This window comes from Mauremys reevesii, linkage group 6 (genome assembly GCF_016161935.1).
Source record: "Mauremys reevesii isolate NIE-2019 linkage group 6, ASM1616193v1, whole genome shotgun sequence".
NCBI classification, from domain to species: domain Eukaryota; kingdom Metazoa; phylum Chordata; order Testudines; family Geoemydidae; genus Mauremys; species Mauremys reevesii.
Window position 1 is genome coordinate 74,681,688 of NC_052628.1, and position 72,089 is coordinate 74,753,776.

At 41.4% G+C, this 72,089-nt stretch overlaps 2 long non-coding RNA genes across 4 annotated transcripts; one reads left to right on the forward strand and one right to left on the reverse strand.

Annotated features, from left to right (window-relative positions):
• Positions 1 to 20,921: 20,921 nt before the first annotated feature.
• Positions 20,922 to 46,130, reverse strand: LOC120408756. Of its 2 annotated transcripts, none has more exons than XR_005600949.1 (3): positions 46,008 to 46,130; positions 38,004 to 38,096; positions 20,922 to 21,406 (listed from the first exon to the last, which is right to left on the reverse strand). It is a non-coding gene; the product is annotated as an uncharacterized LOC120408756 (long non-coding RNA). The 2 variants fall into 2 exon arrangements; XR_005600948.1 differs by lacking the exon at positions 20,922 to 21,406 and adding an exon at positions 27,067 to 27,190.
• LOC120408753 lies at positions 44,194 to 57,418 on the forward strand. 2 transcript variants are annotated; one of them, XR_005600944.1, is made up of 4 exons: positions 44,194 to 44,329; positions 52,419 to 52,557; positions 54,658 to 54,754; positions 56,126 to 57,418. It is a non-coding gene; the product is annotated as an uncharacterized LOC120408753 (long non-coding RNA). The 2 variants fall into 2 exon arrangements; XR_005600943.1 differs by lacking the exon at positions 44,194 to 44,329 and adding an exon at positions 52,198 to 52,304.
• The last annotated feature ends 14,671 nt before the right edge of the window (positions 57,419 to 72,089 follow it).

Below are 72,089 nucleotides of genomic sequence, written 5' to 3' on the forward strand. Positions count from 1 at the left end.
GTCCTAAACTGATGGTGTTAAATTTGCAGATGAACTGGAGCTCAGCAGTTTCTCTCTGGAGTCTGGTCCTAAAGTTTTTTTGCTGGAGGATGGCAAGTTATTTGTTGTGACATTATATATGTACATATATATGCTATATTCAAACATACACACACAAACACATTTTCCTCACAGCTTTCTAAGTGACATTAGGTCACTAGACCTAAGACATCCTCTTTGCACTGAGAAGCAATACAATGGGCATGTAAAACTGCTCTAACAGGGTAGTGGCCAGCTCTAAACAAATCCTTCCTACATCCTTTCAAGTATAAGGAGCAAGTCAGTGTGTTGGGTAAAAGACATTAGAGCTGGAACATAAGTTAGTACTGCCCTGAGACCACTACTGCATCATTATCAATTAAATTGAAACTTCTCAAGAGGAGCAGCCAACATGTAAAAATAACTTAATCTGCGGTCTGGAGATCCCTTCTAAACGTCAACAGTTAACAGATGGCCTAATGGGACAACACTACTCCTGGCCAAAAATTGCTCCAAATTCCCATACTAGCATATGGATGTCCCAAATATCACTAGTGTTCATTCAAGTGCAACTTTCTAGCTGACCACTGATTATCTAGGAAGAACGTTAATATAACTCACTTAGCAATGGTACTTCAGCATCTGATGCCCTTACTTAGAAGAAATTCCCACTGGGGAGGAGGGAGGTGCTCCTTAAGTAAGGACAGCATAATAAGGTTCTCAAATTTTCAAACCACTGAGAATATTTTTTGCCTTCAATGAGAACTAGATTTTTGTTGTTTTAGGATGTTCCTATTACTCTGCCTGAACTTTCGGTTGGGTGGTTCGTTTTATTTTTTTATCCAGAAAGCCAAGTGGAAAAAATACAAGATAAAAGGCCATACTCTGCTCTCAGTTACACCAGTGTAAATGCAGAATAACTATTAGGCTTCAATGCAGTTATTCTGGATTTACACCAAACTAATTCAGATCAGAATTTGGACCTAAGAATCCAATAACCCAGAAAAAATAAGAAATACATAGAAAAATTCAGGGCAAAGAAGGAAAAGCAAATACAAATAAGAGTGAATAATTTCATGTGAATAATTTAACCTAGGTGTGTACGTAGGAGAAAATAAGTCTCATATATAGTTGCAAAAACAAGTTTTAAGGTATGCCCATTTAATTGGTTGTCTGTCACTCACATATCAACAATGTTAATCTGATTTTCTTTGTTTTTTAGAATGACAAACCCTTTTGCTATTGCTTTGTGGCTTAAATTCATCTGTATAATTGAAATAGAATGTTTAGTACAGCACAACAGGAGACTGAGCCAATGGTACTTTTTCCTGATAAATTAGACTCCTGTTGTATTTTGAAATACACTACTTTCTAACAAAATACACTTCCAGTCCCTCCCACAACACACTAGAAAACAGTCTGAGAAAAATCAGACAAAGACAGTAATTCAATAGTGAACAATATTTAAATATATGTTTGGGTGTTTATTAATATCTGCATGTGTGTCTATATGAGAGATTCATAGACAGATGCATAGATTTAGCTACAGTAAACATCCTTCTAAAATTAACGGCTGTAAATTATGCTGTATTTAGTTCTTGGGTAGGGAACCGATGGGCCTAAAGTAGGTTGAACCTGAAACATTGCTCATGTCATAGAAAACTTAACTAGGCAGAAAGATAGGAAGGTAGCAATTGACAAAGATAGAGCAGAGAGCTCTGTGGCTTATCCTTAATTAGGTGTTGGCACTGGTTCTTGTCAAACAAGGGGAAGAGTGTATGCTGAAGCACACTGACGCACACAGACAGCACCAGTCACAGTTGGAGAGAATACAAAGTGCATTCAAGCTGGCACTGAAAGGGATTTAGATAAGTACTTGAGGTAACAAAAATCGAAAAAAGAGGACTATAGCAATGGAAGCTTTAGATGAATTGCAACTGAGTGCACCTTTATTACAGCTTATCAGTCTCTAGACAGCAACAAACCAACCTTCCTAGTGCATTTCTCTTCTTGGTCTCTTGGATTAAAGGTCAAAGTAACTCAAATTTATACGTTCTGTCTCTCTCTCTGCTCTCACACATGCACTGCACATCTTTGTGAATTGGTATACTAAGGATAAAAGCTTCAACTCCTTGAATATAACAAAGGCCTTTTCCTTGTCAAAGAGGTTCCATTTCCCCCTAAACAATTTATCTGCTGGAAGAGGTTGAAAACAATGTGATATTAAAAGGTCACAATTGTACTATTGGCATATATACACTTTTGGCAACGTGCCAGGCCTAATCCCTCTTGTCTAGAATTAGTTATCTCTTACATCCATTTGACACTTTCAAGTAGCTAATATGTGGGTTTATTAGGATACTGCCTACACATATTCTTAACATACACAAAAGCTGTGTGTTTTCACAATATGTATAAGCACTCCAAGCAATAAGCTGTGCACATTTAGCTACCAGATGGTAGTTCTTATCACAGATAAAAGCACATATATGTTTCTGCAACTACACCCTCAAAAATGAAAGGATACAAAAAAAAATAAAATACTCTCCACATCACAGCTTATATTACCCATCTACTTAGGCAGAAAACAGCATATGTTTTACTGCTGTAGAAATGCAGTACTTGAGAGGAAAAATATAACTGCAACAAATGTAGAAATGTGATGTGACAGATTAATATTAAAAATGTATCAAATTAGAGATCCTTTTGGTCTAATAATATACATGAAATGAAAGCTGGTGTGCTTGTGATAATGCAGTTAATGTATTTAAGCGGCATATAACAGAGGATGTATATTTTGTAACGATTTGTCCCTTGATATTTTTCCATACAGTAGAGGTTATATAGCTTTAGTATGCAACCCAAGATGTTTAAGGAGATAGTTTTCATTGGAATCTCTGTGCACTTTGCTGCGAAAGGGAGTGATGTTTTTTTTAGTTCAGTAAGCCATATGAATATTATTTGTATTATTCTGATTGGTATATCAGTGCTTATGCAGAAGGTTAATTGGAGTTGAGGATTTTTCCTCTCTCACTTTTTTCTCAGTTCTTTTAGCAAAACACAGTGAAGATGTCTTCATTGTGCACCAAAAGATTCAATAACTTTTAAAATGGTGAGTAAACATCTATAGATGAACAACCTTAACAATCATATTTCAATTCATGGCAAACTTATGATACTTTTTCTCTCTCTCTAAGAACACAGAATAGATTCAAGGCTGCTTTCCTTAGCTGGAGATCCTACAGCCTCTAGCACTGAGCTTTTGGCAGGCAGGCAGCCAACCAATCTCTGTTTCCCAATGAAGCTCTGATTCCATCTGTTCCAGCAGTGCAATATATTCCACTTCAGGTCAAAAGCAGGGAGCCAGTAGTATTAACATTACACTAATCTGTAAAGACATTTTCACTAGGCTAGATAGGCTAATGTTACACAGAGCTTTAAAAGCTTCAAGGATAAGGAACAGGAGTAATTGTCAGGGGAAGATACAGTATGCAGAGTATAGTTGCAGAGTATATTCCAAGGCAACAATAGACAGAGGACTGTCAAAACTAAATTAAACAATTACTTGCTGGTCAGATTAGGATTTGAATATAGATTGAAGCCCACAACCATTTTTATCTGTCAGATGGTTTTAGATAATTTCAAAAATATGTACTCTTAACTGAAAGAAGAAGATTTCTATATGTACATTCTGGAAAAAAAAATGAAATTTGGAAATAGGTCACTCTAAATTTTACCTTCTGTGTAAAGGAACCACAAATATTTCAAACCTACTAACAGTCTGCTTTGAAAAGTAAGCAGATATGCCTACTGTTTCTGAAAAGCCATGCACACTACACATTTGCAGATACCGTGGAACTGTAATCAATTGCTTCTGAAATATATATTGATTATTACAAACATTTTCATGAAAACATTACAGCACTATACTCCAAGTAGGTTAATCCATACAATACAAATTCAGTATTTGCAACATGAGGGGAAAAAAGCTACATCTAACATGTTTTTCAGTTTTTCCCAAGCCCATTTCTAAAAAAAGTAGTTTAAGATTCATGCCTTTAGGCACATCAGAAACCATTAAGAATTACATTTCTGGAAATCATAATGTATAAAAATTCAATTAGGTTACTTGGTTTTCTTTTCAGCTCTGAAGGAAAAAAATATTTGGCTCAAAATGAACCATCTGAAAATCCACACAATAAAGAATATGACTGTTTTTAATATAGTCTGAACAATGTGGTGTTGACATGAAAGACCACTTAAATAGCACAACTGCGTTCTCATTAGATGGAAATACATTGTTCTTTAATTTTTAAAAAAAATTACCAAAGATCCATCAAACTAATGTATCGTTTCTCTTATGAGAGCACAAACTTCATCTGTACTTTGCTAGTTATTAATTTCCACCCATCTTGCTATTTTTTTTTCTCCGACATTTTAACTAACATCTGTTAAACAGCTCACTAAATCAGTGCACTTGATTATAATCTCAAAAGAAACATTTTATTGACCATCTGTAAATAGGATTTTTCTCATATATGAAATGATTTCATCATGGATTTGATCTCTTTTTAGCTTCATGTAAACAATGTGTGTGTGTACACAGAGACAGTGTCTGTGTGTGTGGGTACGCGCGCATCTGTGTGTGTATATAAAGTTTCTATTCCAATCAAGAGAATGTTGGTTTATAAGATTTTTATCTGACTGGAAAGGTCTGTAGTAAGTTTAGATAAAGTACATTCACTTCAATCCCCTCAGCCTTTCCAAACACTTTACATTCTAATCACTGCACTAAGCATCTGTCCCTGCCAGGCAGCCTGTTCAATCTAGCAGATAACAAATGTGGTCTGATGGCGGTTGGGCCCGGACCATTCCACATGCACCAGGAGCTGTAGTATTCCATTCCTCTGATTAAACAGGCAGCCAGAAAGAGCTTACAGAGCTGTAATTGCCTCAGTTATGAAACATCTTCACCTGTTATCCAAAGCTAAGTTGAATCACAGCAGAAATTATTAACAGTGGCTGTTTTCATGCCAGCTTAATTTGAGCTGATGCTGCTGTTCACTTAACACAGATGAATAGGTGTGTAGGATGAGACTTTAAACAGAGATGACACCCCAATGAATATTTGCTAGCAACTGTACTGCAGAGAGCCAGCTTGAAGAACAACAGACAATTGTTAAAAGCAAGTTGATAGGGGGAAGAGAGGACAAAACCTCTGCCATGAGTATCTGTGCTCATAATAATTTCCAACCTGATGGCAGCTTTAAACAGCTAAAATCATTTTTTCCAGGTTGTTTCCACAAATGTTGGTAAACAAACTGACTTTGTGTGTGCACACAATGGTGTGAGAAACACCACACTGAATCAAACATGCCTGTTCAGCATTCTGTGTTGTGCATCTCTGGCATTACATTTTAATAGTCTTTCATTTTTCGCTGCAGTGTGCTTCAAGATTATAAATTACAGCATTCTGCTCAATTTTGACTAAACTAGGCACGTTTTAGCATTTGATTTAGAAGTAACATGTGCTTGACATATGAAACAAATCTTTTGCAGATGTAATTTATCGCATGTTTAATGTTTCAATAGAAAATAGCTGCACTGGCTAGTCACCATTTTGCTGAGTGGTTATGTCTTAGATGTAGATTTCACATAAATGTGTGATAGGAGTCAGAACTGAAGGTGCACTCCTCCTGTTTGACCTCCAGAGCCATTTATCCTTGTCCATATTAAAGCTTAAGGGGGGAGAAGGGATCCCTCAATACAGAGACTCAGGCTATATTGATTTTACCATGGAATCCCCACAGGATGCCAGGCAGACAATGTGAGACCTTGTTACATCTTCTCACATCTACACGTCTGGTCCACGGACCTATAAAGAGCCCATCTCTAAGTCCAAATGCATAATGTTGTGAAGGCAGCTAAACACTTCATGCATGTCTGGGGTCAGAGCCACACATAGAAAGGAACCCTTGATGTGCAGAGGTATGGACACAAGCTGGCCTGTACTTATTATTTGTTATGTGCCAACAGTGTGCTCGGCACTGTATAAAATACAACTGTTGCCCTCAATTATGCATAAAAGTGAGGTCCTGGCTACTAGTCATGAGCAATCCATTGGCCCTTTCTAAAGTAGTAACAGACTATGGGGGAAATAAAAATCATGACTGAACCATTTGGATATGGGTTCTATGGTCAATGATGTTATGTCTGAAGCATACAAAGAGAAGTTAGATGAAAAACAAATACTCTTGCTGGAAGGTTGAAACATCACTTTATGTCTTAGAATTCAGAATTCACCAGAGCCCAAAAACCAGACACACGTGAAGCAGGCTGCTCCCTAAAAGAATGAGGTACAACTCAACCCACCTTATTTTAGCTTGGCGCTCTGCAGATTGACTGATTTTGCACATTTCCTTGCAGAGGCCCTGTGCCTGCAAGCAGGACCAGGAACTCCTTTACAAATTAGGTTGACAGCTTATAATTTTGACATAGTTTTCAATACCACACACAAATGGGACACAGGCAGAATAGTGAATACGGTACAGCAGATAAGGCTGCAGCAAACAGATTATTCTGTTTTCTGGAGTGGGTCAAGGCATGACATTTGGGAGTTGCTCATGGTGTGGGAAGTATACAAAAGTCTATCTGGTGAGGTTGGGATAAAGTATTAATTCGGGGTTCCCCTGAAGTTCTTTGTGAAGACTAAAATTTTGGTAGATCCAGCCTTAATGTAGCTCTAAGGTATTGTTAAACCCTCATATCTGGCCAATCATCAGCTTGAGTAACTACATTATTCAAAGCACCTACTTCCATTGGCCCTGAAGTTTCAATTGAATATGGCCCTTTTCACTATTTGCCCTAAAATGTGCTGTAGTGTTGCAAAGCACTGCCAAACAGCTGCTATAATCCATCTCAGAAATGGCTGAATTGACATAATCTCTCTCCATCCATTACCTACCACACATGGGATGTTCTGAGGCTTAGTTTGTACAAGGGTTTAAATCCTTGGATGAAAGATGTTTTAGATGTGCTAAGTAAAATTAATTATTATGGCCATTTTGTATCAGGCAGGCAAACACTCAAATCTCTTACTGTATGTACTATCAATCAACACTGGCTCCTAAAAGGCTAATTTTAAGTGGTCTTAATAAAAGGGATCTGCTGGTTTAGAGAACTGAGTAAAACCATCTGATATACACAAATGAAATCATAGAAGGACTGTGAAACCTCCATCCTCCAGATTGTTTAAAAAAAGATGGAGTCATGATTCTTCTGTTCAGAACATAAAGTATTGATTGGGGAAAGGGGGAGAGAAACCCAGCACTGCCGTTTAGCAAAGCTAGATAGAAACAGACAGTGTTTCAGGTCAAACATTGTTAATCTAGGTAAAGGCAAACTGGGAGCCTTATCTAGGTAAGAGGAAAATAAACCATGTATCCAAATGGGATGCATCATGTTTTATTCTTTAACTTGCAGAAACAAGTGAACTTTTTTTTTAACTTCTTGGTAACAGCTAATAGTAAGAGAAGTGAGATAGAGGCCAAGAAAGGGGGGTGAAGACATGCTTTATGCTCCATTATCCCTGGGAGCCAATACAGGATCCTCTATTACAGCTCCACATGGTCAGGGCTTTGTAGTTTGGTATGGGGCATTGTGGGGGTAGAAATGGAGCATGGTGAGCGCATCCTTTCTCCATGTTGGGCTGGATCTGTTTTTGGGGCACTATATAAAGTAATATAAGCCACCCCATCCAGCTACTTTCTCACCCAGAATGAGTTTCCCAATTCTGTGTATTTATAAAGCCCCCTTGTCACTACCCGTCTGCTTTTGCTCCTAGTCACCACTTGTTTATGAAGTTCTGCATTTCCTGGAACACCTGTGATGCTGGGAAACCAGGCATCAGCTCTTGCCAAAGCTTTAGGCCTCTAGTCCAGCTCACCGGTGTGTTAGTATGGTTAAGATGGGAATTGAACTGCTAAGGATGTGATGAGGTTTTATGAAATGTTTGTAATTTTCTGCATTCAAATTATAATGTCTGTATCCCATGCTATAAGGTAATGCTTGTCATATAGCTGCAAAATATTTGTTCTGAACTATGTAACTTACCAAACAGACAAACAAAAAAACTTTACCTAGTGCTTAATCCTTATGAAAAGTATTATCTCTTGGATACCACGAAGGACTATCAAAACGAAAAGGCGATTGTGGAACATCACAATACAAAGACTTTGCTAATTACCCCTGCACAGGCTGTGTGAAAAAGGGCTCATTTAATCAGCTATCTTTATTTCCTTCTTCCAGAATTCAAGCTGACATGAAAATTTTTCATCTCTTTGCTGTTTGGAGTCAAACAAGCAGAGATCCCCAAAGTCAACTGGGATTAGCCCTAAAAGACATTCATTGCTGACAGACAACTACAGCTCTGTGATCTTTTACAACCATAGGCTAACTCATTTGTATGTATTTGCCTGCTTTAACCTGTAAATAATTTTTTACAATAACTAGCTTTTTCTTAGTTAATAAATCCTTAGTTAGTTTACTATAGGATTCACTATAAGCATTGTCTTTGGGGTGAGCTTTGAAGTGCAAATTGACCTGGGATAAGTGGCTGCTCTCTTGGGACTGGAAACAACCTGAATTTTTTGTGATCTTTGGTGTATAGCAACCAATTATCACTAAATTCAGCTTGCCTGGCTTGCAAAATACACTGGAATACCAAAGGGGACTGTCTGACTCCATGACTGTTATAGTGCTTCAGGAGTTCACATTTATTACTGGGTTGATGAAATCTAATGATAGAACATAAAACCCATTTGGGGTGTCTGCCCTGAGATTGGCACTCATGTCATGAACAACTCCAGACAATGTGACAACCCTTATATGGACCAGGAAGGCATGAGGTGATGCCATTGTGCAGTTTTTAAAACAATGAGCATGGAAGGAGAGTTAAGGAATTCATTCTCTGTTATGGTTCAATGGAACCAGAGTAAAACAGAACCTTGGATAGGGACGCAATGACAGCGTTCTGGGTGATAAGTCATGTGTATAAGTGATACGCAATTTCTGGAAAAGCAGAACCAATGAACTTCTCAGGCTGCATGAGCTTAAATCCACCATTGCTGCAGTGCATCCTCTCCTTCAGACCTAGCAGAAAACTGCTGAGTAATTAATATTCCTAGCACTTCTCCTCTGCCTTAGGCTTGGTCTACACTACGCGTTTAAACCGGTTTTAGGAGCGTAAAACCGATTTAACGCCACAACCGTCCACACTAGGAGGCACCTTATATCGATTTTAATGGCTACTTAAACTGGTTTCTGTACTCCTCCCTAACGAGAGGAGTAACACTAGTATCGGTATTACCATATCGGATTAGGGTTAGTGTGGCCGCTGATCGACGGTATTGGCCTCCGGGCGGTATCCCACAGTGCACCAGTGACCGCTCTGGACAGCATTCTGAACTCGGATGCAGTGGCCAGGTAGACAGGAAAAGCCCCGCGAACTTTTGAATATTTCCTGTTTGCCCAGCGTGGAGCTCTGATCAGCACGGGTGGTGATGCAGTTAAAAATCAAAATAAAGAAAGAGCTCCCGCATGGATGATGCGGACGTGATCGCTGTAAGGGCAGGCAAATCTGTTCTATCAGCGCTCCGGTACAGAAGACGACATTCAAAATCATTTTTTAAATATCTCCAGACAGATGCCATAGCAGGGACTCAGCGCACTGCTGCGTGACAAGCGTAACGGAAAGCCAAAGAATCAAATGGACGCTCATGGACTGGAGGACTCAAGCTATCCCACAGTTCCTGCAGTCTCTGAAAAGCATTTGCATTCTTGGCTGAGCTCCAAATGCTTCTAGGGTCAAAAACAGTGTCCGCGGTGGGTCAGGGCATAGCTCGGCAATTTACGCACCCCCCCCACCCCCAGAAGTGAAAGGGAAAACAATCCTCTCTTGACTCTTTTACATGTCACCCTATCTTTACTGAATGCTGCAGATAGACGCGATGGTGCAGCACTCAACACCAACATCCTTGCTCCCCCCACGCTATGGCTGGCTGATGGTACAAAATGACTGGTATCTGTCCTCGTCATCAGCCTATTGGCACATGGGGCAGTGCAAAAGGACTGGCAACCATGATGACCAGCATCTGTTAGGTCAATCAAGGGTGCCTGGTCCTAATTTTTCCTGGTAGATGGTGCAATATGGCTGATAACCATCATCGTCATAGCAACAGGGGGCTGAGCTCCATCAGCCCCCACCCTTCATGTGTAAAGAAAAGATTCAAGTGCCCCTGAACTAGCAGGGGGATGCTGGGCTCCTCTCCTACACACTCCTTACTGTCCTGTCTGGACTATCATAGCAGCTGGAGGCTGCCTTCCACTCATATCTCACTAAAGTCACTGTGTCTTATTCCTGCATTCTTTATTACTTCATCACACAAGTGGGGGGACAATGCTACGTAGCCCAGGAAGGCTGAGGAAGAACGGAATCAACAGGTGGGGTTGTTGCAGGAGCACCCCCTGTGAATAGAATACAGCTCATAATTTCTGCAGGATCTGACACAGAGCAGCTGTGCTCTCTGATACAGTGGTTCTCTAGTACACTTGCCCATATTCTAGGCAGGACTGATTCTATTTTTAGATACCAAAAAGGAGGGATTGACTCAGGGAGTCATTCCCAATTTTGCTTTGCGCCTAGCTAAGAGCAGCCAGGGGCACTTATGACAGCAGCAAATGGAACAGTGCAAAAGGACTGGTAGCCACGATCATCTTATTACCAATTTATGGTATGGTAGATGGTACAATATGGCTGATAACCATCTCTGCTATCATGCAAAAGCAAAAGCATGCTGCTGTGTAGCGCTGCTGAATCGCCTCTGTGAGCGGCATCTAGTACACATACGGTGACAGTCACAAAAGGCGAAACAGGCTCCATGATTGCCATGCTATGGCATATTCCAGGGCAATCCAGGTAAAAAAAGGCATGAAATGCTTGTCTGCCGTTGCTTTCCCAGCGGAAGGAGTGACTGACGACATTTACCCAGAACCACCCGCGACAATGATTTTTGCCGCATCAGGCACTGGGATCTCAACCCGGAAATTCAAAGGGGCGGGGGAGGCTGCGGGAACTATGGGATAGCTACGGAGTAGCTACCCACAGTGCAATGCTCCAGAAATCGACACTAGCCTCGGACCGTGGACGCACACCACCGATTTAATGTGTTTAGTGTGGCCGCGCACACTCGATTTTATACAATCTGTTTTGTTAAACCGGTTTATGTAAATTCGGAATAATCCCGTAGTGTAGACGTACCCTTATACCTCCATTTGGGAAACAGAGAAGAAATGGTCAACTACAGGCACAAATGGAAAAGCCATCTGCAACACAGATACTCAGGGAGCTGTGCTGATAGCAGGAGGAGGGTTCAAAGCAGAAGCACCGAGGAGTCCAGCATACATGGGTAAGGAGCTAGGTATTCCCATGGAACTGATGGCTCCACTAGGTTTCCAGGCTGCATCCTCTAGAAGTTAGCAAATGCTTTACTTAACATACCTAGAGGTAATCCATTCCTGAGAATTACAGACCAGTGAAACTTACTTCTGTGCCAGGAAAATGGATGGAACAACAATTAAAAATGGAATTTACAACAGTGAGCTGAACAAGATGAGCTGGGCAAACCAGCTAAAGAAGATCAGTTAAGGAAAATCATGCTCATCTCATCCAGTAGAATTCTTTGAGCATGGCAACAAAATTGTTGAAATAAAATAGATATAACTATAGATATAGTGTATTTGGACTTCGAAACAGCCTTTGACAAAATACCTTGCCAGAGGCCACTGAGGAAACGAAGTAGTAATGGGGTGAGAGTTAAAGGACTGTCATGAATTAGAAACTGATTAACAGAAAACAAGGAGTAGGAATAAATGGTCAGTTTTCAACACGACAGAAGGCTTACACAGGGGATCTCTAGGTTTCTGTAGTATGATTAGAGTTTACTGTATTTATTGATGTTTTAGGGGAAAAGGATGAACAGGGAGGTGGGAAAATTTGCAGAGGACACAAAATTATTTAAGTTAGTCGACTAGAAAAGAGAAGGGAACTCCAAAGGAGCCTAACAAAGCTAAGTGAATGCACGTATGGTGGATAATAAAAGACATCATTGACCAAAGCAAGATAATGGAAATAGAAAGGAATAACTGGAAGTGCTACTGGGCTCTAAAATCTATGAATACCTATGCATCACTGAGACCCCAGTGCACACTTCTGCTCAATGCAAAGCAACAATTAAAAAGTCCAATATTTTATTAATGTTTCTGAAGGTTTCCTAGAAGGCCTGGATGAATCGGGGCAAATTAAAACTGCAGCTCACACCTTTGTATAAAACTAGATCTAACCCTTATTTTATGGTGTAGGGCTGGAGAAGGATGCTTTTTTGTTTAATGTTAAGTTTCACTTCACATCTTCAATTGTTTAAAAATATCCTGTTTCCAGAATTTAAACCAACACCATTTGCAATTTAACACTTTTATGACATTTTTGAAGGCATGCAGGATTCCAACAAGTGTAATTAATGTCAAGTAGAGTACAAAGTAATGTTGCCCTCCTGCTGCCCTCTCCACCTGCTGAGCATCTGGTGTTGCCCTCCTGCTGCTTTATGCACCTGCTGACTGTCTGGGATTGGGCTCCAACTGCCTCATCCACCTGTTAAGAATTGTCCTCCAAGATGCACCAAGTATGCAGTATTTCCAAGACCTCCTTTGATAGCTTTATGGCTACTTTGTGGATTTAAGCCATAGCAGAAATGGGATTGGGAGGGATGTGTGAAGGAGTCAGGCAGCAAAACTGCACACAGCAGACTAAGTCAGAATTCCTCCAGGTGGTGTGGAAGGGCCATCCCCCACAGCATGAATTCTACCACCCTATAACATGAGATAGCATGTACCCTACCTAGGGTAGCTGAGCTCTGCTGGCCAGTCTTGCACCATTCCCAGTGCAAGACTTGCCCAACCCTTGCGATCAGTGTGCAAAGCTTGTGATGGCTCCCAGTCCCAGGACTGCCCAACCCTTGTGATCAGTGTGCAAAGCTTGTGATGGCTCCCAGTCCCAGGACTGCCCAACCCTTGTGATCAGTGTGCAAAGCTTGTGATTGTTCTCAGTCCCTGCACATTGGTGCAAGGGAAGAGAAGGCTCCTTGCTCCCTCTTTCCCTTTGAGCTCCCATGGAAGGCTAGATTCTTTTGGGAAGAGGGATGGTGAGTCATAATTTAAGATTCCTGAAAAGTACCATTTTGTTTGAGTTTCCAGTAGAAAATGTGAAAATCCAAAATAAACACTTAAACAAACCATGCATTTTGAGGCCTAAACTACTTGTCAGTCATCACAGAACCATAGGAGTTGGAGAAGGAAGAGACATATTAGACCACCTAAGTTCATCTCCCTGCAAACAGGATCTCTTTTCCTTTAAGATTTCAGGTTTTGTAAAGGAAAATGTAGCATTTTACTAGGACTACATTTTGATCATACACATATGTCAAATGGAAATGAATGGCTAGGGATAGTCTGGTTTGCAAATAATTTTGTATTTTTCATAATGGGTTGTATAGTTCGAAAAGTGTTTGTTCTCAAATTTACATCCAGAGTGCTGACACAGTTCTGATTTAGCTTTGTTATTAAATTATCATCTCCCTCGATTCTCTTGCTGGATAAGCATGATTCATTGCATGAAAATAAACAGAGCATCAGAGAAAGTCAGTGCACATAAAATGTTACAAAACAAATATGAATCTTTTGTTCTGAGATCAAGAATGTTTCTCCTCAAACTGGCTACAACTTACTCACACTAACTCGTATTAAAAGTATAGTGAACGGCACCTCACCATCCCATCATATGTACTATCTTTCTGCATTTATATATGATGGTTGTCACTTCATAACTAAAATATGAACTTGTGTATCATTTCCCACACACACACTGGCAGCAGTGCCATCAATATGCTGATAGCACTCCTTTTAACCAGATCTGAAGATCAGTCTAGAATAAATGGCTATGATGCCAGTTAGGGGAACATCTGGAGGAAATGAGATGATATTGGCCCTTTTAGTAGAGGGGGGTTGGTCCACCTATTATGAGTAATGTGCACAATCCAGGGGGATTCAGATAGTCAAGGAGCCCCAGTAGCCAAAATATTGTGACTTTTCTCTTGGAGGTGGACCTCTCTCCAGTTATCTACATCTTTGTAAGATCCAATATGGATTATTGCAATATGCTCTGCTCAGCTTAATCCTTAAGGCTACTAAAAACCAGAGTATAAAATGCCAGGGCTAAGTTACCTAGCTGTGTTTCACTCAGAGAGCAGAGGACATCTGCACTCCATAATCTGCACTGGCTTCTGATTTCTTTCCAGATGGTGCCTACAGGAAATTAATTGGCTGATTATGGTTGGGTTAGATACCAAAGGAGAAAACTGATAACCTTATTAATATGCTGTATTCACTTAAATAGCAAATTACCAGACTTGCCTCTTTACTTATATATTGTATCACTTATCTCTTCCCATTGTCTGTCTGTCTTAGATTGTAAGCACTTGCGTGTAGAGACTGTGTCCTCTTTTGTTTGGAAATCACTGCCAGAAACAAACAAATAATCACAATTCAGAAAATGTAAATAGTTTCGATCCTGTCTACCATAGTCCCTGTCTACAGTAAGATAATTGGAAGGCCTACATTATAGGTGGGCTGCTGGTTGTCACCAACATCTTTAACACAGTCTCGTGTAACCTTGCTCAGAGCAGTGACCCAATTCAGCTAAAATTTCTTGACCTTCAGGGCACACTGCAAAGTTTATCTACTGAAATAGGTGTTGCCAGATGGGATTTGAGGTTCTTCTCTTTGGGGTATTAGGGAGCTCTTTATCTGATATAGACTCAGTGTGTGAACTGCTGTACTTCTTTATATTTTTAACTTTGTACTTAGGGTCTCTGGGTGAATCTTTGTTTTATAAATCATATAAGCAAACAGTCAGCCTTTCTCCTTCACCTCCTCCCCTTATTTTTTCCACTATTATTGGGGAGAACCTTTGCCTTAATCAATCTAAAATGTGATATAAATCATTTTCAACCTGGGTATTCATTTTAAATCTGGCTCCATGATGACAAGTAGCAATATAGGTAGCAAGCTATGAACAAGCAGTCTTGTGTCAGTTGAAAGTTATTGCTACATGGAACAACTAGACAATCTGTTCAAATTTTTATAAAGATGTCCCACCCTCTAGTCAGCAAGGTTGCTGGAGTGAAAACAGTGAATTCGTGTCTTTACAAAGCAAATGTCAGAGAAAAAGGGATGATGCTGTTTTTCTCATACAGAAAATAAATTGGACTTTGGGCAACGTACATATAAGATGAATTTTAGCAAAATCTACAAAAGTTTCCTTCCAAAATCTGTGCACATCTTTTGAGGGCTGCAAACTTGCAGGGGAAAAGAGGTTTGTTTCCTTTTCTTGAAACCACAGTAATCACCTCCTGAACAACAAAATAAAAGTTGTAAATGGAAACAAAAAGCCAATAGAAATGCACACAAAATTACATAGGATTTGGGAAACTTTCCTCAAAGCTGAAGTGCAAATTATGCCTTCAGCTATAAGGCCAAGTCTTCCCAGGGGATGGGAGGAGGCATTATTGCCTGTCAAATGCTTGAGGTGAGTAGGCCTTGCTACACTTGTAGCAAGAATGCCTTCTGCTACAGCAATCTCAGCATGCAAGGGAGTGAGGGTATCGTCCCATCCAGAAACATTTCATTTGAGGCCAGTTAATTCTGCAGGTAACACTTAGTGTCCCTCTCCTTTGTGGTGTGCACCACTGGAAAGCAGATTCTGTCCTAGTGCAAGTAAAGGGCTTCCTGTTTACACCTCACCCTCCAGTGTACCTCAATCTGTGACTGTCAGATTATTGCCTTGTTGTTGCTATCAGAATATGGTGTGTTGTCATTGCAAATCAGGACATAGAAGATACACCTGCCCAAGCTGGATAAATGTGTTTGTGGTACATATTCAGTACGACACACAGCAATAGATCTGATAACAGTGCTAACATTTCAATTTAAACATGGTGCTAGTTACCTTTTCAGGTTAATACCCCACTAAGAGGAATACTATTGTTTTAGTGGCTCCAAAAGGCAAACTGTTACCTTTCCAGTCAGAAGGATGTAAGAGTTCATCTTTTTACATGAAAGCTTAGAGTCTGAGATATATGGCAAAATCTGTAAGAAACCCCAAGTTCCATGGCTTCCACAGATTCCTATTGTACTATTTCTCCTAAATGACCTAGTGGAATGTGGAAATCTTTTCCTAATCTAATCCACCAATGGCAGGTTTTTTTTAAACTGTTCAGTCGTTTTGCCAGCTTGGAGTTATGGAGGGAAAATAAAATGTCAATAAATGCAGGTTTGAGCATCTATTCTCTCTGTTATTTGCTAATGGCACAAAAGGGGAAAAAACTTGAGCTAGGCTAGGCAGTCTAGAAGAAAACCGTAGAGATGACTTGTAACTAAGAGGATGTGACCCTCTGCATAATTCATAATCATTAGTCTAAGTGACACTTCTGCCGTATGTGTGCCAGTGCTCTCCAGTGTAGCAGGTCTGAGCCTGAATGGCCCACTCAGCAGCAGTCAATTTATGATCAAGTTTCCCTGAAAGACAACTGTCAGTGCTGCATTTGCTCTGCTGTGTGCGTACTTGCGCACATGTGTGTTTAAGTAAAGATGCTGGCTCAGCTTCATCATGTGTGCAATTTAAGGGTTGCTCAAGTGATTCTTTAAAACTGCATAAAAGCAATTCTGCTGTGCCTTGGAGACAGTATTGCTATAATGTTCTGTGCACACATCTGCATGATTTCTGAGAGCTAATTCAAATTTAATGCATTGGTAATTCCCTTTCTGAAGAAGTCACCCAGCAGTAATCTGAAGGTTACAAAATGATCATCCAGCTGAAATAACACTTCTAAAATAATATAAACTGGGAGGTGAGATTGGACAGAATTAGACTTTCAATGATACACTCCATGCTCATTACAGCCCTAACCATGACATGCTGGTGTCATGAGTATTTTAAGGAGGTGTTGTCATAAGGGTATAGAGTTGAAACCACCTGTGAAGCAAGTTATAGCAGTATTTTGTCCGAGGGGGCACTATCACAGAGATCTGAATGAGTGTTAACTTTAAAAAATAAAAAGAAAAATCAGGCAGACTGAGGTAAATATTTATGTAAAATTAAAACAAAATTTGAAGGACATTGAGACTATTTAGGGGAAAATAAAACTGATGTAATCAGAGAATGTAGCCAAATGTTATGTACATAACCACTTTCACCCCCCTTCGAACCCTCCTCCAGTTTGGGGACTGGAATAGTGTGGCTATAACTACTCAGAGCATGTCTTTACTACAAAATTTTACCATGTTAGAGCACAACACTGAAGAACTGAGTTAACTAAGATTATGGTGACTTCAACTGACAAGTCAGTGAAGACAAGGACAAGTTGAATTCAGGTTTGTGGCAGTCATTTGTGATTGAGACTGGAGTTTAACCTGACTACGGTTACAGGGATAATATTAGGTCCCATCTACCTTACAATGTTTCACCCTACTGTGGCTGTATCAAGCACAAACATGCTGTAACCACTCCCCATAGGTCTATACTTACAGTGGCATGTAGAGTCCAGACACTGCACACCCAGCTAGCACAGGAATAAAAAGTAGTGTAGATGGTGAGGCATGGCTTAGGCCAGTAGAGTAGGTAGCCCTGCACATCTGAATCTTAGGGTATATACCCTACACAGCTCTCTACATGCCACATCTACACTAGTGCTATTTTTAGCAATGTCCTGCCTCCCTGCTTGAACAGCTTTTCCTCTTTGCCTTTCCCCACTGGAGCTTTTCACTGCTGCTCATAGCTACACACCAGAGAGCATGGATGCAACCTGTGTTTCATTGTGGCATGCAGGTGCACATATCCTACATGCTGCTGCAAGTGTAGACAAGATGTCAACAGTCTGAGGTAAGGTAGATGAGGCTGAATGAAATCCGAGGACTCTGTTCTCAAGACTTCAAGGTGACAAGCAAAAGATTTTTTTAAAAAGGGCTAGTGCCTTTGTGGCTTTGCTTTTTAAAACATATTTGCTTATTTATCTAAAAACATTCCACACCAAACGCTTCCCACCCAAAGCCCTGGCATCTTTGATATATGTTTAGAACACAATACTATAGGAGTTACAAAGCATACATCTTTGAAAGCAGCAACACTTCTCTTTCACTTTCACTTTCTCTTTTCCAGATGGAAATCACACCCTTTCTTGTCTCTGCCCTTTGCCAATACCCATTCAAACAGATGGGTTTTGTGGCATGCCTGGAATGTCAGATTCTGGTTATCTCAACCACTGTAGCTCTCATGGAGAACACTCTGCTGGCAGACCCCTCTCTCTTCATATCAAAGGGGTCCCGCCAACCTCATCTGCAGCAATACATTGCTGGGAGGGAAGTAATCTCTCAGGTAGGTAAGTCCTAGGTCATTGTAGGTTAATAGCAACAGTCATGTCTTCTCAGGTTTTCCTGAAGAATGTCCTGCATGTTCCTAAAAAGAATTCTTAACCTAGGGCAGACTAGAAATTAAGAATTCCATTTCACAAAAATGTTGGAGGTTTCAACATTTTTTTTTATGCCAGTGAGGTACAAACCAAGACCTTTTGAATTTTTTTGCAGCAAAACAGAACCTGCCCAGGGTAGCCAATAACCTGGTGGTTACAGCATTCACTTGAGATGTAGGTGGCCCAAGTTCAAATCCCTGCTGTGCCTGAATTGGAGCAGAGACTTCAACATGGGCCTCAAAAATGTGTGCCCTGGACACTAGGCTATTGACTATTCTGGTGTATGTACTGTTCTGGGGAGACCCCTTGCCCCATATTACATCCTGGACCTGAGAACATTTTGTAAAAACTGATATTTCCCAAAAACAAACACCCACAATTTTCAATAGTCAACATTTTCCTATGAAAAAAACATTTAATCCAAGATTTCCTGATCAGCTCTACTAAATTGTACCTTAACTGTAGGTGTTAGCAAACACATGCACATACAAAAAAAATGCAGAGTTTGACTAAATATCTATTCCCCTCTCAGTTGCCCAGCTGTCACTCTCATCTCTTGCTAGGTAGCCATTTCCGTAAGTTTTCTTGTGCTCTATTATAATTCCCAGTCATGATATTTGCTGAGGAAGACAAGATATCCATTTCTACTGGAAAAATCAAGCAGGCAAAAAAAAAAAAGTCCTATTAAAAAACCTTCTGCCCCCAAATTTTTAGGACCTTTGTTATACGCCAGAAAGTAGTAAAAGGGGGGAAAAAGGGCCACAAGCCCATTTCTTATTTCTTTGGAGGTCACCTTTAAAAATGGACCTCATTTGTCTCATTTACATGTTCAATATTAATTATTTGTCATGCTCAGTGTTGCTTTCTGAACAGAGACATTTTATTGTATGAATTGTCAATGTCAGGAATGACTTATTACCTTCAGCAAGTTTAAAAGGAAGGCTAATATGATTTCTTATAGCAAACCCCCTATGACAGCTGCTCCATAGAGTCAATTACACTGCTGTGTGCTCTCAAACAGACTTATTTTTCACAGAGTGAATGAAGAACAAGGAGGAAAAAAAAAATCTCCATAGTGATTGAGGACTGACTTTTTCTTTGGCTTGCAGAGCTTGGAATAAAGGAATCTCGCCTAATGAAGTGAAACCATTTACCACTGAGCCAATACGGGGCAAGCATTGCCTACCTATCATTCTGTGGTAGAGTTAGAATATAAAACATTAGCTACACAGTCCACTAGTAGTTTTTAGGCTCTGCAAAATTACCTCCTTGTATAAAGATCTTTCTTTTCATTTTCCACTTCAAAGTGTATTCTAATCTACGTTACCTTTCAACATGTTGCGTGAACAGAAAGTTTTAAATTAAAACAGTGCAAGCTGTAGTGCAAGGCAGGCAAAGTCGGAAGAGAGTGAATTCAAACAAAGAGCCCTGCAGGCTCAACATAAAAAATAATCCCCTGAGATTTACAAAAATAACCAATGATCCCAAAAGGATAAGTGCTACTCTGCTAGACAACTACAAGCTAAATAAATACCATAAGCTGCAGTTTACATCTTGGTGACTTTTTATAAGATGGAACAATCATAGCATTGTAGAGCACGTAAAATTCAATGTTTGCAAAAAGCTGTTGGACAGACCTTTCAGGAGGGCTGAGGCAGTAGTAAGTTATTGACAGAAATGAACTGTGAGTATAAAAGAAGTGACCCTTTCCTTGCTGATATTTGCTCTGCTAGCTGCAAATGGTTCCTATCAGATATGGCTATTTGTTTGCATTAACAACACTAACGACTTAAGATTATGAAGTGTGCTGTGGGCAGGATTTTGAGTCTGATTCAAACTGTGCTGGTCAGATCTGATCTCATGTGATGGGTGTCCTGGAAAATACCTTAGGAATCAAAAAAATTATACATTAATATTTATATCCCCAGCTGCCTGGTGTTAAGGACCAAACCTATGTTCTCAGAACACTGATATTTAAGCACCCTAGATTCTGGCTCACACAAGGCACTGTTTAAACAAAAGCCAGCTAGATTTGATGTTTATATAGTACCAATCACTGCATGTAGACTATGAACAGAGCTGGGGGGGGGGGGGGGGAAACCACATGAACCCAAGTGTTAAATTTTTCTTATAATCCATCATCTGGCTTTCTTTCTAAAACAAAGGGATGGATGTCTGTATGCATGGAGGAGGTTAAACCTGTATTAAATTCACACTGATCAGAGAGAATTCACATGATAGTGTGATATAAAATTTTATGGGCATGTGTTTAGAATGGCTGCATTTCACACAAGTGATGAAACCATGAGTCCCTTGTACAAGTCTTCCCAAATAGTACAAACAAAACCCAGAGACCCATCCATGTCATTGTTTTCTGTATAGTCCACATAAAGTTCAGAAGTATTTCAGAAATGTTTCAGATCATTTCTCGAAATACTATTGGGACCATTTTTCAAATCTTTCTGCCTTAATGCCATAAGTCCATCTGAACTGGCCTCATACAGAGATGAGAATTTTAACTATTGAATTTTAGAATCCACTATCAACAACCCAGATCTGAGTATTTCTCAGCTTCAGCCACAGCTCTCTGCGGAATATTCCATATTTAGGATCAGGGAAGGTGATAAAAAATAAACAGGTGTTTGAAGCTATCCAGGGTTTCAGAGCTGCAGTGAGGAAGGTCCTTCTTGGCTCAGAGATGCTGAGTTGAGATTATTGTCATCATAGACGCCAATTCCATGGGTGCTCTGGAGCTGGAACATCCATGAAAAAAATTAGTGGGTGCTTAACACCAACTGGTCGCCAACTCCCCCCTCTCCTTCCAGTGCCTCCCGCCTGCTGGCAGCCCCACTAATCAACTCCTCCCCCTCCCTCCCAGCGCCTCCTTCCTACCACGACCAGCTGTTCGGCAGCATGCAGGAGGTGCTGGGGGAGAGGTGGGGAGCAGGGATGGGGTGCACTTGGGGGAAGGGACGGAACCGGGCAGGAAGAGGCAGGGCAGGGAGGGAGCGGGGTGGGAAGAGGCAGGGTGGGAGTGGAGGTTTGGAGGAAGGAGTGGAATGGGGGAGGGTTGAGCACCCCTGGGGCAAGGAGAAAGTCGGCTCCTGTGATTGGCATCTCCTCCATTTCTGAGCCAGGGCAAGTCTTGCACATCTCCTTCTACCCATTGCTTGACTCAACATGTACTACCTTAGAATAGCTGACTATTGTGCTGTAGTCAATAGCTGGTGAAGCTCCCTCCCAGAAATCTGACTACTCTAATGCACCTACTCCTCCATCCTGAGCCTAACCCTAGCTCAAAACCCCCTTGAAAACTGCTTCCTGTGATGGGTTGGATCACAGAAACCCTCTTGGGAGCTGCCACCCGATGTGCCAAGACTACTTCTATCTCTGCCTTCCCTGCCAGCTCAGGACTCCAGCACCCTGTCTTGCTGAGCCAAACACTCCCGTCTACTCCAACAAAGACCCAGGGTCTGAATTACTTGCCCCAAAGCTGCAGGTTTACCTGAAAGCAGCTCACAGAAGTGTGCTTGTCTTTAACACTCAAATGCCCAACTCCCAATGGGGTCTAAACCCAAATAAATCAATTTTACCCTGTATAAAGCATATGCAGGGTAAACTCATAAATTTTTCACCCTCTATAACACTGGTAGAGAGATATGCACGTCTGTTTACTTCCCCAGGTATTAATACATACGCTGGGTCAATTAATAAGTAAAAAGTGATTTTATTAACTACGGAAAGTAGGATTTAAGTGGTTCCAAGTAGTAACAGACAGAACAAAGTCACCAAGCAAAATAAAATAAAATCTGCAAATCTATGTCTAATCAAAGTGAATACAGATAATCTCACCCTTAGAGATGCTTCAGTACATTTTTTCCTCAGACTGGACACCTTCTAGGCCTGGCCACAATTCTTTCCCCTGGTACAGCTCTTGTTCCAGCTCAGGTGGTAGCTAGGGGATTCTTCATGATGGCTCCTCTCTCCTCTTTGTTCTGTTCCACCCCTTTATATATCTTTTGCATAAGGTGGGAATCCTTTGTCCCTCTCGGGTTCCCACCCCCTCCTTCTCAATGGAAAGACACCAGGTTAAAGATGGATTCCAGTTCAGGTGACATGATCACATGTCACTGCAAGACTTCATTGCCCACATGCTAGCACACACATATACAGGAAGACTTACAGGTAAAACAGAGCCATCTGCAGACAATTGTCCTGGTTAATGGGAATCATCAAGATTCCAAACCACCATTAATGGCCCACACTTTGCATAATTACAATAGGCCCTCAGAGTTATATTTGGTATTTTTAGTTTCAGATACAAGAGTGGTACATTTATACAAATAGGATGATCACACTCAGTAGATTACAAGCTTTGTAATGATACCTTACTAGAGACCTTTTGCATGAAGCATATTCCAGTTACATTATAGTCACTCATTGGCATATTTTTATAAAATTATATAGACTGCAACTTCCTTTCTCTATGAATGTCAAAATCTTGCTTTCACCTAAACACTCATAAATATTAGGAGGAATCAGTGTGAAGTGGGCTTCCAAGAGCAGTGGTTGTGAAGATCAAATGGCCTAGTCACACCTCTGCCAGGAGTGAGGAGGCTTCAGCTTGCATTTGCAAAATCCCAGTTGAGCGCCCAGACCTTAACCTGGTCCTGGACACATTGCCTTAAAGTGCTCAGCTTCAGACTTTGTTCTCAGGCTAAACTGAGAATGACTAAAAAACTGCTCTGACCTTCCTAAAATACACAGGGCCCCATTTGGAGCACACAATAGACCACTTGCATCTGTGCAAGTTTCTGTAAATTCCTTCATTAACCTCTCTGTGCCTTATAGTGCAAATCTGTAAAATGGATGCAACAACAATTATCTGTAATAATGATTATCTGGTGATATACAGCTGTTTGAGATCATCAGATGAATGGCACTAAATAAATAGAAAATTACTATGCAAGGCCAACATTAAGCAAAAATACTTTTTTTAAAAAATGGATCACGTTAATATCCTAGTTTTACAGGCTGCAGAAATGCATTTTAATTTCAGGAAAACTGATAAATGCATTTGGTAGTACCCTACAACATGTTTACTTTTTGCTACAAAAGTGACATTACAAAATGTTATGTATAGTATCACATGTAAGTTAAACTGTTTTCTAATTGTCTAATTATTAAGTACATGAAAATTAAACCAAAAATGAAACAAAATACAATAAAAGTTATTTTAAGTACAGTGGCATTATTTATAATCTTTTCCACCAGTAGAGGAAGGATTAATTACATTTCATGTGCTCTGGTTTACAAGCCCTTTAGTGGCTTCTGCTTGCTGAAGAAAATCAATGGCTATTCTGGCATTTGTGAACATCTCACAGCAACCAGATGCATTAGTATACTAGCAGCATGCACACAGACCCACACAGTTTGATGGGCTTCAAGATTTGCCAGCAATGGCTCAGGAATTGAGTGAACAAAGTGGATGATATTACTGAAGTAGAGAGGAGCAAGGGCAGAGCTGAGGGAGAAGTAATCTGGCATATTGCATGAGAAAATTACATTATTATCTGAAAGTAGATTGGTTTACTTGCCCTGTACTCACAAACCTTGTCCCTTGATAATCATCTTCACACTCAGCTACACTTCATAGCTTGTTTACCATGTTGCAGTGATGTTTACCTCCCTAAGTTTATTTGATGTTGGCCATTTGAAAACATCATCATTTAAATTAGTTCCTGTAACTAATGAGCATATGTTTCATGTGTGTTTCACAAGAACAAATGAAAATGTTTCAGGTTGGCCTTTTTAAAAAAAGACACAATCTAAGCATCTTGAACAACAGAAAATTCACTTCTCGGATTTGTTCTGACACAAGGTAACAAGCCGAGAATCTTAAAGATGAGAACACCACCTTTATAGGAATTTAAAAACTCATTTGGAAGTCATAGGCTCAAGATTTTCCCAGTAGAACTAAAACTTTAGAGATCTGAGTGCTCTTAGAAAAGCTAATCCCTTAAGACTGGCTGGAAGGAAAACATTTAAATGTTAGTTCACTCATAGCTCACATTGCAATGGGTAAACTACATTACAGCATTGAAATAAAAGAGGAAAGAAAAAAAAACCTTTTACAATAATGGTTGTAAAAGAATGACAATGATAGAACAGCAATGGATTTACAGGCAGTGGTAGTGTTGGTCTAGAGGTAGTCCAGGTATAGTTCTGAGGTTAATGGATCGGGGTTTGGAGAAGAGAGCAGCTCATAGCACATTTTAAAGAGGATAGAAAGAGTAACTTGGAGGTTCATATCAGGATACAGGAGAAGGTTAGGTATGAGAAAGAAGTCTTATAGCAGAGAGAGGAGGTACTAAAAGTAGCTTTGCACTGAGTATAGGAGAGGAAACATCATAAACTAGGAAACAAACGCAGAGCCTACAATGAGTGGACAAAATTGCAGCAGCCAGCAAATCATCAATCTTGACCTCCCTTGACTCTCACTGTTGTTCATGCTGCAGCATCTTGGAAGCATTTACATGGACTCTGGGCTTTTGAAAGTCTTGTTCATTAGAATAAATTGTCATTTAAAGAGCCATTAGCATTTACCCACAGTTACTACTATCTGAGCTACCACAGTTTCCCTGTAGTTAGAGAAGGAGACAGAGGTAACTGCGTACTAACACTTAGGAAATGTCTAATGGTTTCTACTATTAGGAGTACTTTGTGAGGCTGACCATACACAGAGTATGTTAAAATGCATACAGCCCCTGGCATTTTACACTTCAGAATACTGCGGAGCATGAAAACCCTCAAGCCAAATAGTGGCTTTGAGGTCTAACCCCAAAAGTTCAGAAGACACCCATTAATGAATACCGTTTGCCACTAATAGCCTATATCTGGAAGCTTAGGCTCATTATATTGTTTCTAATTAAATGTATCAAGAACGTATAAACAATGTAATAATGTCAAACTTACTAAAGGTTTACTGAGACATGACATTTTAATTGATTTGTGACTAAAGGCCAAGTTCTGCCTTTGGATGCTGCTACACAGTACCCATCACAGTCAATGAGAATACATCTGAGGATTTTAAAGGATCTTTGCCATTGTCATTGTTCAGCTGCCATTCAGTGCTTACTGTACCTGGGTATTACTACTAAAAAGAAAAATCTAATGGTCATTCTTTCCAGACTTTAGTATAGGATTAACTTCAAAACAGTCTCCCTATTTACTCAAGTGAGTATTCACAACGTATTTTTAAGAACAAATTTCTTCTATTTCTTTGCTTGCTTGAGAATCCTTGATTACCATTTCAAATTCTCTCATCTACCACACTTCCTGGCCAGCTCTACATCTAACCTAACCATGCACAGTTATCTCTGTCACTCTTTCATCATAAGACAGTCTCTTTCAGACCCCTGCTCTTCTCTGAATGCCGTCTAGTTTTTCCGGTGTATTTCTGGTAGTGTAGTATCCCAGACCTGAATGCAATATTCCAGATGTGGTCACACCGTGGCTCTTTCGATTGGAAATATTACCATTCCATAACATGATGTTTCTGCTGATGCAGCCCTGAATCATACATGTCTAATTTGCTGTTCACCATCAACTCTAGATTGATGTTCCTTCTTTCCAGGTTCATACCTCTCAATAGATATAGATCTGTGTTTTGCATTTCCCCTTTCAAGATAATAGATTGCATTTTTAAGATGAATTTCACCTTTAACATTTTCTGGCCTCTCTAAGAATTTCTTTACTCTTTTTCCCTGCCTTTATGATTTGGCTCATTAATGCTGATCATACATTCTAAATAAGAATATCCCACTAAATTATTTTTTCTGTCCCCAAAACAATTTTTTTTCTACCCCCAAAACAATTATTGGGTTTTCATTGGACTGAACAGAAATAAGTGTTTCACTGAAAAAAGTTACAGTTGACATTTCAGTTTTAAGTGACTCAGTTTATTGTAGCTGATTATGAAATTAAAGCAGAAAACTGGGGAAAAATCAGAGAAATGAGTTCTCAGCACAAGATGAACAAAAGCTATTAAAATCTCCTCTTAATAATCTGCAAATTCTCATTCTCCCTCCTTTTGTTTGCCTTCACCTGATCACTATGGCACTTTAAAAAGCTTTTAGATATGAGTAGACAAGTTTCCCACCCTATGGTTGTCAATATTCTGTGCTTTCATACCAAAGCTTCAGTTCACCCCCAGTGTTTGCATATAGGTCAGAGCAGCACAGAGACTAAGTAGCAATTAAAAACTCCACTGTTCAAAACGGGTTGCAGGTTCAGAAAAGAACTGGACAATTTAAAGCAAAAGAAGGAACCAAGAGCTGAGTTTAACTCTTCATGTTCTGCAAATAGAGCCAGTCATAACAGATTCTTAAGAGGCATAATGGCCACCTCTGTGTTGTGCTTGCTTACCATCCGCCTTCTGTGGAGGACTGGGAAGCTGTGCCAGGTTTCCTGATGCAATTCAGTCACTTGGCAGATCATCATGCTGTCACACTATTAGAGACCAGTCATTTACCCAGCTGAAAGATTAGAGTGGGACAATGACATTGTATCCTTCTAAGTAAATGAGAGCCAATGCACCTTGCTCTACAGTGTGTGCGGGGGGCAGGGGAACATCACTGCACACACTGCAAATAAAACTTGTTATAGAAAACATTTAATTTGGCTGAGTGTCTCTTAATCCGTTTCTAATTCTAGAAACAACATTCTCATAGTTGATTATAAGGACAAACAGTTCTTTAATCAATTTAATAAACATAATTTTATTAAACCAATTCTTGTATCGATTACAGTCCCTGTCCTCAATTAACCTGAGTGATAATATACTCTGCTGAATGAACAGAAATCAAAAAAGACTTGTGAATTCAAAGGTGCACTTCCATGTTCATGGGGAAAAGTATGCTTATGAGCAAAGGCAGTTTATTGATTTTGCTTTGAATACAAAAGGACAGCAACATTTCACAGAGAAAGCCATGGATGGAACATATGGCTTTGGAAACATTGAGATGCTATATTGTTTGGAGTTTCTGCTGAATTGTCTGTTTGCACCCATGTGTATTCTCTCTCTCATGGAACTGGCAAGAGGGTTGGTCCTTCAAACCCACAGATGACTTGAAATACAGGTCGTTCTCAAGACACATGCGGAGCTCAGGACCAGTGTCTCTGAACAGAATTCTAGGCCTCATCCCATGCAGTCCCCATCGGCAGATACCCTTGAACCTCCCTCAGGGGATAGTTTTACAGAGAAAAGGTGGGGAGAGGATAGCCATAAGATTGACCCTATCCACATTACCATACATATATGAATGCCAGCTGGTTTGCAGGCACATCCTTGCCTCCCTCCCTCCCTCCAGCCAGTGGAGCCTTAACACCATAGTGTACCTAGGCAGGAGCTTCTGTAGGAATGTGAGAAAGGGAGTGCTGCAGAGCCTTTATACCCACCCCCATCTGACCTGGTTCCCTGACATGGTACCACCCATGGTAGCAGAAGGGACAGAGTGAGCCAGAATTCCTCCAAGGAAGCATTGCAGCTTCTCCGCATGTTCTTAATCCCAAAGAAATTCTAGAAGAACAATTCTTCAAAAACATAACTCTTCCTTTTATCTACATACTCTTTCCTTATACAACATAAACTCAATGATCTTTATTTCTATACAAAATGAAACACAGCTACCCATTTTTCAATGTGACCATTCCAGCCCATAAAGTTTGATAATAAACATATTATTTTGTGTATAAACTCTTGTCAGTTAGGCCTCTATCCTGTAAACTTATGGACATGCTTAAGCATATGAGTAGTCCCTTGATCTCAGGGGAACTGTTTCCATGTTTAAAGTTAAGCATATGTGCAAGTGTTCATAGCACTGGGGTCTTAGAGTTAATAATTATCATTTCTGCTTAACTGCCACATGATCACTTTAGCCTCACTTTCCTCTCTTCTTTGCCCAATGAAGTTTTATTTTTTTAAATTGATACTCCATGCAATTTAAGTCTTATAAACAAAGCTGCTTGAAAGAGAACCACTACAGAAAGGTATTTAATATGACTAGTGGCACTGATATCATTATTCATTGTGGAGATGCTGAAAGAATTGTCCCTATCAAGGCAGTTGGAGGTACAGGTATAAATTATGCCTCTTACATCATAATTTCTTCCGCTATGCGCACAACAAACAACAGCCTTGGAGGTAGATTTACATTTAACACACTAAGATTTGTTCATTTTTAATTCAAATTGGGTTTGCTAGATGCTTGGGGTGGGGGAGATAAACTGTTATAATTACAGTATCATGAAGGGAAACAAACACATTAAACTATGAAAGGATGATCATTATCAAGGCTGAAAGAGAAGATCAGGGTCTAAGTCAGGCATTTCTAACAAGAATATCGGTAAGGTTCATTAAGTGCCCTTACAGCTTCCAGAATATTTTAAATGTAGTAATTTACATAAAAATAGATTTAGCAACACCATTTTCTCATTACTGTCAGTTTGTGTTTAGGGTCATAAACTATCATTGTAAAGAAAACATACTTTGAATACATTTTCACAGGAATATTCTAGAGAATCACAGGGACAGTAATGATCTAAACCAGTGGGTTTTCAACTTTTTTTCCATTTGCGGACCCCTAAAAAATTTCAAATGGAGGTGCAGACCCCATTGGAAATCTTAGACAGTCTGCAGACCCCCAAGGGTCCACAGACTACAGGTTGAAAACCACTGATCTAAACCCTAACTGAATAATCTCTCTCTCTCTCACACACACACACACACACACCCCTACCTCCAGAAAGGCACACTTTGAATCTTAGGTCATTTCCTCTTTAGCTTCTTCTGTCTTTTTCCATATCAGCATTGTTAGTTTTTCATTTTTTCCTGTGTATTTATTTTGACTTCCTTTGTTTATCTTCCTCCTGTTCCTTCTTTTTAGGGAGTTGCCTCAGTTTAATGTAAGGTGTTATTTAGAACCTATTTAGTTAAACCAGAGGAAAAGGTGGTGTGGACAGTCTGATTTCATTTTAAACTAGACCTGGGTCAGCTTATCTTACATTGATAAACAACAGGTTTGACCTAAGCCAAAGTAAGCCACTTGGACTGAAATAAGAGTGCGTACACAAGGGTGTACACCAGTTTTAACTAAAATAATAGACAACATACTGATTTCTCTAGCCTCCCACTCAAAAGAAAAAAAATGTAAAGATCTCCTCTCTCCTTCCCATTTCTACATCTGGTCTTCCTGTGCACACTTCCTTTCCCCAATCTCTCTTTTTATCTACCTCAAACATTCAGTCACCCATACCTATTCTTCCCCTTCATCCAAGATCCCATCTCTCTCAGTGCTACACCCACATTGATGTTTTCCCTCTCCAGCCACTTCAGCCATTCTCATTTCCATCTCTTTTGTCCTTACAGTATCCCACAAGTCAGTAGTGGACAGGAATACAAGCTAAAATTTTTGACTCCTCATCCTTTTCTTTAACCACTGAACCATGGAAAATAAGAGCAGGTCTTTTCTTGTCCTTTCTACAGGATAATTCAGCCAAGGAAGTGTAGCTGTGGATACAGAATCAAACTATACCAAGAGCTGTATAATATATATACAATAAAATCATTTGTACAGATTTGTGAGTGGGTCTGTTTGTTAAGCAAGCCATAAAAGTGGGTGTAAATGAAACAACTTGGGTCATGCACAAACCAGGAGGTGAACTCCAGTGTGAAAAATGTGTCTCCCAGACTAAAGCCCTTAATGTCCACTCTGTTACAGATTAATCATCAAATAGCAGAAAAGTGTAAACTTAGGCATCTTAAATAAGGAGGCAGATGAAGATTGTCGATAAAATTTTGAACCACGTAATCTCTAGCCCTTTATTAAAAGCATGCATAATTTAGATATCACTTTGTACTTGTTAGAATGAAGCATCTTAAATGTTATTGCAACAAAGACTGAGGACTCAATTGTGGCTGACCTCTGCTCAAACATGCAAACAGCAGAGAGGTCACAAGGTGCTTCCCCTCCAACCTGGAACTGTGTGCAGAGAAGCAAGGCCTCAGCTCTCTACTGGGACTCCCACAGACACTAGTTACCCAGCAAGGGCGAGAGAAGAGTAGATTGTTGGCTCCCACCACTCCTCTGAGCTGCCCAGCAATGAAAGAGTGGTGCAGCTGCCATTGCCACATGGGTTTCTCTAAGAGCTCCCAGGAAGAATTTGGGCTGACTCCATGGGCATAGTTTGGGGGGGGGACAGGTGGGGGCATTAACACCCCCCCAAAACAGAGGCAGAGCATGTGGGTCACATGCCACTGTCCACTTCCCTAGCCTGATTTCTGCAAGCACCAACCTGCTCTGCTCAGCCTGATGGGGGATGGGGGGAAGGTGGGGAGAGGCTCTGTCCTCCCCACACTGCCTCCCCTCCCCCCTCCAACATGTTTCCAGCTTGCTTGACCCCTCTCCCTGGCAGCTGGGCCTGAGCAGGGAGTTTAGGGGGTGGGACAGAGACACGTCTCCTGCCGAGGGTGTCTGCTCTGGGGTCGTAGCCTCTGCAGATGGATGCCACCTCCTGCTGGGTTCTAGGGCCAGTCATCTTTGCCTTCTACAGGTATCCCACATGGCCACCATCCTGTTTCCTGTACAATGGTGAGTGCCTGGAGGGAGGTGGAGTGGTTGGAAAACAGGCAGTGGAGAAGGGATGGGGAGGGGACAGTGGAGAAAGGAAGGGGGATAGAATGGGGCTGTGGGAAGGGGAAAGGGATAGGGAAATCTGGGGGAAACAGGAGCCTGGCTTGTGGCATCCCCTCAGTGGCAGCAGCCGCCCCAACAGGAAGGCGCCCACAGCAGCACTGGGAGGCACCAGAAAGGTGGCATTGCTGCAGCAGCTGGTACCGGAGTGGCCGCTGCTCCCATGCTCAGGTCACCACAATGGACAGCAGCAGGAGCAGCAGCTTAGGCTCCCCTCTTAAGCCAGCTCATCTCCTTTCCCCCAGCACTGGCAGCCCAGATACCACTCCAGGCAGGGGGAGAGAGCCAGTGAGTCAGGGGAACTGGCTTCAGGACGCACCCCCGCCCCCCCCCCCCCCCCCCCCGCAAATATAGCAGTGAAACTGCGCCTATGGCTGACAAGCACAATTCTTTCTGGGTCTGGGCACTTCCACTGGGAGATCTCAGATGGCTCCTTTGTACACTTCCAGCCCAGGCCTTGTCTTAAAAATCAGAAACTCGCTCTAAATATCTTAATTTTAAAAGTGGCAATTTTTTCTGTGTGTGAAGATATCTGAAAAATAGCCTTGCTATGTATGGCTGAAAAAACCCTGTCATCCAGACTCAGGAAAGCTCCCAGTGACTTGGGCTTCTCTTAATTCAATTTACCTTGTGCAGGTTATTGGGATAAAAAAAGAGACTTGCATATTTGTACTGCGGATTCTACACATATGGAACTTATTCAAGGGTTGGTAGGTTGCAACTAAAGAGTTAGCTGTGTGTGTATGTCAATCATCATCAGTCAATCGGGCAACTAATTCCTTTAGGGGTCATGGTTCCAACAGGGCAACTTGCACTCCTCAGACCTTCAAAAAAACAGGGAGAGGGATGGGAAGAGGCCCTAATTTTCTCTCCCAGTCTTTAGTTTACATTGTTGTTGCCTTGATGACCATTGTTAAATTCCAATCTGCCTTATTCACATGGATAGTCTCATTGAACTAGAAGTTCTACTTTTGGAAAACAAAGTAGTATTTTGCCCAAAATGTGTTCAGATCGTTACATTTAATACATCTGGAGCATGTTCAAATATTTTTCTTTGCAGTTTTATAACCATATGGAAAATGTCTCTGACCTCCTACAGAAAATGTTATTTTTGGAAAGTTCTATTTATTAGAGAATTATGGGGAAAATATTTAGGCCCCTCCTCTCACCTGCCTCCCCCTATTATACTGATGCAAACCACAATGATTGTTTGGGTATAACTGATAAGTAGATGTTGCCCCTTAGAATTTTATTTTCACCACTTTAATTTGATTTCAAGACAGTTTCAAACAGCTTTTATTGGCTGGCGAGATTATTGATTCGAGTTACTTCTGAAATCACAATCTGTTTCATGTTTTGCAACTACTGGAGAAAAATGCTTTCAAAATTGACTTGGATTGTTCCTCAGATTTTAAGCATAGCTGGCAGATTAATCATAGCTATGAGTGCTGGTTTTTTGGGGTTTTTTTTTGCACTTGATGCCAGCTAAAGATTAAAGGTAATATTATATTCAGGGCTATGTTGCCTTCAGAAAGCTATATTTTATGGTTGTGAAATATGACACCTTAAAAATATCAGAAGTGCTCAAGACAAGTTTTACATCACTTGAACCAATAGGACTGCAATATAAAATGAACTAAAGTCAGTTGTATGATACAGTAATTGGCTGAATTATCTCTGATGTAGTGATCCTATCACTGAAAGAGCTCTTCATAACTGTCTTGAAATCAAGCTGTGACCTTAACACTTTATATTAGGATTCTATTTATAACTATTTTAAAGGGTTATCAAACAATTACTAGTTATAAGCATGTTGCAGACATGGCATTACAGATGGTTTTAAGCACATCAGTAGGTGTTTTAGGTGGTTATAAGCCATGGTTATAAGCAACTTGCTAATTTGCTGGACTCTAACAGTCAGAATCAGTTGAGGATTCATTTATTAAAACACGTTAAATATTTATTAACCCTTTAATTTATAAATGGAACCTTAATATAAGAGTGACCATTTAAAAATATCTAAATATTTCTATTTTAATATATACATTTATTTAATGCTTTAAACACAACATAAAAGCAATAAAATGTAATCTTAGAGAAAACAGAAGAAAAATAAAACTTTGGAAAGTATAGGTTAAACACTAGGGAATAAAAGTATAGGTTAAACACTGAGGAATAAATCATAACTACTAAAAATGAACTAGATATATCTTATGATAGTACAAGCTAGTCAATTATTTAATAATGCCTAAAGCCTGGCTATGTGCAGGGGACAGAACTGTTCCTCCAGGGTTGGGGGTGCTGGCTCATGTGTAATAAGAGGAGGAAAAGTAGATCTATTCACACATGCTATCCAAATCTTACCCCCAATCCCTGGAACCGGTAGTGTTAGAGCCTTTGGTGCTATGGAGAAAGGGACAGATTTTTCTTCCTATGTCTGATTCTAATCCCATTGAAGTCAATGGCAAGACTTCTATAGGGAGCAGGATTTTTCACAAAACTAAAGAAGGGTTCCCAAAGGGAACCCTGGCATTCAGACACGATAGTGATGTGGGTCATAGAAGGTCCTAGACAGACAGAAAGAAGAGTTGAAATCTCAACTGCTTAACATTAAGCATGCGCTTAAGTGCTTTCCTGAATAGGGAAGGGCTTAAGTATTTTTCTGACTTGGCATCAAACTGTGGTTACAACATCTGCATGCAATTTACACCTCTAACAAAGAGGTGGTGCACAGTTTCAAAGAGAGGCTAAATCTCGTTGGAAGATATGCTGTACCATATGTCAAATATTTTTAAGATCTAATTATTCTAATCACATGGACATCTCTATAGTCCCCTCTCAGTACCAGTCATTTCTTTCCTTTTAATATCTCCTTTTCCCTTCCAGATCTACAATCACATATATTATGCTGGGCTTGGTCTTAGTGCTTACTCCACAGTTATCCTCCACAACAGATGGCATCCTTCCTGTAATCAACAAAGAAATGTTTTGCTAGGGCTATAACCACCGTGCTTTAGTATTAAGATGTGAATTTCACTGGTTTTTGCTATTTCTGCCCCTATGAATATGCATTTGAATGATAAAAGCCGTATGCCCAAATATCCATAAATACCCACTGTGGAAGTTGTCACATCAGTGAAGTTAGTGGCTCAGCAGAAAATGAAGAACAGCAGTAAAATAAAAGGGGCTTATGAAAGAAATTCTTCCCCCACAACCTCAAAGCCTCTGGATCTCTAACCCAAGCTTTTAGGGCTGAACCCTAATGGGTCCTGGCATAATCCCAATACAGTAGCTAGGAGACATCAATTTTGACAAACAGCAAAAGATGAATTTAATCTGTGCATTAGCCTGTTACTAATCTGCAGTTTTCATCTTTAGCCAAAAATTATGGCAAAATATGAGAGACTCTAGCTAATGTAAGTATGTGCCTGCCTATATAATCAAATACAGTGTACTTTGAAACACCAAAATCTTAATGCTTCTTTGAGAAAATGTTCATATCTATTTATGTCATGCAGAGTCTCATAACCAATCTCTGCAAACCTAAATGCTCAAGATGGCAGATTTAAACTAAAATGGATTCTAGAGGTTTGCTTTTCAGGAATACATGTTTGTAATGTTGGACAAGAACAAAGGCACAACAGTCAAAATTAAGCCATCCAAAAATTATTTTTCACCTTAAGCTCTTCAACACACTATTTCTTAATATGAAGTTTCTGGCATATATGCAGTAATAGTCTGCTTTTAAGTAAATGAATTTAGTGAATGTTCTGAAGTCACAGTCGGTGGGGCTTACATGTCAAAGGCAAAAATCATATAGGAGTGTATGCAGTATATTTCACAACACACAGTTAAACTACTACAAGGAGATGTTTGTAGTGGAAACCTAAAGCCAGCTTTCATAACCGTAAGAATTATATTTGCTAACCAGAATGGGACAAGAGATCAAAAGAGACAGAGAGAGAGAGAAGAAAAACAACTTCTTCCGGATTCATTTTGATACACTAACCTTGCCAATAAAAATGCCTAAACCTCAGTTACAACTCCCTGGGGAATGGCAGCTATTATCCCCTATTGAGTTGGTGCTTACCATACAGCGCCTGAACAATTCATACAGAAAAATAAACCATAACATTCCCGTTTATTATTACTTTAGCTGAGAGGTGCTGACATTAAACAGTTCTGCACTGCTGCTATAAATCAGCATGCTGTGGATGTTCTCAGCATGGGACTAGGGCTCCTTGGTAACAGCTCTCATCAAGGCAACCAGCTGTCAGAATTCTTCAAATTAAACTGTTATTACTGTAGTATTCATTAGTCAGTTACTGACTATTAAGATATTTTTATATCTGAGCCATTGACATCGGATATTGCTTTTTAATATGCAAGTTATATATAAACATGATTAAGTGATTCATGTAGGTTTGACGGCTTCTATTATAGCCTGATCTCCCCTTTTTAAGGGGCTACAGTATTGAAGATGATGTCCTGCTCTGTACTAAAATTAATTTTCCATTTAAAAGTCATGGATTTCTGCTGTGATTGATAGGTTGCATCTTGAAACACCAGCATTTGCAAAGCAAAGAGGTAACTTGATACAAAAAGGATGTGTAAGAGACAGATTGAACTGTTATGAAGGCAGTTTTGACTGCAGTACACATTGACAAGAGTTGAATGTTTTCGCTCAGTTTCTGCCAATGCTAGTAGTTTTGTTCAGGTAGGATTCGTATGCTATTGTTCTAAAAGATGCAAGATTCAAATGCTTTAAAAATATATTCCAGTTGCCTAACTAGTAAATGAGGAGATAGTGCAGGTAAGAAAGAGGGACATATATTCAAAACAATTTCATGAAAAATCTATTCATTTTATTGAACTTTCAACAAAAATTCACTGAAGTTAATTTTGAAGACTGACTTACTTTATTTAAAGGTAATTTTTTCAGCTACATGTGCACAAAATGGCTGGAATTTTTGTGCATGTGTGCATGCATGTTGCCACTTAAACACCCCTTCCCTCCCGCTCTTCCTGTGAATGATTATTCCCCCACCCCACCTCTTTTATTCTCTTCCAGGACTGAAATTTACATGCACAAAATGGAAGCCCAGTTTTTTGAAAATATAGACCTTAAATGGTGTCACAGTTCAAGGCAAATGCACCTGTATGTCTCCTCCATGGTCCCTTAACAGCACCCACTCTGGGTTCCTGATTCCTCAGCCATCACCTCTCTTGGGTAGATATCTGCATCTTACTCTCTTCTGCCCAGGATTTTTTCCAGGCTGCATAGTTCCCTGACTACACTGCAATGTGCCCAGCAGGCCAGTCCGCCTAAACAGGTCATTGTCGGTGCTTTCCTTTATCTTTGAAGGCCATAAACAGTCTAATTGCCAGCAGTTACAAGTTACCATACAGCTCTTTAAGCAAATAAGGTGAAATCATTCGAAAAAAAATGTTAGAAACCTATACATGCTATAAAGCTTTCCAGAGGTCACCCCAACTTCAATCTCAGACTCTGGTACGTGTCAATCCTTCAAAAGCTACAAATGAGTTTTGCCCAGGGCTACAAGTTCTTAACGTTCAGATTCAGAACCAGAACCACCAGGAATAGTTCAGTCTTTTCCATTATACAGCTTGGGCCTTTGAGCTTGGTTTCATGTAACAGCTGATCAGCAGACAATGGCTTACTCAAATGGCTGGTTTTTGCATAACTGGAGGTGGGGAATTTTCATTTACCTGCCCTTAGATATTCCCCAGTAAAACCACTTAAAACTTTTTGTTCTAAGAGTGCATTCTTGTCTGGCACACAGTTCAACCTAGACCTTTGAAACCCACCCCCCCATGTCTCACATCCGTCACATCTCTCTTCTCTACATTCAATACCACTCCACAATAACCCCTACAATAACACATAAATCATTCATTTCATACAATGGATCCCAAATCTACTTAAACATAAGTCAATAATCTTCCAAGAATATTGTAGGAAAATGGCATCTGTCACAAATGGTACCTTTAAAAGATGAGTAATTTGCTTTCATAACCAGGTTTCTCTTCAAGTTAAAAAGAACGTTGTCTAAAATATTTCATTCTGCTTCTACTCAAGGTTTTATTCTCTTGTTGATATGACCATTAATACAATTTCCTACAGTGTGAACATTTGTGAACACTTTTGAGTCTTATTCCATCACTTTGACATCAACAACATAGGTTAAAAATAAACTTTCTAAAGGCAACAACGACAACAAAATCTAAGAAAAATAAATTTTCTTAATAGTATTTTACACTGAATGGGCAGAGCAAAAGCTTCACACTAGTATAGCTCAGGGTTATCCTTACAGCCTCTCTCTAGAATAGGAAGCCTTTGCTAAAATTTCCCACTGATTCAGCTCCAATGGTGATAGCAATGGGGAAACCATGAGTATAGACAAGCTGCCAGTGGCCTAAGGCATTTGAAGCACCCAGGGGTGTAAACCTGCTCTGAGCAGGTAGCAGATATCTGGGTTGTTGATATCCTAGTGAACAGTGATCTGGGAGGCCTTTTATAAGGAAATATGGTTCTATCTTTCTCTCCCTCATTATTTCAAGGGTAAATTGCTCTTACCTATTTCATAGATTCCAAGGCCAGAAGGGATGACTGTGATCATCATGTATCTGTATAACACAAGGTATAGAACTTCGCAAAAAGTTCTTCTTCCTAGAGCAAGAAGAAAGGAGTAGACACATTTTGGCAGATTCTGTGGTAGATACAGCTCCAAGCTGTTTGCAGAAAGCAAATACTGCTTTAGGACAATTACATACTGCAAAGTAGTTGCCAACCCCCCCGCACAAAAAAAAACTTTTCCTTTTCCACACAGTACATTTTGTGAGTTGAGAGATTACATAAAGCACAGGTTGAGAAGATCCACTGTTCTCATTACAGATATTTGAGCATCAGAAAACATACCATATTGCCAATGAAATGGAAAATAAGTTACATGAAAGAGCTGTTAATGCCAACTCTGTTCTTGGCATGCTTAGTGAGAGTATTCCTCTCTTGGAAAATCAGCCATAAAACTTTGACATTTGTGCTGTTTCTGCACAACAATAAAAACATTTTCTTGTCCTTGTGGAAGTAATAAAATCCTACAGCAAAGGCAACACTCAATATCTACTGTCTATGAGAACTATGCAGAAAGCTAATGAAGAATGATTTAAGCAGCAGAATGAATGGACAGATGGGACCTCAGTAATGACTAGAAAGAGAAGAGACTGTGCATGTTATTAAAAAAAAGTTCCTTTTGGTGTATACTTCTCAATACTTTGACCATTGTCTTGAGTTGGAGGTGGATGCACTTCTCAATGTTGCTGAAATCAGCCATTCGGAAGTCTTCGTGGGTTAGCTATACAGTCTTCTCAGTCAATGAGAGTACGAGCCAACTAAATGTGCATGAGTCATTATCAAAATTCCAACAGACAGACAGGTCTAATGTTTTGATGAGTGCTAATGGCAGTAAAAACAAAAATTGCTTTTAGGTCATTCAAAATTTTGTAAGACGATTTCACATTTGCATCCAACAATATGGAAAGAGTATTTAATAAGCGATTAAAAATATCTAGGTCAAAAAAACATTTGGTAAATACAATATTTGTTGAATTTGGCTCACATTGAACTAAGACTCAAGAAAGCTGTCAGTCTCATTACAAACTGCAAAAATATGACTTTATTATCTATTATACCATGGCCCACAAAAAGGCAAATCACCCTGAAACTTTGATATGCTATGAAAATTGCAGGTGGTAACAGCCTCCGGGAAACTAAACAAAAGCTTTGTAATAATGAAGTGTTTGAGGGAGTCATGTTGAGACAAACCATTTTTCAGAGAAATCAGCACCAGTTCTGTTGGTCAGCATTGGACAACCTGCCTACCAGATGTTCTGATAAGTTTTGGTACCAGCAAGGCTTTGGAGTAAGGGTTACCTATCTCAGGCTATGGCTACCCTAGACAGCTTACAGTAGTGCAGCACCAGCATCAATGTAGCTGTGCCACTGTAACCTCTCTGTGTAGGCGCTCTAAGCAGATGGGAGAGAGCCCTCCTGTCGACTTAATTACTCCAGTTCCCGAGAGCAGCGGCAGCTATGTTGGTGGGAGAGCTTCTCCTGTCAACATAGTGCTGTCCACACCAGTGCTTAAGTCGGCATAAATTATGTCACTCCAGGGGGTGGCTAATTCACACCTCTGAGTGACATAACTTATGATGATTTAAGCTGTAGTGTAGCCATAGCCTCAGGAAAGTAAATTTAGTATGATGTGAAATAAGAAAAGCATCACCACTGGTAAAAGAATGCCCCGTCCCTGCAGTCTCTGGGGCAGCAGGAGAAACAAAACCCTTGGCCCCTTTAAGGATTGCACCACTGCTGTTTTCCCTGCTCATGGGCAATTGTGGGCTCGAGGAAGGAAGGAAGAAGGGGATCTCTGTGGCTGACTGATTGGACAGAAGGGTGCCGCATAATCCTATTGGCTTCAGTGCACCAAAGGGGAAGGCTTATAAAAAAAGCTCCCTGCTGACCCCCTCCCCTGGGGATTAGAGTGGGACCATATTTTTGGGCTTTGTTGTGGCCAGTGGTGGATTAACAAATTTGGCACCCCTAGGCCCTCAAAAAATTGCACCCCCCCCAGCTCACCTCTGCTCCCCTGCAGTAAGCTTGGGGGGGGGGAACAAGGAAGAAGGGGAGTTGTGGCGCATTGGGGGATGGCAGTGGTGGAGTGGAGATGAGTTGGGGAGGCACTCCCTGCCCCCACCCCCAAGAGTTACTCCCCGTGCCCGCTGGCCCCAGCTCACCTTTGCCCCACCTCCTCCGATCGCGCCGCTACTCACTTCTCCTTCCCTCCCTCCCAGCGCTTTCGCGCAGCAAGCCTGGGAGGGAGGGGGGAGAAGGGGAGTTGCGGCATGCTCGGGGAATGGCAGCGGTGGAGCAGAGGTGAACTGGGGCAGGGAGCGGTTCCCGGCCCCCCCCAGGTTACTCCCCACGCCCGCGAGCCCCAGCTCACCTCTGCTCTTCCTCCTCCAAGCGCACCGCTACTCGCTTCTCCCTCCCTCCCAGAGCTTTTGCACAGCAAGCCTGGGAGGGAGGTGGAAGGAGGGAAGCGCGGCGTGCCTGGGAGAGGAAGCGGGCCGGGGATTTGGGGAAGGGGCGGATTTGGGGAGGGGTCGCGAGCACCCCTGCAAATTTGCCACCCTAGGCCTAGGCCTTGTTGGCCTAGGCGATAATATGCTGCTGGCTGTGGCTATCATGCTAGTCACCTTTTTGGTGATAGGAAGGTATTTCCCCCTCGCTGTCAGAGTATCCTGGGAAGTGTGGTGTTTTGTCACCTTCCTCTCAGTAGGCCAAGGACCTGGCAAGTAGGTTGTAAAATTCATTTTGTTGCACTGTGATAGGCACACAGCACAGTGTAGGTAACCATTTAGTAGGAAGTCCAGTTCTCTGATAAACCAGAACTGGAAGCAGATTAGGAGAGGGCATCTCCCAAAGAAGCTGGGGAATGGCCTTGGGGGCACCTAAGGTCTGGTATAGTGAAGAGAAACTTCTCTTCATTGCCCCATTAGTCCTTGTATTGTAGGAAGTTTTTTTCAGGGACACTGTCTCACTGTTTAATCCATAACAATATATGAAAGAAGAACAATTTTTTATTAGTTTTACATTTTGAAGACTATTTTGCATGTCTAGGGTGAAATATTAGCCCAATTGAAGTAAATGGGAGTGTCACTAGTGGATTCAGAGAAGTCAGGTTTCTCCCACATCTGGTGTTTATGCTTGAAGCTTGTAGTTTCAGGCCATGATCCTACAAAAAAATTATATTGTGCTTAACTTTAAGCATGTGAAAATATACCATTTGACTTCAGTGCTTACATCTGAGGAAAAGTATATGTAGGACTGGGGTCTAAATATGGTAAAGGTAGCTGAAAAAATATAACCTCATCATTTGTTTTTAACTATAGACATACTTAGATGACCTTTTAGGACTACCTAGTAGTTTACACAAAGTGCAATCTAGTTGAAACTGAATGATTCTCAATTGAATCAGTTTAATTTAAAGCCATTTGTTCAGTTCTGGATGACACAAGGTAACAGTCTTTCTAACTCATGTAACGTTCGAGCACCGAAGGGGAAAAAAAGAAAAAAGTCACAACCTCGGGAGTATTTTCAAAGTATGAACATACAAAACTATTTTCTTCAAACAGCTTGCATTTAAAATATTGGTTTGCAATCACAAGGAAAAAAAGGATCTTTGTAATCTCTGTGCTGTTTTCATAAAGATTGACTGTGACTTAAAATAGCCTTAGGTTAATACTGTAAATCTTTCTGAAAGAGATTTCAATACATGTTCTTCATGCACTCAGAAAATCAGCATATCATACATCTCACATAAGTGACACAATTTCAAGCTCTGTTGGGAAAAAAATTAAATCATTTATTATATCCAAGGTTAAAAATAAAAGGCACTTTAAAAAAAATTGGAATGATTTTTTAATTAAAACAAATGCTATCAATTCAAGTTGGTCAGCATCTAATCCAGCCCTCATAAACATGATAGCCTGATTTACCTATTGTAGTCAAGAAGATTATTGGGACATTTTTATTAATACACCAAAAAGTAGACCATTCTTGTCTGTAGAATTTTGTGGATTGAGACTGATTTACACCATTTGTACAATTTAACTGAATAATTACTCTTATTCTGCTTTTCAACTTTAACTAAACCCTTGAAATTGCAAACACTTAGGCTTGCTTAACTTTCCACATGTGAGTAGACCCATTGTCAGTGTGATCATTCATGATTCTAAAATTAAGCGCATGGGTAAGTGTTGACAGGGTCAGGGCCTAATAGAGTATTTCATGACTACCCTATGCCAATATGCCAGTCAAATTAGACTAATAAAGTTCTGCATTTTTTTTATTGACATTTAGGCTGCTTTGTTCATAATGGACTTGATGCAGATGTTATCAGGTGAGGTTCTATGGCCTGTGTTATGTAGGAGGTCAGACTAGATGACCATGATCCCTTTTGGCATTAGAATCTATGACTCTGTTAATTATATATTATATATTTTATGCATGTTACATTTCTGGTTCTTTGTCCACAATATTGGAGTTCCTTTGAAGAATGAAATGGCATATTCCCATTCAGTTCTTAAAAGCCAGACAACAATAGGGAAATATAAAAAAAAGACAAACAGGAACAATGGGCCTGATTAGCCTCTGCTTTACTTCAGTTGGTCTGATATAAAACCAGAATAAGGCAGTGATGAATTAGTTCCAATATATCAAATACAATGATTTTTAAAAACATTTTCATGTGCTTTTGCTACAGCATAGAAGTTGTGTAACCCATATGCAAAAGGATTTGTAGTTTATAGCTCATAAATTCTTACAAACGTGTAAAAAGACCGTAACCTTTCTGAAACATTAGCTGGACCAATAAAACATTCCATTTTATTTTCTGGATAATAATACTCAACATCTGTTTGGGGTTTATCCTTAAAGCAGACTCTGAAGGACAGGAAGCTTTCATGGTAAAATTATGTCAGTAAAAAGTTAAAATGTATACTATTTGCTACTCAAAATAGAATGGAATTTGTACCATAGAATATTTCACAATAAGGATTTAAGGATTTTTTAAAAAAGAGTTAGCATATAAATATACATTAAAGAAAACCACATTTCAGTAGGTTCTAGTCTAATTTTTGATACACATAGCATCTATTTTTGTGTGTATAAATGTTTCACTACATGCTTAGAATCAGAATTTCTAAAGAAAATTGATGCTGTGTGAATGTATAAGCGGGAATATGTTAATGTAAAAAAGGGGGTTGTAAAATCCCAACTGGATGAAGAGGCAATGCTTTACTATTTAGGTCTTTGCAGGGAGGGGAAAGGACATAGAACAAGGTTAGAGATAAGGACATATTTTATACCCCTCCATACTTTATAATCATGGTATTTTGAAAGGTGTTACATGACTTCATGAACTGCATACTAAGGAGTCATCAGTTTTGCAAATACTACCTTAACCTTCCTCTCCATCCCCTGTAACTGTTATGGTTTCATGTCTATTAATGAATAGGCTATTCCTATACACTTATTTTCCAAACAGGAAAGCAAAAAGATTTCAGAAACAGGGCTAAACATATCTGAATAGCAAGTTTCATATTATACAAATAATGCTAAGATTTCAGGACCATGAAAGCCTCCTTAGTTTACTTAATTGCTTATGAATTAATTTTGTTAGCTTCTGCATTGCTATGCTTCACTATGAAATTTAGCACCCACACAAAACAATGAAAACAATAAAAGGGGGGGCACAGAGGAAACCCATCTTGTCTCTCATTGGTTAATAGCCATAATCACTGAGAATCATCAGAGTCAATAACACTACAAAAATCAATAAGACAAAAATGTTACTCTTTAAGAGTCATATTACAATCACATGCAGAAAACTGTTGTCTGCATCCAATTTAAAAAGGCATCTGCTCATGTTTGCTTAAAACAAAAGGGTGGTTGACTTAATGAATTATTTACAGGCATGCAATATGGCAACAGTATCATTATGAACTCTCTTCTAAGATCTCCTCTGGCTACTCCTGGCAGGGTGTCAATTTGCTTGTTTTTATGGTAGGTGCATGAAATTATGGAGCTATTCTCTGAAATGAGAGTCTGCTGTTCTAACTCTCTAAATGTTAGTAAATTCAGTGAACAGAACTATAGCATCACTTGATCAGTGGAAAAGGCATATTTCCTAATAGCAGCATTGTTTTCAAACACAGTTTTAATCCAAAATTACCAAATAGATTTATGCAGTCTCTATTGTAAATTGCTTCAAGTTTTGTGAAACATACTTGACAAGAACTCGGCCTGTCAGAAACATTTTAAACAATTTTTTTTTAAAGGTAAGGTTATTTCTTATTTTCCATAAAGCCATCTCTCTCTGAAGTAGCATATCATGCGCCAAAGCTGCGGTCAGATCCATGTAGGCAAACCCCTAGGATCAATGGGGCTCCATTGGATCTGCCTGCATGGATCTAACTTCAGGGTAGAGGTCTTACTTAGTAGCCATGGGCACAATTTTGAACAGCACTTAAATGGTTGAAAGACTGAGGCTACTAAGTCATTATGGCACTGATCCTGCAAACAAATGTATGGCAGTGTGTACCAAGGAATGGCACAGTAAACTAGAGCTCTGGTGACCCAGATTCTATTCCCAGCTCTGCCATTAGCTTGCTGGGTGACCTTGGACAAATCACTTCTCTGTATGCCTTAGTTTCCCTGTCTGTAAAATTGTGGGCTAGAAATCTACTGATGATAGAGTGTATCATCATCTGTCTTATCATGACTAGTCTCATTGAAATTAATAGAAGTACTCGCAGTCATAGAGTTAAGAACAAGTGTTTGCACAATGGAGGCTGTAGATGCTTCTGAAAATTAAACCCAATATCTCCATATGACATAGCTATGCATGAACACAAAAATATCATACTACAGGTATAGTCCTTAACTGCATTCCAAACAATTCCATTATTCTCATTCCATAGTTCTATTGTACTGAAATGAAGAGGTGATAAACACATTTATTATTTCAACAGTTGCCAAATCAGCAGCCATTTGTTACCATTTTGACCGACAACCCATTCTAAAAAACTAGGCATATATTTATAACTTCCTCAAGATGTCAAAATAAACAATCTATCATGATCACACAGCGTAATATAAACAACTTCTTTGTAGTGTGTTCACCATGCATATATATGATATAAAGCAAAGAAAAAAAAATAACAGCCCTGACAATACCCAAAGAAACATTTGTAAAGCAAAATAAGGCTACAGCCAAATAGGGAAAGAAAACTTGCTAATCCCCTTTCATAATAAAGAAAGAAAGAAAAAAGAAATTGCTTCAAGCAGTATAGATCCTGTCACATATCAACAGATAGCAAGTTGAATAAGCTCATTCCTGTTCTACTCCAGATTTTTGTGGCTTTAGTAATAGCAGAAAGATATTCAAATCAGGAAGCCATTTTAGCAATACATTCATGAATTCCACGGCCCTGTTCACCTTTTTCCCATTCAGTGCAAAAAGGGGCAAAGCATCACCTTGCAGGTATGTAGTGAGGTAAGCATTAAAATATTCATCTGAACCAGAGCAGACTATGACATTTATGTGCAAAAGTGTGTTCTTAAAATGTAGGGCCAAACCTTTAAGTTGTTTCTTTTAGCAGTAGTTCTTATTCGCATGAATAATCCCATTAGAGGTAATATGGGACTCAGTCATTCTTTTGCAAGGGTGTAATTTCTATGATTTCAGTGGAGTTGCTCCTATTTATTCTGCTATGAAACAAGAATTAAGCTCAGTGTGTTAACTTCCACAACTAACAGTTGCTGGACTGAGCTATTAGGTACTAAACTGAGAAGAAAGCAGAATAGAGACTTTAACATTTAGTGTTTTTGTTATTCCCTATTTCACATAACTTGATAATTAGAATTGAAGGCTTTGATTTTCACAATAGATCATTCCTGATTATATGCTAGAGCTAGTATTTATCAGAAACAATGCATCAGTTGTCAGTAAGATACCTTGCTATGCTGATGTTAAAGCTGCTTGTGTGGAAACTTCTTATACTATACTGTGGCTAGTAGATACATGGGTAACATTGCCCATCCTTAGTATCTACCACACAAGGCAGAAACTCTGCCAAGAAGGTGCTTTTAAAGCTGGGAAGAGGCTTCAACCCTTGACCATAAGCCACTGGTGTTATGGGAAATGTAGTTTAGGAGCCAGGTAGCCATATTGCTTTCAGATGTGTGTTTGTAATTGGTGTAATTCAGCACAATGATTTTTAAAATTGCTTTTGCCCATTCATCTGGGGTGATGAATTACTCTGATGATCCACACTTATTTGTATCAGCTGCTCTGACCCAAACACCATGCTAACATCTAAGTGGTTTAAATTCCTGCAGAAGCTCATGGCTGTAAGATGCCCAAAGCAGGGTCAAAGGTTTTGTAGAGGAAGTTACAGTGCAGTCAGCAAGCCATTTGGTGACTGTTTAACCTAGGCCAAGATTTAGGCAGACCCTGTGTTTTATCACTGTGCAGCACAAGCTGTGTTCTTCAGCCTATGACCTAGACAGATAGGGAGAGCAAGTGTTTGTGTGACTACCATCTGAATAAACAATTCCCTCTGTCTTTACTACATCTGGTTGCAGCGCTGCAAGCTGGCGCACACTACAGCTAGCTGTGTACAGCGCCAGCCATGCAGTTGTGCCCAGCAGCTGGGCTGTGTGGTGTGGCTCAGGGCTGGCAGTGTAGCAGTGTGCAGCCATGCGCCGCATTTGCGGCGCCAGCGGGCATTCCAGCCCTGGCGTTTAGGCAAGCTGAGTTCTCCAGCGGGTGCCAGTGGTGTGTGGTGGTCATTCCCATTCTTGCGCTTCCGCCCCGTGTGCCACGCTTTGTCCCCCAGCATCGCTCACGCTTCTGTTTCCTTTTTTGCCAGCCATTTGCTGCTGACTGTCGCAGAGCTGCACTGCTGAGAGGAATTTGCTGCTGACTTCAGCTCAGTTTGCCAATTCTGATGAGTTGATTCATGCCTCAGCTCAGCTTGAGTGACATGATGAGTGATGTGTGAAATGGAAGCTGGTGACATGGCTTTTTGGGCTCCGCTGATGAGCATGCTCAGTGGGGAGACGTGTGGTGGAGCACTTGGGCAGATGATGAGCAGTGGAAGTCTGATCATGGAGTGAAAGCCACTTTCAGTGGTGACATGGCTGCTGCTGAGGGGAGTGCCAAAAGGAGGAGCACTTGGGGTGAGCTGAGCTACGCCCTGTGGCACATGGACACAAAGTTGAGGACTGGAGGGCTGCTGGAGACAGCGCCCTGACGGTGGGAACCAGTTTGGCCCAGGAAGCTACCGACTTGATTGGAATCGTTGGTCTGTCGGGAAGTGGGCGTGGTTGCACCAGTGGGACAGGGCAGCTAATCGATCCTGGGTGGGAGGGTGGGGCAGGGGGGGGAGGGTGGACCGACTGTAGGGTCGGGTTTGTGGGTTGGATGTGGCATCCTCCTGTGGGGAATGGGGGGACTAGAAATGGGGAACTAGGACATCTATTTGGGTTTTCACAATGCCTGTTCTTCTCTTGTGTCAATGGTAATAGATTGGATTATGGTTTTCAGGCCTGGCTTGACCACTTGCATGATGCCGGGCTATCGGCAGGCGGGGCTTCAAAGGAGATGCAGCAGGAAATCTTGGAACAGTTTCCGAGAGAGCACAGAATGGACAGGAAATCCGAGGATAAAGAGATGAAGAGAAAAGTTCTTCAGGATGAACAACCCAGCTCCTGAACCCGCCGCTGCCCATAAATGGCACAGGAGCACAGGGGCATACAGGACAGGCCAGGGCCGATTGGACCACAGGACAGACTGGCTGAGCCTGATGGAAGTGCTGTGGGAAGCTGGCTGGGAGCTGGGACGCTGGAAGCATGTTTTGGAGAAGCTAGATTTGGGAAAGCAGCATCGGGAAGTGTGTTGCTCGGTGCTTTGTCCTCCATAATATTGAAGCAGAGAAGCATGAAGGTTCCATCCGAGGCATGAGCGGCAACATGCAGCTGAATAGGCCAGAATTGCACAGCCAGAAAGGCACCAGACCGGCACAGGCCCACAGGAACAGGGCATTTGGGGAGAGGAGAAAGGGGTTTGGCTGACAGCCCACAGTTTTGTTTACAGGGTTTTTGAGCAGGAGTTGGGAGTGATGTGCTTGATTATGTTTTTTGTTTTTTGTGTTTTGTTTGGATGTTTTTCTTTGTGTTTGTTTTTTGATTACTTTTTTTCACTTAATAATAATAATTTTAATAAAAAAAAAACATTTTTTAAAAAAAGGAAGTAAAAAACTAGGTCATAATAGTTGAGCTCAACATTTTCAGTGTAGTGCAGTACAGGATTGTGTGCTGTGCACCATTGTGTGTTGTCTGATTGTACTGAGTGGGGGTGTGTGTGTGCCAGGGTCGTAGTTCTCTGGTGTACAGGTGGTGGGGTGGGTGATGGGGGTGCAGGGGGGGTGGGTGATGTGCTGGGACTGGCTGCTGGTGCTGACATTGGGAGCTAGCACTGGGAGGCATGGGAGGTTGGGGGGGGGTGTTGATGGAGTGGTAGGTTCTGGCCTGAGGTTTTGGAGGTTTGGGGTGGGTCTCTGCCAGCATTGCGTGCAGAGCTGCATAGCTTCTGTTTTTTTGCTTCAGCGTCTGTTCTGCGCTCCTGCTCTGTTTCCCTTGTTCTTTTTCTCTGCATCTTTTCTCATCTTTTTTTTTTCCTTTTTTCTGTTGCACACTGGTTTCTTACTGACTTTCTTTTTTCTCTTTGCTCTTGTCCTCCTCAGGGTTTTTCTTTTTCTTTCTTTCTTCTCTTCTGCTGGCCCAGGACTACTCTTCAGTCACTCAGTCACTGCAACAACAAAAGACAGATTTTAAGAGAACACTAAGTATAATCTGAAGTTATTTTAAAGTCTCACAAGCATTCCTCACTAGCATCAGCAGCACACTCACATTCATTCTCCTCTCAAAATAGTAATAATAAGTAATTAGCCCTCAATGGGTACCTCAGGGGTTACTGCCTGCCGCGGGTCAGGGGGTAAGCAGCTGCCCCCATGTCCCCAGTGGGGGCACCTGGGCCTGTCCCTCCTGAATTGGGCAGGGTGCTTTTCTGCCCTGGTTGTGCCTTTTTTTTTGCTTTTTGGGCAGGGTGTAAAGGCAGGCAGCAAAGGCAGGCAAGGCAGCAGCCCCTCAGGAATGCCCCAGGGGGTTCCTGGGGTGGTTTGCCTGGGGGTTCCTGGGCTGGCTTTTGCCTGGGTGTTTGTTTTTGGGGGCTTTTAAAGGGCAGCAGCAAGCAGGTTTTGGGCAGGCAGCAAGCAGTACTTGGGGAAAGCAGCACTGCCATGTCCTCTGCATCTCCCCTGCCTGGGCTGGGTGCTGCCTGCTTCAGTGCTTTGGCTTTGCTGTTTTGGGGCTTTGTTAGGGGCAGGCAGCAAGCAGCTTGGCAGCAGCAGGCTGCCATGTCCAGCAGGAATTACCCTGGGGTTCCTCCCACTGGTTTTGCCCTGCTGGGTGCTTGGCTTTGTGGCCATGGTGACTTGTTGGGTTTTGGGGCTTTTGTTAAAGGCAAGCAGTAAGCAGCAGCAGCAGCAGCAGCATGCCCACCTGGGGCCCCTGGGGTTCCCTGCCCCTTGGGTGATTTTTTGCTTTTGGGGAACAGGGCCTGTTTTGTTGCTTTGGGTGTTAAAGGCAGGCAGCAGCACTGGCTTGGGCAAAGCAGCAGCACACACTCCCTCCAGCAGCACTGTCTCCTAATACTGGAAGATATCTCTCTTCTCCTAAGAGAAAAGGAAGAAGTCTACAACAATCAAAGCACCGGAGGGGTCCGCATCAGCGTGCCTCTGGTGTGCAGCTCCGCCCCCCCCCCCCTGGACCCCCTGTGCCTGCATGGTTCCCTACGCGGGTGGGGACAATCCTGGCAGGGACCCTTTTGGCTCTCACACGCTTTGCTCCTTGAATTGCTTGGAAGAGTTTACAGAGATTACAGAAGCAGATGCAGGCAGATTAGAGAGTGCAGAGTACCAGGATATTAGGATGGATGCCATCATTGCATATTCATCCTCCATCCCATCCCCTCCTGCAAAAAATCCCAAGCAAAAAGCTGCTACCTCCTGGACCTGCTCTTCTGCTTTTCTTTTGCAGTTCGCAGGGCGCTCCTGGCTCCTGCTCCTCCTCTGGCTCCTGACTGCTGACTGCCTGCCTCCCTCCCCCCCACCACCCCAGCTTCCTCCCCACTCCCCCCCCTCCCCCCCTCTCCTCCTCTCCCTCCTCTCTTGTGGTTGGTGTCCATGTTGGGTGTGGTTTCACGCATCAAATCCATCACAAAAACATGCAAAACCGGGGGTTGGCCAGGGCTGCGCTCGCTCTCTGCGCCTTTGGCAATAGCTGCTTGCTGCACTTTATTTTTGCTCCTTTTTTACACACTGCATGCCCCGCGCCACGCCCATGGCCCCTTTCCATCATGGCCTCGATACCTGGGCAATATTCAGCGACTATTGGCTAGAGCGCAGCTGTGCCTGCAGAAACCTCTCCCTCCCCACACTGATTCTCAGCGCTATCCATGCTGGGGCTCGTTTGCCACGCCACGCTGCCACGTGGTGGAAGATCACCTGAGATTATTCCATACCATGCATTCCATACCTGGCTGAGCAACAGGAAGATTTTTAAATTTCCCGGGGGGGCAAGTCGGGGGGGTCAGGCCTGAGCCAGAGAGACTGAGTGACTGATGTGGCTGAACAGGCACAACATCTCTCATCATCATATCCTATTCCCAATCACAGCTGGTGTGTGTGTGTGTGTTGATGACCCAGCGCTGCAGCACCAGCGCTGGAATCCTCCCCATATTGAGATGGATGATGGCCAGGCCAGCAGCAGCAGCCAGAGTTTGCAGCGCTGGAAGTGCCTTGCAGGTGTGGCCACTTACTAATTGCAGCGCTGGTGGAGGCTTTCCAGCGCTGCAAATCGCCAGTGTAGCCATACCCTGAGTTGTGCCTCTTCTCTTATGAGGGGAATTGCAAATGTTCTTTTCCCTTGGGGAAAACCAGTAGACTTGGCAAGTTAGTTGCTCAGTTTATATCCTGTGTGAGTAAATGGGTATTTTTCCAAGTTAAGAAGAAGCTTTATCTCTTCCAGGTGAGGTCAGAGTTTAGCAGCGAGGTAGTATAAGAGCCCAGGCACCGGGGGAGGGGGGAAGGACGCAGAGGAGTAGGTGAGAACTTTTCTCTCCCAGTGAGTTCTGGGAGATAAGCTTTAATGCTTACTTGTGTTAGGAATACCTTTAAGTTGTGCTGTGAGTTTGTTGTTTGGGTTTTCCCCCCTAAATTTCTCATTTGAGTCTTTTTAAATAAGGAAAAAAATGAACATACAATTTATTTGGTTCACAATTAGCTCTCTCTCCCCTAACCCTGGTGATTTTAAAGCTGTTTAATGTGCCTTTTTATGAGTCACAACTAGAACTGGTAATGTTTTTTCTATATTTTGTGTTTTCAATCATTTATTTAAAAAATGTGGTTTTCAGTAAACTACTACCCAAAATCTTCATTAAATGTTTGCTTTTTTTCACCATGTCCGGTCACAACTATAACTATGAATGTCTGGCAGAAGGTGGGTGGTGGTGGCTTAGAATATTAATGTGGATTACTACAGGCATGATTTTGCTCTCACAGTGGTATAAATCCACTGGACCAAATTTTGCTCATATATAAACCAGTTTAAATCTATAGGAACTCCAATGGCTTCAGTGGAATTTTTCTTGATTTACAACAGTGTGAATGAGATCAGAATGTGGCCCTTAAAGAAAAGATTACAGTAGCAATCAAAGTATCTGACTAGGATTCAGATACCTGTAATCCTGGGGTGCCCACCACTCTGTGTGAGATAGGATGGTTGTTAGTCTTTGGCAAGGCACACCCACAGTGACAATGATGTTTTTCCTACAAATTAAGTCCTGGAAAGTGATGCTTCAAGAATATTTTAATGTCAGAAATACTGATTGGCTAAAGGAATGATTCCCAGAAGACAGTTCTAAGAAGTGGCAGGATAAAATAATGCTGTACCTGCAGCTATTTGGTAGCACTCTCAGAAGCCACTAGTACTAGACTATGGGTATTGCAGAGCTACTCATTTCAAGTACTAAAATGAATACAAAAAGTCTCATGGGCACTTTCTGAAAATATTTTATTTATCAAGGGTCATGGTGGATTCTACATCACTGACAAAGGTATGCTCTAGGAATAATACAGGAGGAGATCAGACAAGATGATCACAGTGGTCCCTTCTGGCCTTTGAATCTTGGTATGTTTGGATCCATTTTATAGACAATGAAGTCAAATACCTAGAAACCCAATGCTTTTTGTTTGTAAAAAATATATTACCTATGTGAACACAGTATTTTAAATGTTCTTTTAGACAACATTTGGTGTGTATATTCCTCTGGAGGCTTATTTGAATAATGAACAACCAATTCAGAAGTCTGTGAATAACTGACCAGATATTATGTGAAAAGTAGGTAAATTTTTATATCCTGATCCTGCAGGCACATATACAGGTGAGTAACTTTACATGCAAGTATTCCTGTTGTGTTCAATGGAACTCCTTACATGCGTGTTTGCACTGTGGGGATATAGAAGCTTTAGCTGGTAGTGGACAAAGAATATCTGAGTGTTTACATATCGCAACACGTGGAAGGAAACATTTCAAAACTCTTGAAAATGTGTTTGATGGTTTCATCAGATTTGCCTAAATGACAAAACCATTGAACAATTTAGCACTGTTGGCAGAATCATTTCAGGAGAAAGCCAGGACTGTGATAGCTGGGATATTGCAGGTCAGGTTTGAAGTTAATTAACTAGTAGAGTTGTGTATGGAACCTTAAACAGTTCCTGATGCGCTCTGCCTAGCTCCAGGCAGTGTGATCAGTTCCTCACTTTCATGAGCATTAAAATTCAAATTTAAAAAAAATCACTGTATTTATGAAAATCAGGAGAGAGAGAGAGACTATATAAAGAGCATTAATTAAGGTTACCAAATTAATTTTCTTTTTATGCTTGTTAGTGTACAATCTTTCACTTATATCACTCCAATATCCCAATCTTAAAGACAGTCCTTGATCTAACTTCAGTGAGGATTTGTACTTCTCTAATAACTTTTGCTTCTCATCATCAGAAGGGTCCCAGAATGACCATCAAACATAGGCAATTTGAACATCTGGGAGTATCTGATAGTAGTAAACACAGATGTGTGTGACAAGACATTAACTGCTTAGCAGGCTGATATAACTGACTTCCCAGTGTTCAGCAAAGTTTTGTAGTCCCAGAGATGCCACTGCCTGGTTATAATGGCTACTGTACTCCCCGTGCACACTTTGGCAGCCGTGCTTAAGAAGTGTTTTTAGTCGATGCCACTGCTCAAAGCTAATTAGGTAGGCTTTGCTAAAATGCTTTCAGTGTGCTTGTTCATTCAAGACTATGTTGCTGGTTGATTAATATTCTTACATAGTTAATTTTGAAAAAAAGCCCCACACTGAAGAACCCATTTCTTATGCTAGATTGACTCTAATACTCATAATGGAGATCATAATCTTTGCACTTACTTTTCCAATGCAACAAAGCAAGTCTGTCTTTGAGCTGACTGTTCAGCTTGGCAATCCACACTTCAAAGCAAATGTTTGACCTCCTAATAAAATTAAAGAGTTGGCCTGAAGATATTATTGGGAGCAAAGATCCAAACCAGCATTTTCCAAAGTGGTGACTAATTTTGGTTGCCTCCTTTTTTGGCTGCCTATTTTCGGATGTGCACAATGGGTCTATACTGAAAGGGGATGATTAAGCCAGAGTTAGTACCATCCAGATGGGCGGTTCTTTTTATGTCCTCACTCTAAATAGGCCATTGAGAGCACTTTTGGGTCTGGTGTTGGCTTGAGATGCTCTGGGGCTGTAAGTTAAGAACCTGTTTTTGTTTCCTCCTGCATTTGGAGGAACAGGACTTTATACATTGGTTGTAATAAAGAAGAATCCATCAAAGAAAATACCAAACTATCAGTTTCTACTACCAAATGACATACACCCATGGCCTAAGCTTTGACCAGCCATTTGGGTCAAAAGGGGGCAACAGTATTTATTCCCCAAATTAAAAATCTATTTCTGATTTAACCATGGAAAGCTTGTGAGTATTTGACATCAATATTTAAACACTTGAGTTGCATTGCTTTAATTATGATTCTTCAGAGAAGTCATATGGTATTGTTTCTGTTTTCTGAGTGAATGAATACGCAACCATCTTTGGAGCAAGTTTTCAGATATGTAAACTGAACATTCTTTTCCCATAAATATTTCCAAATTCAAATCTGAAATTTGGTTTCTACAAATATTTGTACCAGTAAAATCTTTATTATATGAATATCTATGGAAAGTGAACACAGTTTTCTTTCATGCAGACACACTATTTACAAAGAAGATCAGGACTATATTGTGCTGATTGAAAAGCCAGATGATATTATACTGAAGGAATAAATCAGTGTCTCAAACTTCAGAGATTTGAAATGGATCTGCAAATAATAAATCATATGAACATCAAAGACTCATAGATGCTATTAGAATGTTTTCTTTTCCATTGTTTTAATAAGAACTATTATTTTCTGTGAATTCAGGCAGTGAAAAAAGCAAAAAGGAAATGAAAGATGAGGAAAATGGATAAGGCTGCAGATTCCTTACACAATGGTAAAAAAGTTTCAGTTCAAGACTAAGGTATATGATGTCAGAGCTGCTACAGTTTCTTAATTATCTTAAAATAATTTTATTTCTAAAATATCCTGCCATTACCTTCTTTAAGGTGCTTCGTTAATTGATAATTGTACAAAATTAAATAGATTTAATCTTGATGCAACTATTCCAGTTTTCATGGTAGGAAGGGGAAAAAATCAAATAAAGAGGTTGTTTATAATAACCCGGGATCAACATAAGTCATACACAGTAAATGCAAGATCCCTTTGCATTGCATTACAGTAATCAACTTTCTGGTTGCACCACGCCCTGCACGGCTGTTACAAGTTAATCAAATATCTCCTCAGTCGACTCCTTGAGTATTCTAGGATGTATTTCATCAGGCCCTCGTGACTTGTCTCAGTAATTTTTAATGTGTTGTTTAGCTTTTGATCCTACCTCATTTTCACTGACATTCATTAAGTTAGATGTCCAATTGTTACTAAGCTTTTTGGTGAAAACAAACAAAGAAACAAGTATGGTTTGATGTGAAACGAGGCCTTGCCTCTACTTCCAGGGTGAAAGGGGCATGATCAATAAACTCCATGTCAATGACTGATAGGAAACTTGAAATAGACCAGAAAATAGGATACAGGAAGTGATGTGGTGAGTCCTTTACCAGTATGAACTTCTCCTGTATTTGTGAAGAAACACTTCACTGGAAAGCAAATCCTGCCATCTCCTATACATCTGTGGGAACCCAGGCCATTGTGGAACTAACACAATTCCCCCGTACTTGCATAGGAGTGGTCAGGATATGAGAAGCCCATTCACACCCCGTTTACAGGTAAACTCAGCTTCCGCGTGGGGGTGTGGTGTGTTCCTGTGAGTGATGATTTGCCAGTGAGGCTGGCTGATCCACAAATGTACTCTACTTTTTTAAAGAAGGGGAATGCAAATTCCGAGGACACTACCAGGTTGAAAGTAGCAACTGTAAGGAACTCAGCAGCTGCTCCACAACTTGGGGAAGGATTTTTGTCCCAACAGCCCCATAATAAATTAAGCTGTTTAGGCCTAGCATGTAGGGGTGGGAAAAGGAGAAAAAATGTCCCTTAATTCCATTGGGCCAGAAATATAATAAATGGCTGTTCCTTTGAGACCTCCAGGCCCATTTTGCAGATGTGAGAGGTTCAAATAGTTCAGATAATGCATGGCTAAGCATCTCAACTTTTGTGTGTTTTCAATGGAGAATCAGGACAGAGATCAGTCTCATCTCACGTCTTCTCTGAATCATACTGCTGAAGGTCTTTCTTTTACCAGAGGAGTAACATTATCAGATAGTTTATAATGTGCTAAAAAATTCTACTGCAAAAATGGAAACAAAACAGCTCACTTGGGTGTTCCTTTATCACATAGCTCTAGGCCAAATGCTGCTGTGCCATATGGAGGGGTGTACGTGACAATTAAGAGAAGAAAATAATGCAGTAAGTGCATAAAACAGTGCACATGCAGAGAAGACGTGTTATGGAAATGCTGTCACTTCCAACAGAGCATGCAGATTGGCAAGTACTGGCCATCTATGTAATGCTACAGGAAACCAACTGTGGGCGGAACACTACTGGACAAGAAGTGTGGTCTGTGTCATGCAGACTTCTCCAGACCTTGTATACATTACAACTATAGCCTGTGCTACAGGACTAATTCAAGCCATAAACTGATGTTAAGAACTGCAGGAATACCACAGAGTCTGCAAAAGGGTTTGAGTGACGTGAGAGTGGGATTTGTTAGGGAGAATGAACCATATTTCAGCACTGCCCACTAGAGCTTTCATCTCCTTTTATCAGCTTTAGGATTTGATCCAAATACACTTTGTTCTTTTTCTTATTTGTGATTTTATTTTCCTATTCATTTTGTGTTGAATTTGTCAAGGCACTGTGATGCTTATGAATTACTGTTAAAGAAATAAACAAACATTGCCTGCTTCAGTTTAATTTAGTTTGGTTTTAAATTTGAATTAACCTTTTTCAATTCCAAGGTGTTCATAATGCACATTGTATTTAGGGGAAAAAAAAACCCAATCATTTTATGTTTTCTGAAAGCCCTACTTACAATGGGTATTTGAAACTAAAGATATATGTTCTCCCTTTTCTTCTGGAAACTAAAACAGACGGTTATTGTATTAATAAATGTATTTGTGCTTCAAGTTCCCTTCATGGAATATAAGAATTTCTAACATAAAAAAATGCGTTGTTCCTTCAGATTAGGTCTGTGTCTTTGAAACACACTGTGTTAGAATGTTAATTGAGTTTGACATAAGCATGGATATAAAATGCATCATGCCACTCAACTTACCAGCAGTGAAACTGATTACCAATTATAATTGTTCTCTGCATGCTGACAGCATACCAAGATGGAGATGTTGAATATTTCAGTTTGCAATATTATCTGGGTTGTTTAAAGTACTGACTACGTGTCCTGAAACCAATAGAGGTAATTGGTATGCATGTAAGAGCTGGCAGGCAGAGCACATCACTTATTTATAGACTCTTTTGATGTAACTCTGTGGAAAAAAAACATTAATAAAATATGGTTCAAAGGAAAATTTACACTCACCATTATAATATGACATAAAGTACAAATTATTGTACCTAAATAACTGTTTTCTAGTGAATAGTGTTCCTTTATCCTTTTATTGAACTAGTCCACTGAAACCTAATGGAATGGGAGAAGGGAAATACAAAGAAAATGAATATTATTAACTTTTTTATTTTGCAATGAAGCTAACTGAAAATTAAGATGCGTGTGACACAGTGGAAAATCACAATTTATGACATGGCTTTCATAACCTTTTTATTTGCTCCACTAATTGGTTTATGGTCCTCTCAGGGTATGTTCATCAACAAACTTCTTGTCAACAATTGATAGGAAGCTTGAATGGGACTAGAAAACAGGATACAGGAAGTGGCAAAATGACCTTAGCCGAAAGCTTAGCAAGCTAGTTAAATTAGTCTTTGTGCAAGTCCTTCTGCTGCAAGGAAGGACTCTGGCATTCCTGGCTTCTCTTCAAACAGGAAGACAAATGTAAAATCTGAAGATAATATTTGCAGAATTCTTTGTTTTGGTCAGAGCTGGCGTTAAACCTGATGTGATCCGAGTAGAAACAAAAATTATATCAGAGAAAAGAAAAACACTGGACTGTTGTCAGCCTGATAAGATGTCTAAGGAGATATAACAGAAGCTACAGCTAGTAAAAATAACTCTCAATGGACACAGAATTTATTCCCCGTAGACTGGAAGAATATGTTTAAACAGGAGATAAAAGGAAGGGGAAGTGGTGAGGCAGGTTAGGACATATACTAGGTCTAAATTTTATATCATATTGTATTTTGTGAGAAATAGCATATGTTCTTGAAAGTAAAGATAGTATTGTAAAGTATGTGCAGAAGGGGACCAAATTAAGTTTTACTGAGCAACCTTAACTTTGGTATTATCTGCCTTTTAAATACTTCACTACGCAACCTAAATGTTCTGTGAATGTGATTTTTTTGTGTGTGGGGCAGAGGAGCGGGGGCCGGTCATAATTAAGGAATAGTTAGTCTTCTGGTAAGCTCAGTAATAAATTAGTGATGCTTTACTTTCTTTAATCTTGCTTGAGCGGACCTGTTCTACCTGGCAGTTAGAGCCTCCTTAGTGTCAACGGGGAGCACCTCAAAGGAGCCATTGAGTGCCTCACAGCTTTGGGCCTACAGAGAGATGGTAGCTTGTAAAAATAATTGAGGGCTAAATTGTGAACAATATATTCACATTGATGAGTTCACAATGAGATTCTAGTGTGAAGAACTGTTCACCTGTTTGAGTAAGGGATTCACAATCTGGCCCTCAGTTTTCATGTTGAATGGGAAGCAACCACTGGACTTGCTCTGCAAGCTGGTGTATGTTGGTCACCCCCCTGCACCTGTGTGGAGTCCCATGATTTCATTTAGGCTCCATGCCATGCCAGGGTTATTCACCTGAATCTACTCATAAGATTGATGTCTTTGTGACAAAACGGCAGAAATTTACCATTGTTTATTAAATCCCTGGAGATAATTTAATTGAAGTAACATTTAATTTATTATTAAATATTTGCATGTTCAGAATATGAAATAAGGCAGTGAAATATGAGTAATACCAAATTGTCTTGAGTTTTGCAACTAAATGCTACTGAGACTCAGCACCTGTAAATTCAAAGAAACTGTCACTGGCATAAGAGAGAATAAGGTATCAGAGAATAAGTCTACAAAAGGACAACATATATGGCCCCATCCCAATCAGAAGATTCATATTTTTATGTGTTTATTATTTATTTTTTCCACTACATGAATTTTCACATTTGAATTTAAAATACTTTTTCTGTCAAAGTTTTCTTTTTGATGTAAACACAGAGGGAAAAGGAACAAAAAGATATTTAATTGCCCCTGTGTACTCTAAGGCCTGGTCCACACTAGGACTTTAATTCGAATTTAGCAGCGTTAATTCGAATTAACCGTGCACCCATCCACACCAGGAAGCCATTTAATTTGACATAGAGGGCTCTTTAGTTCGAATTCTGTACTCCTCCCCGACGAGGGGAGTAGCGCTAAATTCGACATGGCCATGTTGAATTAGGCTAGGTGTGGACGGAAATCGACCTTAGTAGCCCCGGGAGCTATCCCACACTGCACCACTCTGTTGACGCTCTGGACAGCAGTCCGAGCTTGGATGTTCTGATCAGCCACATCAGCCAGCAGAGCCAGTGGAGGGAGACCCTCTCTCTGTACCAGCAATCTGATACTCTCTCTGTACCAGCGCTCACACAGCGAACGGGAGGAGAGGTGGTGTGAGGAAGACAAGCAGGCGACTCAAACGCTGCTCGGACTAATGAGGGAGCAAACGGACACGCTATGGCGCCTTGTGCATGTTCTGCAGGACCGCAGGCAGGAGGACAGAGCCCCCCTGCAGTGTATCTGCAACCGCCCTCCCCCGCCACAAAGTCCCATACCCCCCTCACCCAAAATAACCAGAAGGAGGGGCGCCAGGGGGCGTTAAAACTGTCACTGCACCCCAGAAGAGTGCTCAAGTACCCAAAAGCTCTCATACACTAAATTTTGAGAAGTCCTTTCCTTCCCGCCTCACCCAAGCCCCCGTCCCAGTTTCATCCCCTAACTGGCTAGTTGATAATAAAAAATACTTTTCTGTTAATTACTGTTTCCGTCATGTTCTTTTAGAGGAGACTGTGTTTGAAGGGGGGGGAAGGGGGTTGGTAATTGGACAGGACAGTCACCTTTACCAGGGTACAGACACGGGGGCAGGATCAGCAGCGGGTCACACACACGGTGCAGTCAGTAGGCACCCTGGTCGGTATGGGAGGTGGTTTCCAGGTTCTGTGTGGGTGGGGGGGATGTGACTTTGTAGCGGGGGAGGGCGATTACAGATCTTATGCAGCGGTCCTTGTCCTGGACCGCTGAGTCACGCAGCAGAGGAATCTGTATCCGTCCTCCTCCGCTACAAGGTCACATAGCCCCCACACACAGAATCCCAAAAAGGAGGGATGGCAGGCTCCATTGAAACAAGCAGTTCGGCACTGCGGACCGCTCTAGGAGCAGGAGCCTGTCATTCCTTGAGTTCAGAGGCGGTCTTTACATCACCACACATCCTACGCAACACAGTCCGCGTCCCAGTTTCAACCCTTTAACGCAAAGTCATTAATAAAGAAACCTTTCTTAAGCAACAATGGAACATGTATTTTATTTTTACACATGTGTTGGAAGTGGGGCAAACGGGGTGAATGGGGTATGTAACTGCAGAGGATAGTCAACAGTAACTGGGTAAAGAAACAGAGGCAGGTTCAGCTTCTCTGTAAAGAAACTGAACAGTCACAGGTCACGCTGCTCGCTGCTCGCTGGTACTTGAAGAGTTCCTTGTCGCTGTCCAAGGCGCCTGTATAGGGCTTCATGAGCCAGGGCATTAGCGGGTAGGCTGGGTCCCCGAGGATCACTATAGGCATCTGCACATCCCCAACAGTTATTTTGTGGTCCGGGAAAAAACTACCTTCCTGCAGGTGTCTAAACAGACCACAGTTCCTGAAAACACACATGTCATGAACCTTGCCTGGCCACCCGACGTTGATGTTGGTAAAATGTCCCCTATGGTCCACCAGTGCTTGCAGCACCATTGAAAAGTAGCCCGATTTCTCAGCAGCTGACTGTGGAAGAGGTGGACGATAAGGTGCGCGGAGGTGAAAACGGCCATAACTGCAGCGGGCTCCATGCTCGCAGTGCTGTGGCGTCCGCGCTGTCACTGACCAGAAAAGTGCACGAACAGATTGCCCGCAGGCGCTTTCGGGGAGGGAGGGAGGGCGTGATTGACGGTTCAATGATGACAGTTACCCAAAACCACCCTTGACACATTTTTTCCCCCAGCAGGCATTGGGGGCTCTACCCAGCATTCCAATGGGCAGCGGGGACTGCGGGAACTGTGGGATAGCTTCCCACAGTGCACCGCTTCCAAAGTCGACGCTGGCCCCATTAGTGTGGAATCACAAAGTCGAATTACTGTCCTTAGTGTGGATACACAAATTCGACTTTGTAAGGTCGATTCCACAAATTCGAATTAAGTTGAATCGAACTACTCTTGTAGTGTAGACATACCCTAAGAGGCTTTTCAGAATTGTATTGCAGAATATGGTGGAAGTGCCTTACAATGAACATCATGTAAATGAAATGGTAGAGGTCTTTTGCTGACTCACCTGTAAACAGGTGCTGGAACTCTGCAAGACAATGTTGATTGTACTTTAACCTCACCCTGCATTTAAAGGAGATGGGAGTGACTCTTTGGGCATAGGGAAGTGGGGGGTGCAGCACAGAAAGGTCCTATAGGAGCCCTAGGAACAGGCCTGCTTGGTTAGGAAAGCAAAATCTAGTGCAGCCCCAGGCTATGTTACCTTTTGTGTGACGCACCTCCATATAGGAGACTCCTTCCTTATAAGGTGTTCCAAAGGAAGCTGCCTGTATGGGATTACTGGGCAGCTGCCTCTGAATTATTACATCAGAGGAAACTTCACAAGAGAAATGCTGTGATGTTTTTTCCCCACTAGACTATCCCCGACCCATAATTCTGTGGTAGGGGGCAATCCCTCCACAAAGATTAAATATACATTCACCATCAACACTACTAGGTTGGATACTCTTTTAGGTTTATGTGTTTCTGGGTTGCTTCATGTCTGTTGGCTACACATATGTACATTTGCTTGCACTGGGCAGCTTCAACATGGGGGTGTTATAACATATCAGGTCAGCTCAGGCCATCTGTGCCAATGAGTAAGCAACTTAACCACATATAAGAGCAGAGAAGGATGAATTCTAGTCTATCTCATTCCATAAAATGATGATAAAAATAATAACGAAGTGGTCACCAATAAAAAAGAAACAAATTAGAAATATTACACTATTGATTTCAAAAGGCTATCATTTAAGAGAGATGCTTTCAATTCTGTTGGTGTTATAAATCCTGAAAACCAATGGAGAACATTTCAGGATTAAAAACCCCACAGCCTTACTAAAATACTACCTCTCATTATTTGCAATGTTTTGAATAAAATCTAAGGTAGCACAAATGTTTAAACAGATGGCTCAATGATATGCCTTTTTCTTTAGTAATCATAGTTATTAAAACAACCACTTTATTTTTATTGTGCTTTAAATGGGCATAGAAAATCTGAGTCTGATAATGACCTTTGTACATAATGCTGCAAATTGATTTTGATGACCTTTCACTCTCAGATAATTAGACTGGCTTCATGCACATTCATCTAGCTCCCACTTCACTGAGACTGTCTGTCCAATGTGCCCCATGTGCTACCCTCCTTCCCCTCCCCCCACCCCCATCTTGTCTCTGATTCTCTATTGCTGATTTCTTGTTGTAGGGCTTGGGTTTCTACTAGAGCTGACTGAAAATTAGACATTTCTGCCCTGTGGAAAATTCTGATACTTCAAAATTTGCTTTAGTCCTGAAATGTGATGAAAAGTCAAAATATTGAAATATTTTGCAGAAGGGAGAGTTTTGAAAAACGTCAATTTGGAAATGTCAAAGCTGGTTCTTTTTGTATTACAACTTATGCTTCCAAGATGTGCATGTCCAGGCACTGAGAACACAGGACATTTTCAGAGGAGGTCTCTTGACTCTGGCATTTGCTTTCCTCTTGGTCTGATGATGCCCAAGTCTGTTGACCTTAAGCACATGCTGTAATGCCCATTTGGATTATGTTTGTTTGATTTTGGGGAGAGTCAGAACTTAGGGAGAGGAGTATTGATTGAAATTGCTATTTTAAATTTGCTGGTTTTAAAATATTGCATAATAGACTCACAAGATGGAAAAGACTCACTAGAATCATGCAGTCCACTTCTGCTGATCATGAGTTCAAGCACAGACCGTTATAATAGATGCATTTATATACACTGAAAAATAAAAAATGTACTGCGTCAGTATTCTTAGAATTTTTTTTAACAGTGCAGTTGCTGGTAGGTAGAGATATTGTAATAAGGTTGTTCCTTAGTTTGTGGCTGTATTAGCAGATATTGGAAACTGATAGGAAATTAATTGATCATGCCTTCCCCCCTCTTAACTTGGGACATAAAGAAGAGATAGAGATGCCACTTCACACCCTTTGAAAAACACATTGGACCAGAATTTCAGCCAGTGCAAACTGGTTTAGTTCCAATGGCATCAATTTACACCTGATGAGGATCTGGCTTTCTATCCTCCTGCAGCATAACATCTGCCATAAAGCTACAAAAAGTGTGGATGAGGAAAATAATAATAATGAAAAAAAATCAACCATATTTCCCTCTCCCCCATCCCATGTTGTATTTTAATAGCTCTTAGATGTTGTGTTAACTTTGTAAGCCTTTGGGACAGGTGCTCTGTTTGTATTTGTTTTCAAGAAGGCCCTTACCACATTTTTAGTAGTTTGAAAACATAATAAATAAAATAACAGGCCAGATTCTGAGCTAGTGTATATTGGCATATCTCCGGGGAGATATGCTGATTTGTACCAGCTGAAGATTTAGCCAATGACGTGAGTGGTATTACTTCTGATTTATACCAGTGTAAATGAGATCAGAATAATCTCCTAAAGGATTCCTAGGGAATGAAGAAGGGTGTTACTCTTACACAAGTTTATTTTTTAATCAAAACTCAAAATCAAGCTAGCTTTGCCTATTTTGGGCTTTGATCTTAAAATTTCAGCCATCTCTAGACAAGTCTCTGCTATGCAAAATCATAAGCATTTCCCCAGCCAACACTATGATGTCCCAAGGGAGTATGACTTCCAGTAGGGAAAAAAGCATTGAAGGCAGATAAATCCTTAATAAACTAAGAATACCATTCTTATGGAAATATAATGAATGAATGAAGAAAAATACCGCAGTTGTATGGGACATAAACAGAGCTGCCTCTAATGGAATGTTTTTCCTGGCGGCATTAGCTGCTCCATAAGTAAAGATCTTTTAGGGAAATATAACTATTAAATACATTAAATGAATGATTCCCCTGGAGGGAAGAAGGAAGGTAAGAGCAGTGGAAACTTATCAGGAATAGAACAAAAGAAACCAGGTGACCAGGAGGCATGTAAGAACACATGGATAGGGGCCAGACATGAAAAGGAAGCATGGGGGTAGGAGAAAGCAAGGTATGAAGGCTGTGGGAGGGGCTTCAGCAGGAAAAGGTCACCCAGCATATCGCAGCCCCAAGGGGAATGGGGGCCCTGCCTGTTTCCTGAACCCTAATGGCCCCCAGGACTCTGGCCAATTCAAGGGACTTGGACCCCAGCCCAAAGAATGCCCTGGAGCAGTGGTGGGCAACCTGCGGCCCCTCAAAGTAATCTGACTGTGGGCCGCAAGACATTTTGCTGACATTGACCATCCGCAAGCACAGCACCCCAGCAGCTCCCAGTGGCCGCAGTTCGCCGTTCCCTGCCAATGGGAGCTGCAGGAAGTGGTCTGCAGGCACGCTCCCTCCCCTGTGGCTGCGATTCTGGCTCACAGCATGGAGAAACTTCTCAGACTCCAAATGAGCACATGGCAGCCAAATCACAAAGAAATGCCAGAGATGGCAAAAATCAAATGGCTGGAGATGATCTTTCAGTTCAAGGCCATGAGAGATGATCTGACGACCAAGCTTCTTGAAGTAAAGAAGGAAGTTCCTGATTTGGAAGAGAGAGTCACAGTGCTAGAGAATGACCCAAGAGAAGCAAGTGAGAGAGAAACAGCGCTGCAGGGCCGTGTGGCACTGATGGAGCAAAGAGAGAGAGAGAGATGCAGCTTAAATTGGATGATATAGAAAACAGATCAAGGAGGAAAAACATCAGAATTAAGGGACTGCCTGAAAACATTGAAGGGGAAACCCAATCGGCATGTAAAAACTTTAATTGTGGAGTTGTTACATCTGATCTCTCTGGAAGAGGTAAAAGTGGAAAGAGCACACACAGTGCTGCTCCACTGACCTGGGCCTCATAATAAAAATAAACCAAGAAACCTAATTATGAAATTTCATGATTATCAGCAGAAAAATGTAATTATGAAGAAAGCCAGAGAGCATTCAGATCTCATGCTCAAAGGTCACACGCTGCACATTTTCCATGACCTCTCTGGACTTTAAAAAAAAAAAAAAAAGAAGAGAGCTGGGGGAATTACAGCAGCACTCAGGAAGGCAGATATCCACTATAGACATGGATTCCCATTTAAGCTCTCATTCAGCTTCCAAAATCAGTATTACACAATGAGACTGTAAACGGGGAAAATACATTCCAGTCAGTTGGGATAAAAATCCAAATCTCAGTCATACAAGAAGACTTTCCAGAGGTAATGACTACCGATAAACTGCAGAAAAACTCTTGGCAAATGGTGAAACCCAGGAAAAACAGGAAAAGAAAAGACAAAAGACTTTAGAGACCATACTGGCAATGGCAGAAGTGAAGCTGAACAAGAGAATTCATTGGCCATTATCTTTGAAAAATCATGGCGATCGGGGGAGGTCCCGGACGACTGGAAAAAAGCTAATGTAGTGCCCATCTTTAAAAAAGGGAAGAAGGAAGATCCAGGGAACTACAGGCCAGTCAGTCTCACCTCAGTCCCTGGAAAAATCATGGAACAGGTCCTCAAGGAATCAATCCTGAACCACTTAAAGGAGGGGAAAGTGATCAAGAACAGTCAGCATGGATTCACCAAGGGCAAGTCATGCCTGACTAACCTAATTGCCTTCTATGATGAGATAACCGGCTCTGTGGATGAGGGGAAAGCAGTGGATGTATTATTTCTGGACTTTAGCAAAGCTTTTGATACAGTCTCCCACAGTATTCTTGCCAGCAAGTTAAAGAAGTATGGGCTGGATGAATGTGGACGGTAAGGTGGATAGAAAACTGGCTGGATGGTCAGGCTCAACGGGTAGTGATCAATGGTTCCATGTCTAGTTGGCAGCCGGTATCAAGTGGAGTGCCCCAAGGGTCGGTGTTGGGGCCGGTTTTATTCAATATCTTCATTAACGGTCTGGAGGATGGTGTGGACTGCACCCTTAGCAAGTTTGCAGATGACACTAAACTGGGAGGAGTGGTTGATACACTGGAGGGTAGGGATAGGATACAGAGGGACCTAGACAAATTAGAGGATTGGGCCAAAAGAAATATGATGAGGTTCAACAAGGACAAGTGCAGAGTCCTGCACTTAGGACGGAAGAATCCCATGCACTGTTACAGACTAGGGACCGAATGGCTGGGCAGCAGTTCTGCAGAAAAGGACCTAGGGGTTACGGTCGACGAAAAGCTGAATATGAGTCAACAGTGTACCCTTGTTGCCAAGAAGGCTAATGGCATTTTGGGTTGTATAAGTAGGGGCATTTCCAACAGATCGAGGGATGTGATCATTCCCCTCTACTCAGCACTGGTGAGGCCTCATTTGGAGTACTGTGTCCAGTTTTGGGCCCCACACTACAAGAAGGATGTGGATAAATTGGAGAGAGTCCAGCGGAGGGCAACAAAAATGATTAGGGGGCTGGAGCACATGACTTATGAGGAGAGGCTGAGGGAACTGGGATTGTTTAGTCTGCAGAAGAGAAGAATGAGGGGGGATTTGATAGCTGCTTTCAACTACCTGAAAGGGGGTTCAAAAGAGGATGGATCTAGACTGTTCTCAGTGGTAGAAGATGACAGAACAAGGAGTAATGGTCTCAAGTTGCAGAGGGGGAGGTTTAGGTTGGACATTAGGAAAAACTTTTTCACTAGTAGGGTGGTGAAGAACTGGAATGGGTTACCTAGGGAGGTAGTGGAATCTCCTTCCTTAGAGGTTTTTAAGGTCAGGCTTGACAAAGCCCTGGCTGGGATGATTTAGTTGGGTTTGGTCCTGCTTTGAGCAGGGGGTTGGACTAGATGACCTCCTGAGGTCCCTTCCAACCCTGAGATTCTATGATTCTATGATGCCTGAGTAGTAATCCAAAAACTAATCAGAAAGGACTTCTTGGAGGTCATTTGGAATGAAAAGATGAACAGTAACTATGTTAATGTTATAAAGAAAATGGAATGAAGTTTACTTTAATTGGGTGATCAGTAATAGCTGTGTTCTGTATTTTAAAGTGCAGAGGAAATAAAGAACAATAAGAAGGGAGTGAGGGGGGGCAAGGGGATTTCAAGGTTGGAGGAGATTGGAGAAAATAGAGAGAGGACAGGAGGAGCCTTTAGGCGTTCTGTGTAAACTCTCCCCATAACTCAAATGATCAGATGGCAATCTGTCCTTTAGGGTCAAGATCCCAGAGGTGGAGAATGTACCTCCTTTGGACTGCAGGAGAAGCAGTCCAAGTGCTTGTGGGGAGAGTACAGGGGTTAAGGTTCAATGAAGCAGAGTAGTTTGTGGACTGTTTTACAGTTATGTTGGTATTTCACTTGTGGATTTAGAGCAGTGGTTGGCATCCTTTGACACTTGGCCCATCAGGGTAATCCGCTGGTGAGCCGCAAAACATTTTGTTTACATTGACCATCCATAGGCACGGCCCCCGCGCAGCTCCCAGTGGCCACGGTTTGCCATTCCCAGCCAATGGGAGCTTTCCTGCTGCAGCCAGGACATCCCTACGGCTCACTGTTTCCCACAGCTACCATTGGCTGGGAACGGCGAACTGTGGCCACTGGGAGCTGCGGGGGGCCATGCCTCTCGACAGTCAATGTAAATAAAATGTCTCATGGCCCACCAGTGGATTACCCTGGGCAGGGCCGGCTCCAGACCCCAGCGCGCCAAGCGTGCGCTTGGGGCGGCATTTTGCCCGGAGGGTGGCAGGTGGCTCCGGTGGACCTCCCGCAGACATGCCTGCGGAGGGTCCGTTGGTCCCACGGCTCCGGTGGACCTGCCGCAGACGTGCCTGCGGAGGGTCCGCTGGTCCCGCGGCTCCGGTGGACCTCCCACAGGCACGTCTGCGGGAGGTCTACCAGAGCCGCGGGACCAGCGGACCCTCCACAGGCACGTCTGCAAGAGGTCCCCCGGAGCCGCGGGACCGGCGACCACCAGCGCGTGCTTGGGGCGGCAGAATTCCTAGAGCCGCCCCTGACCCTGGGGGGCCGCGTGCCAAAGGTTGCCAACAGCTGATTTAGAGTAAGGAAAATGCAGAAGAAGGAGGGAAATAAAGAGGCAGGGAGAATTAATACAAGAAATAGATATGGAAGTTCACAAACAGAAACCAAGCCATTTTTAGGCACACAATAGTGAATGCAAAATAATTAGAAACAAGAGAGACAGTGGCAACACAATCAACACAACAAATCACACAGTAAAGAATCACAACAATTTCAGGTTTTCAATAGGATGAATAGTTACTCTCAATCTCTCTTCCTTTTACAACATTTTTGAATGTCAAAGGGCTAAATACTATCAGATTATTCTACTTCAAAATACTCATTTTCAGGAGGGGCAAATTATTGGCATGAAAAGTAATTGGTTTCAACAGACATATTTTGCTTCAGATAAAGAAAAGAAAAGAGGAGTGGGCATCACATTTGCTAAACATGTACTTTTTCAGATTAAAGATCAATGCAAGGATAAGAGGGACAATTTATATTGTTGAAGGGCACAATTGCTGGGTTATTAATAACAGGGGGGAGGGATAGCTCAGTGGTTTGAGCACTGGCCTGCTTAAACCCAGGGTTGTGAGTTCAATTCTTGAGGGGGCCACCTAGGGATCTGGGGCAAAATCAGTACTTGGTCCTGCTAGTGAAGGCAGGGGGTTGGACTCAATGACCTTTCAAGGTCCCTTCCAGTTCTAGGAGATATACCTATCTCCAATTACCTAGGGGGTTCAGTATATGCTCAAAAGCAAAAAAATCCTTTTTAAAGGACTTCATTAAAACAATGCCACACTTTAGGGAAGAGAAAATTATACTTGGAGGGACTTCAGTTGCACATCAAGTTCTTACTGGGACAGATCTGATAGAAAAAAGACATGGGTGATAGGGAAGCAGGTACAGCATTGACTTCTCTGTGTCAAAGATTTAATCTTTCAGATTGCTGGAGAGAATTGCACCCAGGGGAAAGAGATTACATATCTTATTCACATCCTCATCTGTTATATACCAGGATTGATTTAATGTTAATCTCTAATAAATCCTTAATGAAGCAGACAAGATCTGCAGAAATTGGCAACATTACATGGTCAGATCATGCATCAGTGGAAGTAATATTTGATAACTGGGTTTGGTCCCAAAGATCACTTTATTAGCAAATAGCTGCTTGCTTCTCCAAGACAAAGATTGGGTTGCAGCAATTAAAGAGGACATTGTTCAATACTTGCAATTAAATGACTCAGATAATATAAAAAAAGGCCTTCTTTGGGAGGCAGGTAAAGCAGTATTTAGAGGTCAGTTGGTTAGCAGAGTCTCTCAACTAAAAAAAAGAAAGATCTCAAGAAAAAACAGAATTAGAACTGGAGCTAAAAAGGTTACAAGACATTCATAAAAACACAGCTTCAGAAAAAACACATTAAAAATTAACTAATATTAGAGGGAAGTTGAATATGTTGACAGACGACACTGAAAAAACCCTTAGGTATACAAAGCAGATATTTTATTTAAAAAGAAATAAAAGTGATAGACTATTGGCTCGAAAGCTTAAAGAGATTCAAGAGCAACATATTATTCCACCAATTAAGAACAATCAGCAAAAGATAGTTGCACACTCTAATGAAATATGTGCTTCTTTAGATCCTCATTATAAAAAGCTCTATGCCTAAAATACTCCAAGCTCTGAAGTTATTAAAAAATATCTGGAAGTAGCAGGCTTGCCAAAGATATGTAAACTTGGTAAAGAAACTTTACATTAAGAAATCCTAGAGGCAATAGCAAGTATGAAAAGTATAAACTGCAGGATCTAATGCAGAGGTGGGCAAACTATGGCCTGCAGGCCACATCCCGAGCTCTTGGCCCGGGAGGCTAGCCCCAGCCCCCTTCCCCTGCAGCCTCAGCTCACTGTGCCACCGGCACAATGCTCTGGACGGCGGGGCTGCAAGGTCTTGCCGGACAGCGCAGCTGCAGAGCTGCAGCCTGACCCAGTGCTCTGTGCTGCATGGTAACATGGCTGGCTCCAGCTGGGCAGCACAGCTACCTGTCCTGGTGCTCTGGGCAGCACGGCTGTAGTGCCGCCAGCCACTGGTACTCCAGGCAGTGCGGTAAGGGGGCAGAGAGCAGGGTGGGTTGGATAGAGGGCAGGGGAGTTCAGGTGGTCAGGAGGTGGGGGTGTGGATAGGGATGGGGCGGGCGGTCAGAGGGTGGGGAACAGGGGGATTGAATGGGGGCAGTCAGGAAGGGGGGGGTTGGATGGGGTGGCAGGGGGCAGTCAGGGGCAGGAGTTTGGGGGCAGTCAGGGAGAAGGAGTGGTTGAATAGGGCCGGGGTCCCAGGGGGGCAGTCAGGAATGAGAGGAGGAGTTGGATGGGGTGGCGGGGGCTGGGCCACACCTGGCTGTTGGGGAGGCCCTCCATAAAATTTCAGATACCCGTTGTGGCCCTTAGGCCAAAAAGTTTGCCCGCCCTGATCTAATGGCTTCCATGAATTTTACAAGATAATTAAGGAAGCATTAGCCTTTGAGAGGTATCATCAATGCCATTCTGTTAGGGAAGGAACTTCCACAACCTATGAAAAAAGCTACTGTGGTTATTCTCCCTGAAGATGGAAGAGAATTTACCTTATGCAGTTCCTCTAGGCCCATATCTCTGTTAAGTCATGACAAAGATTTTAGCAAAAATATTAGCTAGCCACTTGCAGTCTATGCTCTCAGCTTATATAAATCCATATAATTAAGGATAGACATACCTAGTCTGTTAATTATGTACATATAGAGATTTCACACCATGAAATAAAATCAATAGAAACGACATTGGTGTTATAATGTTACTCACCCTGTTAACTGGAAAGCTCTGAGGACTATATTCCTGTATAATGTCTCTTTAAAAAAAAAAAGCTAACTATTGTAATGATTGTTTTGTTTCTGATATTTACATGACAAGGATTTGTGAACTTGTTAAAACTTCCTACATAAATAGTATAAAAAAAAGAAAATAAGAGAGTTTAAACTGTAAACCAGAATCTTCACACCTTTGGGAAGGAGTTCTGGGAGAGGCGGTTGTTTAAGTATTGGGGTGTCTGAAGGTTCAGCACTGTGCCCAGGGGATTAGGTGGCTGGACAGCAGAGGCGGGGGTGCCAGACAGAAGGTCCACACCTGAGTGTGTGCCTAGGGACCCCAAGATTGGGCCAGTGGATGGACTCCATTCAGGCTCCAGAAACTTAACACACTGCAGGAGATCCAGAGCACAGAGGCTTAGATACCCCTCACAGACTCCTAGTGGGAGGCAGGAAGGCAAATTCACTCAGGTCTGTGACACTGTGAGGACAAGATGGGTTCTGTTAACTCCATTCCAGTGGCATAAAAGGATTGTGTATTTATCTGAGGCAGAAGGAACTAGAGCAGGGATGGAAAGTTCTGGCAGGTAAAAAAAACCCCTAGAAACAACCAGACTTAAGTGAGAACCTAGGCTTCAATATTATTATTGAAGTTCTCAGTAAAGGCAAACTCAGGAGTGGAGAAAGTTTGGAACCCATCCATTGTGCATGTACTGTGAGCTGAGCAGGATGGGAATGGCACCTACTTTCAGTTTTGTATGTATCTTGCATTGTAGGGTCCCAACAGCAAGGACAGTATCCTCCTTTGTGCTTTGTACAGCACTAAGCATAATGTCAGTTCTTAAGAAATAATAAATACAATAATACATGGGGGGGAAATATGAAGAGTTGGGGGGAGGAGAGAGAATAAAATATTCATAAATGTTCCCAACAATGTCA